Source organism: Pituophis catenifer, unplaced genomic scaffold, assembly GCF_029215685.1.
Source record: "Pituophis catenifer annectens isolate HBS135680 unplaced genomic scaffold, rPitCat1.0.hap2 SCAF_6, whole genome shotgun sequence".
NCBI lineage: Eukaryota > Metazoa > Chordata > Lepidosauria > Squamata > Colubridae > Pituophis > Pituophis catenifer.
In genome coordinates this window covers 102,166,395-102,238,483 of record NW_027256886.1, presented here as the reverse complement: position 1 = coordinate 102,238,483, position 72,089 = coordinate 102,166,395, and the positions used below count along the sequence as shown (strand labels likewise).

Here is a 72,089-nt window from a genome sequence, read left to right as displayed (position 1 = left end):
TTTACCTTATTCACTTAATCTATTTAATCTAAAATATTTATTTCTATCGGTAATATTTATTTATTTATTTATTTATTTATATTATATTATATTAACATTTTATATTAAGGTTTGAATTTAGATATATAAGAACTATAGAGAGAATTTATTAACTTATTAACTTATTAATTTATCTACATTAACAATTATATTAAGGCTGAACTTAGCTCCATAAGAATCTTATATATAGTGATTGCTGTTGGTTGGTAACGTAGAATTATCATTTTATAGTAATTTACAAATTAAGTTTTATCTGAAATCTATTACGAGCTTAGTGGGAATCAATAAAGGAGGCTAGGACTTAAGACAGTGCCCTGGAGTAAAAGCTGGCAAGCGCCATTGGATGATTATTTGGAGAAAGATTGAGAATATAATTAGAGATCAAAAAGCGCTTTTGAAAGAAATGGCAAGTTTGACATCAACAATTGCAAAAACCAATAAAAAAGTGCCATCCATCCCCACGTTAGCAATGTCATCCCCAGCCACCCAGAAATCAGTAGAAGGTCTCCAGAAAACAGATAAACCCCCAGCAACTCCAACGCTGCAAACGGTACAATCGTCTCTGTTAACAATACAAGAAACCATGCTTGCGATGCAAGAGAAACTTTTGAATAGCCATTCTGAATTGAAATCAGACATACATGGACTTGACGCTAAAATGAATGAGATTCAAATTTCGATTGCCAGTAATGAGAACAGAATCCAAAAAGCAGAACAAAGGATAGAAAAAAACGAGAAGAAATTGGACATAGTTGATCAAACTCTGTTGGCGCAGAATAAAGAAACAGAAGACGCCCTGATACAACTCGAGATGGATAAGGCCTCGTTTTACTTGCAATTCCAAAACATAGTGGAAGACAAAGAAGAGGACCTAGGAGATAGGATGGCCGAGTTGATCGCAGAGACCCTTCAACAAGATAAGCAAGAAATAATTCGAGAGATCGACGAGGTGTACAGAGTCCAAACAAATTACGTGAGAAGAAACAGGCTTCCTAGAGAAGTCCATGTTCGGTTCGCTAGGAAAAAAGTGAGAGACATTTTGTATAATATAGCTCGGGAGGAAAACATTATCTATGGGGGAAAAGAAGTGAACATCTTAAAACAAATTCCAAGGAGAGTGAGGGAAAGGAGGAAAAACTACAGATTTCTGACAAACTAACTAAATAGGAGAAGCATAATATTTAGGTGGCTCTTGCCAGAAGGAATGCTAATATCTTGGCAAGGGAGGAAAATTAAAATCGACTGCGTAAGTGATGCCCAAGACTTCCTAGAGCAATTAAGGGGAGGTGAAAAGGAACAAACTAGTAAGGAGGAAAACGAAATAGTAAATACGGAAGAAGAGACATCTCAAGAACAAATCACAAGGGAAGATATAGAAGAGGAGAAGAAAAAGGAAGACACAGAAGAAAAGGGGAAAAAATCTAGACCAGTGAGAGCAGTAACATTAAAAGGTAAATAAGAACCAGAGACTAGAGAACAGTTACAGGAATGAACGATACCAAGATCTTATCGTTAAACGTGAATGGCTTAAATGATTACAAAAAAAGGAGGATAATATTGTCGAAACTGGCGAAACAAAATCCCGATATAATTTGTATTCAAGAGGTCCATATAAAAAAAGATGAAGCCAACTATTTAAATTATACTAAATTTGGTAAAGTATTCTTTTCATTAGCCGAGAAAAGAAAAAGGGGGGTCGCTATTTATGTCAAGAAAGGAATAGAGGCAGAATGTAAATATAAAGATGAAAAAGGGAGAATACTTATAGTAGAAATAATGAGAGGTAATTCTAAGGTGTTATTGGTAGGGGTTTATGCCCCGAATAAAAAACAAGGGAAATTTTACCGGAAATTGCATGAACAGCTGGCAAAATGGGCAAATAACGAAATATGTATGCTAGGGGACTTCAATGGAATTGTGGATCCAAAACACAATTATAAATGCGATATAACTAAAAAGAATAAAAGATCTCCCTTACCAAAGACCTTTTTTGACTTGGTGGACGAGATAAACCTAATAGATATGTGGCGTACTTTACACCCCCAGGATAGACAATTTACTTTTTATTCAATGCCACAGAACTCTTGGTCTAGAATAGATATGGTCTGGGCTACCAGAAAACTGGGCCTAGAAATCAAAAAGGTTAATATGTGCACAAATGCTTGGGCAGACCATAAGTTCCTTGAAATTAGTTGGCACCATGATACCAAGAAAATACAACAGAGATGGAGTTTAAGGACTAAGTTGCTATATGAAAAAGAGTTTATATTGAAATTGAACGATGAAGTCAAATGCTTCTTCATAGAAAATGGAAACCGAGAGACAGCCAAAGAAATTGTGTGGGACACCATGAAGGCTTATGTGAGAGGGGTAGCCATCTCATATACCGCCTTCAAAAACAAGGAAAAAAGAAAGACCAGAGAAGAGCTTACCAAAAAGCTATCGCAAGCCAAAGATGAACTCCAGCAATGCCCGGGAGATGAGGCGATTAAACAACAGTGGTCGATGACGAGACATAGATTGAATTTATTGGACCAGGAGGAAATGGCACAAAAAATAAAAAGATCCAAGCATTATTGTTTTGAGAACGCTAATAAGTCGGGGAGATGGCTGGCATATAAATTAAAAAAAGAGAAGGAAAAAAAACAAATATTAGTATTAGAAGACTCCCAGGGTAACCTTCTGATGAAGGAAGAAGACAAATTAGAGAGCATAAGAAAATTTTACGAAGGTCTATACAAAAGTGAAGGAATTGAGTCAAACAAGGTAGAACAGTATTTGTTGGAAGCCAAAGTACCTCTAATTTCTGAAGAAGAAAAGGAAATGTTAAATGAAAAGATTACTATAGAGGAATTAAAAACGGCCCTTTCTAAAATAAAGAAGAACAAAACCCCAGGCCCAGATGGTCTCCCCGGGGAAATATATCAAAAATTCGATGATGTCCTGAAATTAGAGTTATTAGAAATACTAAATGAGGCTCTTGCTGGTATCACAATCCCAGATTCGACGCTCATATTTGACGCTCATACTGAAAGAAGGTGCCGACCCGAAGCAGATATCAAACTACAGACCCATCTCATTGCTGAATGCAGATTACAAATTATTCATGAATATAATTGCAGAGAGGTTCAAAAATTTTTTAAATCGGTGGATACATAAAGATCAAAACGGCTTTCTCCCAGGGAGACAGATCAGAGACAACTTGAGAATAGTTTTAAACACCATTGAATACTATGAACAACACCCTGAAAAACAGCTGGCCTTAATGTTCGTCGATGCCCAAAAGGCATTCGACAATTTGAATTGGACTTTCATGATAAATCAAATTGACCTAATGGGATTCGGGACCAACTTTAGGAAGATGATCGAGAATATCTACAAAAACCAGAGGGCAAACATATTAGTGAATGGAGACAGAACTCAGGTGTTTCAGATCCAAAAAGGAGTGAGGCAGGGATGCCCCTTATCTCCCTTATTATATATTTTGGCGCTAGAGGTGCTACTTAGAAAGATTAGAGCTAATAAAGATATTAAAGGATTAAAGATTAGGAACGAAACATTCAAAACCCAAGCTTTTGCTGATGACGTAGCCCTCATAATAGAAGACCCACTAGAATCCGGTGTAAAATTAATGCAGGAAATACAGGATTATGGAGAAGTGGCGGGCCTTAAACTCAATAAGAACAAAACTAAAATAATAGTGAAAAACATGACAGATCTACAAAAGGAAGAATTGGAAGATTTATTAGGCCTCCAGACAGTTAGGAAAATAAAATACTTGGGAATATGGATCACTGCGAGATTCTCCTCATTAAAAGACGATAACTATATCCCCCTACTGCAGAAAACACATCAAGACCTCGAAAGATGGAAAAAGCTCAAATTGTCCCTGATTGGTAAAATTGCAGCGATTAAAATGAACATCTTACCCAAAATTTTGTTCCTATTCCAAAACATTCCGTTATCATTAGACAAAAAATTCTTTCTGGACTTGAACAAATATATTAGAAATTTTCTGTGGGAGGGCAAGAAATCGAGGATTTCTTTTAAGATACTCCAAGGGAAAAGGAATTTGGGAGGTTTTGGGCTCCCTGATTGGGAACTATATCAAAAGGTGGCAAAAATAATCTGGATCAAGGAGTGGATCAAGTTACAAGATAGGAGAATCCTGACTTTGGAAGGACATGACCTTCTAGAAGGATGGCACTCCTACCTCTGGGATATAAAGAACAAGAAAAAATCCTATTTCCATAAACACAAAATCAGGGAGACTCTTATTCGCACGTGGGTGGAAATTAGACAGAGGATTTATACCAAGGTACCCAACTGGCTTTCCATTATGGAAGCGTTGGCGGCTCCAAACAGGAGAGATGATTATAAATGGGGCACATACAAGGACATCCTTGATGAAGAAGGGAAACTTAAATCGCTGGATTTATTGAGGGACCAGGGTTTTAACTTGGATTGGTGGAACTATCTTCAGATTAATTCAAGATTCCAAAAAGACAGAGACAAATTTGGTATAGAAGCTAAACACGGAAACTTTGACAAAATTATTTGGGGAATAGATAAGAAAATGTTAACAAAAATTTATAACTTCCTATTAGATGAAGATAAGGCAGAGACCATAGCAAAAAATCAACTAAATATCTGGGGAAAAAATCTGGGATATAGACTAAATTTCAACGATTGGGAGATAGCCTGGAATAGGAACTACAAAATAACCAAATCGGCAACATTTAGAGAAAATCATTATAAATTGTTACACAGGTGGTACCTAGCCCCAGCTAGGCTAGCGAAAATGTTTCCAAATCTCTCTCCCACATGTTGGAAATGTGGAAAAATGGTCGGCACCTTCTATCACCTATGGTGGACTTGCCCAGAGACCAAAAAGTACTGGTTCAAAATCCGACACTGGCTCTGTGAAATAACGGGACAGGAGGTAGTCCTAGCCCCAGAACTTTTCCTCCTGGGCATAACTGAAGAAGGCTTAAATAACAACAAAACCCAATTTATAATCCAGATCACAACCGCGGCTAGATTAGCCTTCGCAAAATGCTGGAAAAATAAACTTATACCCTCAGAAGAAACTCTAATAAATAAGATCCTAGAGTGCGCAGAAATGGCGAAACTGACGAGTGAGTTAAATAACGAGGACAACTCTAAATATTATGATGTATGGGGTATTTGGTATAATTGGTTGAAGAACAAGATAAAAACATGACTTTAGGATATGACCCGTTTGGCACATGAATTATAGTTATATTGTATAGAATAATGTATAGTTAAGGATGAAGCTCTTTTTAACATTTGTTTCACTAAATTGTACAAACACTGTACCTCCGAAAGGAGATAGAGATTGTATATTTTCTTTTTGTTTTGGAAAATTCAATAAAGTATTTAAAAAAAAAAAAGAAAAAAAAACTAGGGTTCAAATATGCATCTTTCCCTTCTTCCTTGATAAGCATAGATCCCTCTTCTCATGGCTCCATTGATCCCAAACCTCCCTCTCAAACAAGGGCTTGGATCAGGGCCAACAGGCTGAGCTCCATTTTGATGGAAATCATTTTTCTCCATCATAATTTTCTGTTTATTGAGTCAAATGCTGCACTAACATCTAGAAAGCAGCAAACCTTGTTTTACCTCACTGATATACATAGATTAGATATTTCAAGACAAACTTGTTGCCAATATTAGATTATTAATTTATGCATTATTTCTTACAAAATCTATATAGCATTTAACTCTACCTAAAACCTTCTACAAGGAATGAATTTTTCTCAAGTTTAACTAAGAGGATCATGGCATAAATTTTATCCACAATATCTGCTAGTCTATTTGGCCTATAATTGCTAGAGTAATTTTTATTCCACCTTATAGATAGATAAAATGCTATTATTGCCAACTTCAGTCCGAGTGGATAGGGCAGGCATCATTTATGTGTGAAAATGAAGATGCCAATAGAGGCCCCAACAACCAGGGATATTTTTTGATCAGTTAAATAATTGTTAGAATATCTTCTCCAGGGAATGTATTGCTTGCATTTCAGGCCTTTTATGATTAATCTCAACATGAACATAATGGGGTAAAGTATTGACATTTTTGCTAATATGGAAAAAAGCAGCTCTTATATTCCATGGAGAAGACATGATTGCATCTATTGCTCACCCACCACCACCCACCCCTCACTTTACCAGAGGGAGAAAAACACACACAAACCTGTGGGACTTTGTAAGGTGCTGCTAATGTTGATGCCTGGATGGAGATGTCCCTGTCAGCTGCATCAAGAAGAGCCAGAAGGTTCTCCTTCCTTCCACAGCTGTAGTTGGGGACATTGGCTTCTCCAGTGGAGAGCATATCCAGCAAGGCATCTGAAGTTTGGAATGTGCTCAAATAGTTATAATGGATGTTGTAGCCCAGTGTGAGGTTGTAGAAGAGTTGGGAATTCTTGTTGATCAGTTGAATGTTGACAATGAATAGTAAGCAATAAAAAAATTTGTAAGAAGTCCTATTGAAAAAAAAGTTATTATATTCAACAGCCACAACAAATACTTTTGTTATATATAATATATATAATCCTCCACAAGCCTACTGAGCCTTAAACCAACATTGATCCAAAAGCAATGATCAGTTACACAAATAAGGAAATGGGCTGAGGTACGGCAACTACAACTGATTTCACCACTACTTTAAATAAAATTCATTATTCAAGTGATAAATTAAGGACTGAACTGAGAGAGGAAAATAGTATGGAGTCCTTTCATCTTATTTTTCAGACCCCTTTTTGAATCTCTTTCACAAAATCAGACAAAAGAGAGAAGCCATGGAAATCAAAATCATTCAGGAAATTAGAAAAGAAGGAGAGTGTTAGAATGGAGGGAGTGCAACTCCATTACCATGAATGACTTACGAATCATGGAAAACAAACTGAAGAGAAGGATCCACGTTGAAAAGCAACTTTGTATGCAATATTTCATTTCCATTGGTGATTATACTGATTAGATGGTCTCCTGGTCTGTAGTAGCTCCATGGTTTTCCATCCTGGTTCTCCGAACTCAGCGGGCATTTCATTGTCAGCTTCCCAGAGACTGGATGGGACGAAAGCAGCAGCAGAAGCAGAAGCAGGAGGTCCATCATTCATGGGGTGAATCAATGAATCCCTTTCCTGTCTCTAAAGAAGAATTAGAAGAATTCAAAGGAGTCTCACAAGGTGGAATATCCAGATGCTTTCCTGATTCAAACACAGAGAAACACTCAGCTTCACCTGGAAAGGAAAGAGACGTACATTCAAGAGCACCGACTCTGCCTGTCCCAAAACTCCATATTTCTCTGCCCAAAGTCTCCCCTGAAGGATTCGGCCAAAGAGCTGAGCTGAAACTTTTATCATAATTCTCCCTCTCAGGAGGGATCCCTGGATAATTCAGCTAGTTCTTGCAGTCAGAGATTGTTGGGCATTTCTCTGGAGGGAAATGAAAGGGAAATAATCCCCATGTGATTCAAAATAACAGGAGCAGAGATGGAATTAAATCGGTCATCTAAAATTGAGAGTTTTGGGAGCTCCATGCTTGAAAGTGGCCCCAGAGGGAATACACGGCACCTGTGGCTGAAGAAAAAATAAACCTGATATTTGTTTGCATAGTGATGAAAGAGAAAATCCCAGAGGCCAGTAAATGCCGGAGCCTGTCACAGATCTGAAATAGCTGCCAGCTGAGTTGGAACCAAAATTTACTTTATTTTGAAAGCTAATGCTCAAGGGCTTTGCACAAAAAGGCAATAGTGCAGCCAGTCTTTAAGAACAAAATCAACTTTAATGAAAATCTAGTTACCAGGACTTTACAAAGTTAAAAAAACTTTGGATTCCAGCGACTTCCAGAAAATAAGAGAAAAAGAGAGAAGCTTTGGAAATCCAGACCATTCAGGAAATTAGACAGGTCCATTAATACAGGAGTAAGTGAAATAAAGAGAAAAGAAGGAAAGCGTTAGGAATGCAAACAGAGGAAAGGAAACTCCAGCACAGGGAATGACTTAGGAATGAAACTGACAAGGAGGAGCCTGGTTGGAAGTCCTTGTTGTATGCGATCTTCTTGTCCAACTGAGGAGTCTCCCTATGAGATGGTCTCCTGGCCTGGAAGAGCTTCCCCTTCAGCCTCTCCCATCTTGGGTGGCCCAGGAGAAGCTCTGGGTATTTGGGAGGCTGTTGCCTGGAGGGGATGAGATCTCCCTGGACCAAATTCTCTCCCTCCAATAGCTGATGCTCTTTTCCATATATATATATATATATATATATATATATATATATATATATATATATATATATATATATATATATATATATAAACCACCAAAGATCAGATACTCACGAACTAGAAACTTGAATTTGATTTGGGTTTTTTTGTCTCTCATTTCAATGGCTGGGGTGAGATTTTAATTTCACAAAGAGGAAAGTTTACACATTTTTAAAATTTTAAAATTAAAATAAACAGAATTTCTAAATTCTACATCCTTTCAACCTGTGCAGAAAGTAATGTTAACACTATAAATATTTTAGCTATTTTCTATAAGCTGTTTGACGACACTATTTTCTTTAACATCCAATTTCACTTCATCTTCCTATCTTTTTGCTCTGCGTCTCCCATAGATTTGCTTAAGGCTGACTTTTATCATTCTTTGCTTTTAATTGCTGTATATCTCATGGATCACACTCTATAGAGCTAAAGAACTTTTTCTACAGAGTTTGATAATTTCTCTTTTTTTTTTGGTGTTCACTTTTGATTTTCTTCTTTAAAAGTCTAAGTTTTCCTTTGTTTTCTTTTAAATATATTCTTAAACATTCCTTCATTTTCTCTGACCTTCCCTCCTTCTGATTCTGGGCTGCATCTGAACAGAAGAAATCAGATTTCGCATTCAAATCCTCCGGTTCTTTTTTTAAAAAACCATTTAATTAGATTATAGAATAAAATACAAAAATAAAAAAACAAAGAGGAAGAAATGGGAGGAGGGGAAAGAGAAGGGGGGAGGGAGAAAAGAAAAGAAAAAGTGCTGACTTCAGACTTCCTCTGTTGCAGTAAAATAAAGTATTACAATCGAATCTCAACTTTTTACTTTTCCATAATAATATAAATGGTTTTGTAAAAGAAAGCAGATTTCACATTCAAATCCTCCAGTTCTCAGGGATGGCAAAAGTCTCGCCTCTCTCTCTCTCTACTGGCTGCTTCTATTCCTGGCCCGCCCCCTTCGTCATGACAACCCTGTAGCCAATCAAAGAGGGGGAAGAGGAGGTTGCCTGGGAGCTTCCCTACCCTCAGTCTGATAGAGAAGAGGCTGAAGAAGCCAAGCCAAAGGGGGGAGGGGTCAAATAAAGAGCAAAATTCAGAGCTTTGGGGGGGATAAGAAAGAGGCAAAGCCTCCCAGAATTTCAGAGGGAGGGGGGCTTAAGACCCTTCCCCAGAAAAGGCTGCAATGAAGAGGGTCTCCTCAGCTGGGGGCTCTGGAGGGGCCATGGGGACCCCCATCTTCCTCAGAGTGACGGAGGGTCCCCTCCAGGGTGAGGCTGTCTGTCTTTTCCTCCTGGGCAATGTGGGATCCCCCTCAGAAGACCCAGCCCTGCATGGCTTCTCCCCACAGGAGCCTCTCCTGGAGAGACATGGAGCCCAAGGGAAGCTGGAGAAACCCCGGGGGCTGTGTCCCTCCAACATTCAACCCTGGGACCCATAAACCAGGTTAGTCTCTTCCCAGGAATGCCCCAGATCCCCTCCTCCTCCCTGGCCATCCTGGGCTTTCTCCATGGGTCTGGGCTTTGCTTTCCCCTCTGAGTGCCCCATGCATGGAAAGAGGTGGCTGAGCAACATAGGATATGGTCTCCCCCGTTTCCAGGACTCAGAAGATGGAAGTTGGATTTTGCAAATCAGCTTTCCATCTGCAACACGAGGGTCCTGAGCTCCCCTTCCCTCCCTCCCCTCCCTACATGGAGAGAGAGGCAGCCTTGATTTCTCCATCTCTTTTCACTTGGCTTTCTCTAACTTCTCTCTCTCTCTCTCTCTCTCTCTCTCTCTCTCTCTCTCCCTCCCTCCCTCCCTCCCTCCCTGTGATTTATTTTTAACTCTGCAAAGTTCTAAAAACTAGTTTTTCACTAAGATTGATTTTGTTCTAGGAGTCTGGCTACACTATTGCATCAGCTCTTTTGTGCGATGCTCTTGAGCATTAGCTTTCAAAATAAAGTAAATTTTGGCTCCAACTCAGCTGGCAGCTATTTCAGATCTGTGGCAGGCTCCGGCATTAACTCCCCCCCCCCAATTTTTGTCTTTCATCACTATGCAAACAAATATCAGATTTATTTATTTCTTCAGCCACAGGTGCCGTGTATTCCCTGCATGGAGCTCCCAAAACTCTCAATTCTAGATGATGGATTTAATTCCATCTCTGCTCCTGTTATTTTGAATCACATGGAGATTATTTCCCTTTCATTTCCCTCCAGAGAATTTCCCAACAATCTCTGACTGCAAGAACTAGCTGAATTATCCAGGGATTTCTCCTGAGAGGGAGAATTATGATAAAAGTTTCAGCTCTGCTGTTTGGCCAAATCCTCCAGGGGAGACTTTGGGCAGAGAAATATAGAGTTTGGGGACAGGCAGAGTCTGTGCTCTTGAATGTACGTCTCTCTTCTTTCCAGATGAAGCCGAGTGTTTCTCTGTGTTGAGAAAAAGCAACTGGATTTTCCACCTTGTGAGAGTCCTTTGATTCTTTTAAAGAAGAGCCTTGGTAGTACAGGGGTTTAAGGCACCCTGTTATTAAGCTGGTTATTAAGACCAGCTGCCTGCAATTACTGCAGGGTTCGAATCTCGCCAAGGCTCAAGGTTGACTCAGCCTTCCATCCTTTCTAAGGTAGGTAAATTGAGGACCCCGTTGTGGGGGCAATAAGCTGACTTTGTATAAATATACAAAAGGATGAAGGCTATTGCTGAGCACATTGTAAGCCGCCCTGAGTCTTCGGAGAAGGGCGGCATATAAATCAAATTAAAAAAAAAAATCTTCTTTAGAAACAGGAAAGGGATCCACTGATTCACGCCATGTTGTTCTTGGGAGGACACCCAATTTGGATGTTAGATATGTATGCTGTTTTTTTTGCAATGGTTTTGTTAAAATATCTGCTGTCTGCTCTTCTGTATCACAGTGTATGACCTTTATGAACCGGATGCTTGAAAACTATCTAACATGTTTATGTTTTATATCGATATGCCTCGACCTCTGACCAACTGCTTTGGCCTTTGATATTTCCACTGCAGCCTTATTGTCCTCGTGGATAGTTATTGGGTAGGTGGGCTCTGTCCATACATTTGTGAGCAGGTCATCAAACCAGACCAGGTTGTTGGCGGCTTTGGATAGGCATATGTATTCGGCCTCTGTTGTGGATGTGGCTACCAGGTTCTGTTTGCCTGTGTACCAATGTACTGGGCTATTGTTGAGGAAGAATATGTAGCCTGAGGTGCTCTTCCTACTTTTCACGTCTCCAGCCCAGTCAGCGTCAGCGTAGCATGTGAGTGTGGGCCTTGTGGCGTTTTCGGGTTCTAGTGATAGGCAGGCGTCAGCACTATGTTTTAGATATCTCAATACCCTTTTGATGGCTTCCCAGTGGTATACAGTGGGGTTACCTACATGCCGAAATAATAAGTTAACTGGTAGGGCGATGTCGGGTCTTGTCCAGTTCGCAATGTATAATAGCGAACCTATGGTGGATCTGTACAGTGTATTGTCTTTGAATGTCTCAGCCTCATTGTACATGTCCTTTGTGAAATCTGGCTGCATTGGTGTCTCACACATTTTGGCATTTGCCATGTTGCATTTTTGCAATAGTTCCAATATTTTGTCCTTTTGTGGGAGTTGGAAGCCTTTGTCAGTCTTTGTAATTCGCACCCCCAGGTATTTGTCCACCTTACCTAGTATTTTTAGCGAGAAGTGTCTCCCTAGCTCATTGGCAAAGTCATTACATTTGCTGAGCTGGTCGCTGATGTACAGTATATCATCCACATATATCAAGACATATTCGACAGAGTTGCCTACCTTCTTAATGAAGAAGCAGTTATCTGCTGAGGTGGCTGAGAACCCCATGGATTTCAGAGTCTTGGACAAGCACTCATACCAACGTTTCCCTGATTGTTTGAGTCCATACAGGCTTCTGTTTAGGACCCAAGTTTCCCCCTTCTTGGTGCTTTGGCTGGGTGGTGCCCTTACATAGATCTTCTTGTCGAGTTCAGGGGGCAGGTAGGTGGTTTGTACATCAAACTGATGTACTTCTAGGCCAAGTAGCGATGCCATCACCAGTGCGCATTTTACACTTTCTGCCCTGACCGTGGGGGAATATGTCTCTGTATAGTCCTCAGGATACTTCTGGGCGAACCCTTGTGCCACTAGTCTGGCTTTATAGAGGACTTTATTTCCTTCTAATGTCTTAATTTTGTAGACCCACCTGGTGCCTATAGGTGTTTTGTCCTCTGGGACCTCGGAGGGGGTGTATACATTTAGCTCCCTTAGGCTGCTCATTTCCCTCTCCATAGCCTGTTCCCACTTTGCCCTCTCTCCCTCTGGTAACTTCAGCATGTCCTTGTAAGGATAAAACGTAATCCTCTAACCTTTTTGGTGCCTTACCCCTGTTTGCTCTGACTGGCCTGGCAGGTGGTGTTTTGTTAAAGTTGATGGTTTTAGCCCAATAACTCACTAATCAAAAAGTATTTTATTTTCAAGCCTTTATTTTAGACCTGGATAGATCCTAGGCCTCTTTAATCATTAGACCTTTAACGTTTTGTTTCTCTCTTTTAGATACACAACTGGAACAGCACAGATTTACCTCAGAGAGAGCTTTTTATACCTGAGGGGAGGAGTCAGGAATCAGGTAGGATTATGGAAATGAGGGGGCGTGTATTATTGTTAACCCTTGCAGAAATGTAAGAAGGTAGAGATACAGACAAGATATAAACAAGTTAGACATTTTACATAACAAACCCCCCTCTAAATGTCTAACTGATGGCTTGTACATAATATATACATATATATCTAAAAAAGTTAATATTGATGAACATGAAGATAAATGGTTTATATACAAACGTGAAATTTTGACATGAGGTATGAGTGTTGCTTGTTGGGTAAAGGTTTGGTAAGTATGTCAGCTACTTGTTCCTCAGTGTCACAATGTATAGCTTTAATGAATCCGATTTCTGAGAACTGTCTAACGTGCTTACATTTAATATCTATGTGCCTTGACCTTTGTCCAATGGCATCAGAATTTGAGATTTCAATGGCAGCTTTATTATCCTCGTAAATAATTATAGGATATGATGGTTCTGTCCATATGTCACTGAGCAAGTCATCGAACCAAATTAGATTATTTGCTGCTTTAGATAGACAAATGAATTCTGCCTCGGTGGTGGAGGTAGTTACTAGTTTTTGTTTTCCTGTATATCAATGGATTGGGCAATTATTGAGAAAAAATACATATCCAGAAGTACTTTTTCTTTTTTTAATATCTCCTGCCCAATCTGCATCCGCATAACACGATAATTTGGGTTTTGTGGATAAGTTAGGTTCAAGGCATAATTGGGCATTAATACTATGTTTTAGATATCTGAGCAATTTCTTTATAGCATTCCAGTGGAATGTGGTGGGATTACTTACATGCCTGGATAATAAGTTAACAGCTAAAGCAATGTCAGGTCTAGTCCAATTTGCAATATATAGTAATGATCCAATCATGGATCTGTATAATTTATTATCAGAAAAGGGCTCTGCTTTATTGTACATATTTTTCAAAAAATCTTGTTGCATGGGAGTTTCGCTGGGTTTTGCTTCTGACATGTTGCATTTTAATAAAAGTTCGGTTATTTTCTCTTTTTGTGATAGTCGAAAACCTTTACTTGTTTTTGTTGCTTGAACTCCCAGATATTTGTCTATTTTTCCTAATGATTTTAATGAGAAGTGGTTTCCTAAATCAGAGGCGAATTTCTTACATTTAGCTTTTTCTTTACCTATATATAATATGTCGTCTACATAGACGAGGATGCCTTCAAAAGATCCCTTCTCTCTCTTTATGAAGAAGCATTTGTCTGCGGAGGTGGCGGTGAAGCCCATTGAGTTGAGTGCCTTAGATAGGCACTCGTACCACCTCTTGCCAGATTGTTTTAGTCCATATAGACTCTTATTAAGGAGCCATGTGTCGTCTTTTCCTTTGTTGTATCCTGGTGGAGCTTTTACATAAATTTCTTTGTCCAGTTTTGCATGAAGGTACGCAGTTTGGATGTCAAATTGAAATACTTCCAACCCTAGGATGGTGGATATTACGAGGGCGCTCTTGACACTTTCAGCTCTGATAGTTGGGGAATAGGTATCAGTATAGTCTTCTGGGTACTTTTGAGCAAAACCCTGTGCCACTAGCCTTGCTTTGTACAATACGTTGTTGTTTTCTAGGGTCTTGATTCTGTACACCCATTTTGTCCCTATGGGTTTTTTATTTTCAGGTGTTTGTGTTGGTGAATATACTTGCAGGTCTCGGAGACTCTTCATTTCCTTCTCCATTGCTTCTTTCCATTTTTCTCTCTCCTCTAGGGGAAGTTTGAGTATATCTTCATATGAACTGGGTGTTATCTTGTTGGTTTGTATGGACATGATGTAATCCTCGATTCTTTTTGGTTTTTTGTTTCTACTCTCTCTGATTGGTTTGTCATTTTGTTTGTTTGTTTCGTGTAGGTATTCAGTCTCTTCATCAGTGAGTTTATCTATGTTCAAAGTGGGGTGTTCTTCCTTCCATTCTTTGACTTTTATTTCATAGTGTTTTGGTTTGTATGTTTCTGTTTCCTCTTTCCTTTCAGTGATCAGCCGCTTATTCTCTTGTTTCTGTGTATGTGTATTTCTATTGGCAAAAATGTCATTGGAGTGTAACCTTGACCAATTTGAGTGTTCATGGAAGTCAGCTGGTCTTGATACAACAAATTTGTTGTTCTGATCTAAGAATCTGAAACCTTTTGTTCCTGGTTCATACCCCATAAATCTCATTCTTTTGGATATTTTATCTCCCTTCCTTCTTAATTGTCTGGGGATATGAACATCAGCGGGAACGCCAAATACGTGTAGGTGGGCCAGGTTGGGTTTTCTTTTGTACATCATTTCATAAGGGGTTTTGCCAATTGAACTAGACCATAATCTATTTAATGTGTAATTTGAGTAATATAATGCTTCTGACCAAAATGATTTTCCCATCCCAGCATCCTCTAGAACACATCTTATCATGGTTTGGAGTACGCCATTTTTTCGTTCTACTACTCCATTTTGAAAAGCTGAGAAAGGTGATGAAGTAAAATGTAATATGCCTCGTTCTCTTACCCAACTCGTGAATTCTTTAGCCATGAATTCTGAACCTCGATCAGTCATTAATTGTTTGATTTTTGTATTGTGTTGTAATTTGATTCTTTTGTAAAATTCCTTAAACTTTTGGAATGCTTCATTCTTGTGTCTGAGTGAGTATACATAACCATATCGACTATAGTCATCTACAATGGTTAGGAAGAATCTTTCTCTATACCTAATGGATGGTCTTAGGGGTCCTACTAGGTCCATGTGTACCAGTTGGAATATAGAATCAATGGTTCACTCTGATTTCTTTGGTCTTGCTTTGACCTTAATTTTAGAACATTTGCAAACAGAACACTCCAAGTAATTTTCACAGTTTTTTACTTTTAGACCCTCAGCGCATTCCAACATTTTTTTGACAATTGGGAAACTAATATGCCCTAATTTTCTATGGAGAAAGTGAGCACAATTGTCATGCAAGGGTTTGCCTACAGACATTTTACTTTTACTTGGTGAATTACACTTGTTCGGTCCTTCTGTTTCTTTGTTTCCTTCTGCCTTATCAGCAGAGTTTATGTTAATGCTTCCCTCTCTGTTTTCTATGGGTGTAAAGTAAGGTAGTCCATCGTGTATGATTACTTCCCCAATGTTTGTCCCCTGATTTGATACATATACTTTGCCTTTCTTAAACGTCACTTCGATGTTTGTGTCTTGTGTGAGTTTTACTGTTGCTAGCACATTGTATGGAATATCTGGTACATGCAAAACCCCCTCTATTTCTCCTATTCCTGAGATATGCACACTTCCTTTACCTATTACTTTAGCCTTACTCTGGTTGGCTACTTTGATCTCAAAATTTGTTTTCATGAGTGAGGTGAATAATCTTGGGTCATGTGAAGTATGGTTAGTGGCTCCCGAGTCTAGGAGCCACATGTTCTTGTATGTTTCTAGTTTGGTGTTTGAGTTCTCGTGTTTAAAACCATACATTGATTCAGAGTATCTATCTCGTGAGCTGTTTCTATGCTCGTAATTTCTCCTAGTGCTGGGAGACCAACCATGCTCTCTCTCTCTAAAAGTTCTGTTATCTGGTGAGCTTCCCCTTATGTGCCTTCTTCCGTGCTCGGGTCTCTCCCTACGATCAGTGTATCCTTTGTTTTTGTAGTTCCTGGGACAATCTCTTTTTAAATGGTTTCTAGAACTGCAAGAAAAACATTCCTGTGAATTGCTTACTCTATCTTGGAATTCAACTCTCCTTATAGGTTTGGGTTCCCTTCTAGATATATGGCGGTCCTTTCTCAGGTTGTCTTCTGCAATTAATCGATTTGTGAGAGTGCTTAGGGATATCTGCTCTAAGTTTATGCTATCTAATTGTGTTACAAAGTTGTCCCAGCTAGAGTCCAATGAATTAATAATGATACTCATCATGCTTTCTTGAGTTATTATTTTCCCCCTTTGTAATAGTTCTGCTCTAGTGGCATTAAGTTTCAATAGGTGTTCGCTCATGGGGACCCCTGGCCTGAGTTTTGCAGAGTGAAATTCCCTGGATATTCTAGTGGTGGTTTCTCTAATCATCGCTGATGCTTTGGTAGTTGTTTCACGGTTTATTAAGAGGTTTTGGAGTTTAGCGATAAGATTTTCTTCGCTGTCCGGCATCTCCATTAACTTCATTATGGATAGTCTTAGCTCATCACCTCTTTGTGATTTTTCTTCTTGTTGGTCCTCGTTCCTGAGCAGCGAGGTTTGATTGTTGTCTTGCTCACCCTCAGTTAAAGTAGTTCTTGTAGTGGCATCTTTGGTTGTCAGCTGTGCAGCCATTTTCTTGGTGAAGGCTCTTGTGTTTACTCTGTTTATATTTTCAGAGTAAGCATTTGTTTCAGTCATTTTACAGAGTTATGGGCAACCATCCTCTAGCTACCATTTTGTTAAAGTCGATGGTTTTAGCCCAATTTACTCAATAGATCCTAGGCCTCTTTAATCATTAGACCTTTAACGTTTTGTTTCTCTCTTTTAGATACACAACTGGAACAGCACAGATTTACCTCAGAGAGAGCTTTTTATACCAGAGGGGAGGAGTCAGGAATCAGGTAGGATTATGGAAATGAGGGGGCGTGTATTATTGTTAACCCTTGCAGAAATGTAAGAAGATAGAGATACAGACAAGATATAAACAAGTTAGACATTTTACATAACAGTTTCGGTGTCGTGTAGGTACTTAGCTTCCTTCTCTGTGAGTGAGTCTACTTTAATGCAGGAGTGATTCTCCTTCCATTCCTTAAATTGTACCCCCTGTCTCTTGGGTTTGCCACTCTCCTGCTCTGTGGTCTCTCCTGTGTTGTGCCCTGCTCCCCCTTGGTTGCCTTCTGGGCCGTCCTTGTTAAGGGACACCTCATTGAGGTGTATCTTGGACCAGTCGGCGTTCTCGTGGAAGACAGCTGTTCGTGATATTACAAATCTGTTGTTGTTGTCTATGAATCTGTATCCCTTCATCCCTGGTTCGTACCCCATGAACCTCAACCTTCTGGATACTTTGTCTCCCTTATGCCTCAATTGCCTGGGAATGTGCACATCAGCTGTGACTCCAAATATGTGTAAGTGTGACACCTGTGGTTTCTTCTGGTACATCAACTCATATGGAGTTTTGTTCGGTACACTGGACCACAGCCTGTTTAACGTATAGTTTGAATAAATGAGTGCCTCTGACCAGAAATGTTGCCCTAAACCGGCATCATCTAGTGCGCACCTCATCATGGTCTGTAGCGTTCCATTTTTTCATTCTACGACGCCATTCTGGAAGGCGGAGAACGGAGAAGATGTGTAATGGATTACCCCGTGTGCCTTCAGCCATTATGAGAAATCGCTTGACAGAAATTCGGACCCCCGGTCTGTCATTATTTGTCTGATCTTAGTGTTATGTTGTGTTTCCACCTTTGCATAGAACTCTTTAAATTTTTGGAATACCTCACCTTTGTGTTTCAGGGTGTATACGAAGCCATAGCGGCTGAAATCGTCCACTATGGTTAAGAAAAATCTCTTTCTGTATTTAATGGAGGGCCTTAGTGGCCCCACAAGGTCCATGTGTATGAGTTGGAAAACTGAGTTGGTTGTGTGTACCGATTTTTTGGGCCTGGGTTTGGTTCTTAGTTTGGAACTTTTGCAAACAGAACACTCGAGATAGTTCTCACAGTTTTTTATTTTTATACCTTCAGAGCATTCCATTATTTTTTGTACCACGGGAAAACTGATGTGCCCTAATTTCCTATGCAACAGGTGCGCACAGTTGTCGTGTATTGGCTTCCCTATTGCTGGCTTCCCTTCCCCGGGTGGCCCTTGCTCTCTTGGGTCAGTAGTTGTCTGTGCGTGACTAACCTCCTCTATTTCCTCACTGTCGCTCTCTTCATTTGTGTTGCGTGTGTTGTCGGATTTCGCCCTGAGGTGGTTGTTTACCTTTGGCTGTGTGTCTTTGACTGGGTGGAAATATGGCAAATCCCCACTGATCACTGTTTTTCCTATGCTCTTGCCCACTCTAGTTACATGTGCCTTCCCTTCTTTGAATGTCACCTCAATGTTGTTATCCCTGCTCAGTTTCAGCGTGGCAAGGATGTTGTAGGGTATGTTTGGTACTAATAATACTCCCTGTATTATTCCTATCCCTGGCACGTATGTGTTACCTTTCCCTGTTACTTGTACATTGTTTTGGTTAGCCACCTTTATTATAAAGTTTTCTTTAGTGAATGAGGTCAGTGAGCTCTGGTCGTATGTGGTGTGGTTGGTGGCTCCCGAGTCCAGTAGCCACGTGCCCTCTTTCCTGTCCTGATTGGTGTGTTGTTTTTGGTCCCCCAGCCCATACAGTGACCCAGTTTGGCTCTCCCTGGAGCTGTCCCTGTGACCTCTCCTGTCCCTCAGGCTCGGGGAGTCCCTACACCTGTGCCTGTCATCTGGCGAGTGCCTGTCACTGTATCTCGCCCTTTGTTCTGGCCTGTCCCTCAGGTGTGGCCTGTCCCTGTCCCTAATGTTCCTAGGGCAGTCCCTTTTGTAGTGGTTCTTCGAGCCACATATGTAGCATTCTGTGTTGTTGTGGCTCCTACCCTGTGGTTCCGCCCTTCTGCTGGGTCTCTGTTCTCTACGGCTTAGTGAGCGGTCTTTCCTTATGCTATCTTCGGCAATGAGTTTACTGGTTAGTAGTTCTAGCATGAGTTTTCCTGAGCCGAGGTTATCTATCTGTGTGATAAATGTGTCCCAGCTGGGGTCCAGGGAATTCACTATAATACTAATCATGGTTCTCTCACTTATGACCTCCCCCCTTTGTGTCAGTTGGGCCCTGGTGGCATTTAAAGACAATAAATGTTCGCTCATGGGGGTCCCTGCCTTGAGTTTGGTTGAATAGAACTCCCTGGAGAGTCTGGTGGTGCTTGCTACACTTTGACTGTAGAACAGGCTGTGCATTCTCTGTATTATCTCTGAAGCTGTTAGGTGGTGGCTAATGCTAGGGTAAATGCTGGGGGTGATACTAGCAATAACTATATAATAAGCCTTGTGATGAGTACAGTCTAATTCAAAAGTCCAAGGTTTTTCTGGGGGGTCAGAAACTAGGGACAACAGGTCTTCCCTCAGTAGAATGACTTGGAGCTGTTGGTTCCATTCTAAAAAATTCTCCCCATCTAGTCTCAGTTTGGGAAAGTCACTTGGCAAAGTCCCTGAATTGTAAGTTAAATTACTTACATTGTGTTGCTGTCCATGGTTTTGCACGTATGGATACTCACAATAAGGCAGAGGGATGACTGAGGTAAGTCTGAACTGACTTGCTTCTATGTGCTTGCGTCGGTCTATCTCTATGTTCCGCTCCATTTCTCTTGCAGGGAGGCACTGCGCATGCCTGAAGTTCATTCCAGCCCAGCAGCCGTGGAGTGAGGAGCTCGTCCCTGCTGCTCCCGGGTGGAGGCCCCAATCTTCCGGATGGGCCTTCGGTTCCTCCTTGACTGGCCTCGCTCGGTCGAAGTGGCCTCGGATCGCTGTCTGGATCCCCGGGAAGCGGTGCAGATCGTTGGCGAAGGTCAGAAGTCCTGCTGGGGCCGCGAATGGTCCCGGATGGCCCAGCCTTGCGTGGATGCTGCCTCCTGGTGTCGGGCCGAGTCCCCTGCCCGCCGACGGTTGGCCTCTGCCTGTTGATGGTCCCGCGGATCCTGGATCTGGTCCTGGTCGCCGGTTGGGTGAGTAGTTCCATCGCCCTCGGTGCTCTGTCCCCGGCTCCGTTGTCCCCGTGGGTGGGCCCCCTGGGAGTCGTGGGTAGTATTGGGCCTGCACGGTGGTGGTTGGCCCCTCTGGGTTGGCATCGGCGCTGGCTCCCCTTGGGTCGGTGGTCCCTCTGGGTCTTCGCTTGGCGCCGGAGTATGTGTCCGGCAGCCTCATCTTGTCCCCTAGGGCCGCGGTGATTAATTCTATTGCCCCATCAACCTCGGGCCCGGTAGGCGAGCTTGTAGGTTTTGGCTTAGGGTCTTTTTGTTCATCACGGTGGTCTTGGGTGGTCACCCTCGAGTAGGCCCCGATTCCCGCCATGAGATTTAAATCTCGGGAATCTATTGGTGGTTGGTCGGCCATCTTTGGTGACGTCACCACCCAAGATGGCCGCCGTGAAAAGGGCGTGAATTCTTTTTCGGCCTTTTCGGTGGGCTTTTGGTAGGGGCAGATTTCTCTTACTGCGTCTTCGTCGCTGTAGTCTGACTCGCCTTCATCTTCCTCACTCGCTGATTCGCAGCCTTTGACCAGACTTCGGAGTTCCGCGATGAGGTCGGTGTTGCTTTGTGCCAAGTCTATTAGTTTCAGGAGTCTTTTCTTTAGGTCGTATTTCTCGCTTGTTGGGCTTTCAGGTTCCTTGCACCCCTCATCGTGTCAGGTTGGGGTGCATGGATGGTGGAGTAGGCCGCTCATCTCTGGTGCCTCTCCTTGCGTGGCTTCAGACTGGGAAGGCTGTTCTGCCATCTTCTTGGTGAATGCCCTGGTATTCACCCTGTTCGTCGTGGTCCTTTGCATGGAGTCCCCTGGCATGTCCTGGAGTAGTATGGTTGGGCTATTTAACCATCCTCTGCTACCATTTTGTTAATGATGTCCAAGGATCGAGCCCAATAACTCCATCACACAGGTACTCTTTAGATCAGCAATCTTTATTTACATGGTGTCTTATCATTGCAGGTACAATTCTGGAACTGAGCCAGGACCGCATGGCTGAACCTTGAGTACCCCAGGGGCGTGGCTAAGGTAAGGAGGGATCAATGGGTTAGGGTGGACCCTAGGGATCAGCCTGCCCAGCCCCCCTGCCTCCAGCCCTGGGTCTGACGCCAGGCATTTATCTGTGACAGTTTTCCGTGATCCGTAAGTCATTCAGGGTGATGGAGTTGCAGTCCCTCCATTCTAACACTCTCCTTCTTTTCTGTTTTTTTTTTCTTCATTTATTCCTATATTGGGGAATATGTCCAATTCCCATATTTGTGTAACTGATCATTGCTTTTGGATCAATGTTGGTTTAAGGCTCAGTAGACTTGTGGAGGATTATATATATTATATGTAACAAAAGTATTTGTTGTGGCTGTTGATTATAATAACTTTTTTTTCAATAGGACTTTTTATGAATTTTTGTATTACTTAAAATTCATTTTCGCCATTCAAATGGTCAATAAGAATTCTCATCTCTTTGATACCAAAAGAGCAAGTAGGTCCTAAAAAACCAGAGAACTATAGACCAATATCTCTTCTGAATAATGACTATAAAATTTATGCAAAAGTACTAGCCAACAGGTTGATGCCAGTAATTCAAGAGGTGATTCATGATGATCAAGCGGGATTTATAGAGGGCAGATATATGAAGGACAATGTAAGGCAAGTTATAGATTTATTGGAATATCTTGAGAAGAATAAACAGATCCCTGCAGTGCTGGTTTTCTTGGATGCGGAGAAGGCCTTTGATAGAGTGGACTGGAATTTTCTATTAAAGACTTTAAAAAAGATGGATTTTGGGGATCAATTTATACAGGTGGTCTCAGCAATTTACCAAGAGCAAAAGGCACAGATTATCATTAATGGAAGTTTGACAACAGACTTTAATATCGAAAAAGGAACAAGACAAGGTTGTCCGTTATCCCCATTGTTATTTATTTTAACACTAGAAGTCTTGTTGAATACAATATGGGATTCGAATATCTTGAAAGGTATAGTGATAAGGCAAGAGGATTACAGAATAAGGGCATTTGCAGATGATCTGGTTGTTACTCTAACACAGCCGATGGAATCAATAACTCAGATGAAAGACATTATAGAAGAATATGGCATGGTATCAGGATTTAGACTGAATCAGAAAAAAACTAAGATGATAGTTAAAAATATGACACAAGATCGAAAACACGAACTTGAAAGGAGGGCAGGTTTTGAGATTGTATCAAAGGTTAAATATCTAGGAGTTCAAGTTGCAGAATCAAATATGAAACTGTTTCAAAATAATTATGAGGTGTTGTGGCGAGATGTACAGAAAGATATGGAAACTTGGAAAAAACTGCAGCTGTCTTTACTTGGAAGAATATCAGCAGTTAAAATGAACATTTTGCCAAGATTTCTTTTTTTGTTTCAAAAATTCCGGTGCTTAAAAGTGATAAACAACTGAAAGAATGGCAAAGCGGAGTGAATAAGTTTGTCTGGAACGAGAAAAAACCGAGAGTGAAATTGAAAATTATGCAAGATGTTCCAGAAAGGGGAGGTCTTAAACTTCCAAATCTACAGTTATATTATGAAGCAGCAGCTTTGACTCAAGCAAGCGATTGGTTTGGAAGGAAAAAGACTGGAATATTGAATATAGAAAGTTTTGATCTTGAATTAGGATGGCATGCTTACTTATTTTATGAAAACAAAGTGGATAAAGTATTCAAAAGCCATAGAGATTCTTTGATGAGAGTTTGGAAGAAGCACCGATCCAAATGGGATTACAAAATACCGCTATGGTTCTTGGTCATATTATGTGGAATACAAATATAATGTCACTCGGGGGGGGGGTTATATAAAGAGGTTCTTTTTACAGATGCGGGCAGATGGCAACTGAAGACATTAGAGACACTGTTGGACGAAGGGATTAATCTAACTTGGTTACAGTATAATCAACTTCAATTGAGATGGAAAGAGGACCAAAAAATTGGTATTATGTTACATGAGGAAGAATTGGTTAGACATATAAAAGAGAAAGGTCCGATGCATATTAAAAGGTTATACAATGTTTTGTTAGAAAGGGATTCAGAAACTGAATTGGTTAAAGACTGTATGATCAAGTGGGCACAAAATTTTGCAGAACCAGTGATGTTGGAAACATGGGAAAAAATATGGGTTCAGAATGTTAAATTTACACAATCGCAGAATTTGAGGGAAAATTTTTATAAAATGTTTTATAGATGGCATTTAGATCCCAAGAAATTGTCGTGTATGTACCCTAATGTTCAGCCAAAATGTTGGAGGTGTGACTCTTTAGATGCTACATATTATCATGTTTGGTGGACTTGTAAGAAAGTTAAGGCTTTTTGGATAAAAATCTGGTGGGTCATGCAGAATGTTTTGAAGAAAAAAATTCAATTTTCTCCACAATTGTTTTTACTGGGTATAGTTAAGGGTTTTACATTGGGTGAAACAAAGTTGATATTGTATATGATAACAGCAGCGAGATTATTGATAGGTAAATACTGGAAAAATGAAGCTTTGCCCACTATCAAGGAATGGACTTTGAAGATGGCCAGCTTTGCAGAGATGGCGAAGATTTCAGCATATCTAAAAGATCGCCCACAAGAGACTTATGAATGGGAGTGGAAAAAGTGGATAGATAATGTGCAGAACAAATATCAAACTAGGAAGTATCAAATAGCTTTTCATTGAAAGTATTATATAAAAATAGAAATGTATGAATTTTGTGAAGATGAAAAATTATAAGGGGGTTTGAAGGGTTCAGGTTTTATAAAAGGGGATTTTGATGGGATTATATTCTGTGGAAGTCAGGGAGGGAGGGTCAGGGGGGGTTGGGAGGGTTAGGGTGGGGAGTATGGGGTGGGTTGGGGGAAAAAATGGGGTGAAAATTTAATTGTAAAACTTTTGCAATAAAAAAAAAGAATTCTCATCTCTTGCGCAATCTCACACTTGGCTACAACATCCATAACAACTATTTCAGCACTTTCTGCATTTCAGATGCCTTGCTGGACATGCTCTCCACTGGAGAAGCCAATGTCCCCAACTACAGCTGTGGAAGGAAGGAGAACCTCCTGGCTCTTCTTGATGGAGCTGAGAGGGACATCTCCATCCAGATGTCAACATTAGGAGGCACCTACAAAGTCCCTCAGGTTTGTGTGTGTGTTTCTCCCTCTGGTAAAGTGAGGGGTGGGTGGTGGTGGGTGAGCAATAGATGCAGTCATGTCTTCTCCATAGAATTCAAGAGCTGCTTTTCTCCATATTAGCAAAAATATCAATATTTTACCCCATTATGTTCATGTTGAGATTAATCATAAAAGGCCTGAAATGCAAGCAATACATTCCCTGGAGAAGACATTCTACCAACTATTTAACTGATCAAAAAATATCCCTGGTTGTTGGAGCCTCTATTGGCATCTTCATTTTCACAAATAAATGATGCCTGCCCTATCCAGTCAGATTGAAGTTGGCAATAATAGCATTTTATCTATCTAAAATGTAGAATAAAAAGTACTCTAGCAATTATAGGCCAAATAGACTAGCAGATAATGTGGTTAAAATTTATGCCATGATCCTCTTAGTTTAGCTTGAGAAAAATTCATTCCTTGCAGAAGGTTTTTATTATTCAGTGTAAATATGAATGACTTACTAGGATTAATGCAGGATCAAAAAAAACAGATCATAAATAAATGTTATTTCATTTTTTGACAAAAATAACTAAATAACTGGACCAATGAAATGCAGTGCATGTAATATACAGTACTTGGATTTCAGAAAGGCTTTGACAAAGTAAACCACAACCTATTTCTTGGGAAGTGAAAATATGTGGGATAGACAGCATCACCCCCAGATGGAGTCAGCCTGTGGTCCTCAATGGAACTACGTCTGCATGGAGGGAAAGAAGCAGTGGGGGACCCCAAGGTTCCATTTTAGGCCCAGTTCTCTTCAACACCTTCATGAATGATTTGGATGAGGGGAGAAATGGAGAAATCATCAAATTTGAAGACAACACTAAAGTGGCAGGAATAGCCAATGCCCCAGAAGATAGGCTCAAGATCCAGATGGATTTAGGTAGACTTGAACCCTGGGCCGATCTAACAAAATGAAATTGAATGTAGAGAAAAGTAAGGTTTTATACTTAGGCTAGAAAAACCAAATATCCACTTACAGAAGAGGTGAAACCTGGCTCAATAGCAGTAATTGTGAGAGGGATCTTGGAGTCTGAGTGGATAATCACTTAAATATGAACCAGCAGCAGCTAAAAAAAAGCTAATTTAGTCCTAGGTTGCATTAACAGAGGGATAAAATCAAGATCACATGAAGTATTGGTACCATTTTATAATGCCTTGGCAAGACCACACTTGGAATAGTGCATCCACTTTTGGTCACCATATTATAAAAAAGATGTAGAGACTCTGGAAAGAGTGCAGAAAAGAGGAACTAAGATGATTATGGGTCTGTGGACTAAAACATATGAGGAACAGTTGCAGGAATTCAGGATGTCTAGTCTAGTGAAAAGGACTAAGGGTGACATAATAGCAATGTACCAATATTTGAGGGGCTGCCACAGAGAAGAGGAGGTCCACCTATTTTCTAAAGTACTAGAAGGCAAGACAAGAAACAATGGAGGGAAACTAATCAAGGAGAGAAACAACCTAGAACTAAGGAGAAATTTCCTAATGATGAGGAATGGAATGTCTCCCCTTCAGAAATTGTGGGTGGTCCATCACTGGAGGCTTTGAAGAAGAGACTGGACAGCCACTTGTCTGGAATAGTATAGATAGATACAGATTAACAGAGTCAGAAGGGACCTTGTAGGTCATCTAGTCCAAGCAGACCCTACACCATTTATGACAGATGACGGTCCAGTCTCTTCTTGAAAGCTTCCAGTGATAAAGCTCCCACAACTTCTGAAGGCAACTTTATCTCTTTATTTCCAGGTTGAATCTCTCCTTATTCAGGTTCCATCCATTATTCCTTGTCCGGCCTTTGGGTGCTTTGGAAAACAGCTTGACCCCCTCCTCTCTCTGGCAGCCCCTCAAATATTGGAAGACTGCTATCATGTCTCCCCTGGTCCTTCTCTTCACTAGACCAGCCATGCCCAGTTCCTGCAACCGTTCATTGTATGTTTTAGCCTCCAGTCCCCTAATCCTCTTAGTTGCTCTTCTCTGCACTTTTTCGAGAGTCTCAACATCTTTTTTATAGCGTGGTGACCAAAAGTGGATTCAGTATTCTAGGTGTGGTCTTACTAGAGCTTTATAGGGTGGTATAAATTATTGGGTTTTAATTGTTTTTAATGGTTTAACTTTTAATGTTTTATATATGGTTTTTAAATGCATTGTAAGCCGCCTTGAGTCTTCAGAGAAAGGCGGCATACAAGTTGAGCAAATAAATAAATATTAGTACCTCTCTTGATCTTGATTGTATCCCTTGATTGTATAATTGTATTTGTTTCTGTATTCTGACCTATGTCTTTCTTTTGAAATTTTGGGGCAATCTCTTCTATTGTGTTCCCTGGATCCACAGTTGTGGCATCTAAATGTTTCATTATATTTTTCTTGAAAAGCTACTTTTCTATATGGTTTGTGTTCTATGTGATTGTTAGAGCGATTCCTCCTTGAATTGTCTTCAGCTATTAACTTATTGGATAGACTTTCTATGGATAAGTATCCTAGATTGATTGTGTCTAAATGTGACATATAATTATCCCATGATGGGTCAAGTGAGTTGATGATAACACTTTTCATTGTTTGATCTGAAATCACCTCCCCCCTTAAATGCAATTCAGCTCTTATTTTGTTTAAAGATATTAAGTGTTCACTTATGGAAACCCCTGGTTTTATCCTAGATGAAAAGAAATCTTTAGACATCCTTGTGGTAGTAGCTACACTGTCACTGTGAAATAAATTGAACATGCATTGAATAATTTCTGAAACAGTCAGATTTTGCTTAATGCTGTGATACATAGCAGGAGATACACTAGAAATTAATAAGAAAAATGCTCTATGGTGTAAACAGTCTAATTTTAGAGTCCAAGGTCTTTTTGGGGGACTAGTGATAAAAAACAGTAAGTTTTCTTTCATAAAGACAACCTGGAGTTGCTGATACCATTCTTGTAAATTAATGCCATCTATCCTCAGCTTTGGGAAGTCACTGGGCAAATTTCCGACATTATTAGGTCCATTACTTACAACCTGAGGTAGTCCGTGGTCTCGTAAATGCTGGAAATTACAAAACGGCGTGGGAATGCTCGCAACGAGCCTGCACGGTCTTCTCAGCAATTCATGTCTTCCTGGACCGTCTGTGTAGTCTTGCGCATGCGCGTTGTCCATTTCGTTCCTGGAGTCGTCGTGAGAGGTTCTCGTCGCCGCGGCTCGCTCGCTCCGCTCCTCCTCAGACAAATCGGTCTCTGGCTCGATCTTGGGAGTCCTGACGATGGCGGCTGTCCTTTTTCTTCTTTTGAGAGCGTTGGTGCTTGCATCGGTCTGTGGCGTGGGGCGGTATCTGCAGGGCTCTCTGGGTTCGGGCGTCGGCGCTCTCGTAGTCAGGATGGGAGCGGGTAGATTTTGAGGCATCGGCTTGCTCGCTTGCTTTCTAGTTGGCTTTTTGGTAACTTTTAGTTTCGGCCCAAATGCAGCAAAAAGCGTTTTCATTGCTGATTTTATCTGAATATCTGTTGAATCACCTTCACTTTCCGATTCTGAATCTTCTGAGGTGTTTGAATTTTCTTTTTCGTTTTCGTTGTCTAGTAATGTTTTTCGCGCCAGAAATTTTGAATCGAGTTTTCTGATTGGCTCTGCTTCGCTCACCCTGGAGGTCTGTTGAAACCAAGATGGCTGCCATTCAAAATTTTGCGCGGGATCACCGTTTTTCTTCTTCACAGTATTTTTTTTTGTAGTCATATCACTCACTATTTTTGAATCTTTTGGTTTTTCAGTAGTGATGTGCTTCTCTCTCGCTGCTCCGCTGTTTTTCAGCATATCTTGGAGGTTCGCGATGAGGCTTTCATCATTCTTCTGGCTCTTTAATAGTTTTAATATCTCTGACCTGAGTTCGTTGTTTTCTATTTTGATTTCCTCTCGATCATCATTTTCATCTATTATTTCTTCGTCTTCAGTGGTGTATTCTTCGGGTTCTCTCGAAATCGCGTTTGTGGATTCATCGATTATTTCTTGATCCGTTTCCATTTCCTTGCTGTATGCCCTGGTGTTGGGCCTATCTCTCTTAGACATTTTTAAATTTTTATTGAGTCAATTAACCATCCTCTGCTACCAGATTGTTGCAATATTTTCAGGATCAGACTCAATAAATATAGTAAGAGTTAAAGGTTTAAATATTTCTCCTTTTATTTACATTAGGCATTCTATATTCACTGAATATTCACAGATAGAAGCAAGGAAAAGGGTGTATGCAGCTCCTTATATATACAATGGGTGGAGCTAGGTGTAGGAGTGGTAAATTATGAATACATTAAGAAGTGAAGAATAAATTAACCCCTGATACCCCGTTCATATACTATTTACACATTAGAGAATAAGGCATTTACATGTGACACTAGCATTCTTCCTTCCTCTCCTCTCCCTCCTTCTCCCCTAGCCCTCTTTCTTCCCTCCTCCTCACCCTCCTCCTGCTTCCTTCCCCTCCCCTTCCTCCTCCTCCCCTCCTTCCTCCTCCCCTTCCTTACCCTCCCCATCCCTTCCCCTCCTCCCCCCTCCCTTCCTCCTCCCCATCCCCATCTCCTCCCCTCCTCCCCCTTCCTTTCCTCCCCCTCCCTCCATTCCTCCTCCCCCTCCCTGTCCCTCTCCTCCTCCCGTTTCCTTCTCCTCCTCCTTTTCCTCCTCCTCCCCTCCTCCTCAGCAAAGGGGACTCATTCTCTGTCTCCACCACATCCTGGCAACACTGAAAAGCCTCTGAGAATCAGGCAAAAAGTGCACCCCATTTTTTCCATGACTTTTGGAGGTTCTGTACAGGATCATGGACCCAACTTCCAGAGGGTTTGTAGGCCCTAGGAGACCCTCCCTCATTTTTCTGCTGCTGGATAACTTGTAAGAAGGTTCAAAGAAGAAAAAACTGAAGGACTGAAGAGGAAATGCTTTTGTAAAGTCAATTTGATCCTTTGAAATTTATTTTGTAATGTAAATAGAGATCTGGATTTGGAATACCCCTCAAGTATTCCAGGGGCTCTGACAGAGAAGAGGGGAGGGGCTCCATCTCCAGAGCACTGGAGGGAAAGACAAGAGGAAATGGGTGGGAGTTTGTTAAAGAGAGACCCAATCTGGAAGTCAGGAGAAATTTTTCATACAGTAGGATTTACAGAATTTATTATAATGCTAATCAGGGTTTGTTCAGGTACAGGTTCCCCCCTTAAGATCAATTATTTTCTCAGCTAAAAGGTGCTCATTCATATCTACCCCTTCTTTCAATTTTGCAGAATGAAATTCCCTGGAAATTCTGCTTGTTACATTAGAGTTTTTACAGCAAAACAGTTTAAACAATTTTTTTCCAAATCTCACATATAGTTAAACCATGTGAACTGCTAGAATATAAAGAGGGATCAATTGATGATAACAAAATGCAAAACGCCTTATGATGTAGTAAGTCAACCTCCAAAGTCCAGGGTTTAGGTGGGGGTTCTAATAACAATGATAACACATTTTCCCTCATCAAAATTACTTGAACTCTCTTAGCCCATTCTTTTATGTTTCTTCCGTTCATGCTCAGCGTTTTAAAACCAAGTGGCAAAACATTTGCATTGGTGGGTACAAAAGCAGTCAATTGTTGTTGCCCGTGATGTGGCTGGCTTCTAAATTGGCAATAGGGCATAGGGATTTCAGCATCAGGATTAGGATCTGCAGACTGATCGCTGGATGCTTGCTCCTCCCCAAAGAGGGGGGGTGAAATTCCAAGCTGCATGACCTGGGGTTTACACGTGCCTGAGCATTTAAATGCAAAGTCCTCCTTGGTTGCTCCTCCACAAAGGATCTTGGGCGTGCTCCTGGAACCTCAACCTCAGTTGATACAGTCCCAGAAATAGCCCCAAGAGTTGGGGGGGGCGCAGGAGATCCCACCCCACTTACAGCAGATGAGGAGTGGGTCGTAGACGCTGTTTCACATTGGGCACGTTGAGGAAGGAGTGGCTGAATATCAGTTCCAAAATACACAGACAACATCTCAATTGCCTTTGCGATCTCAGGTTCAAAAGATGAGTTTCTTGCACTTAAAGCTGTAGGCACCGTAGCCATATTGGTCGCCTGGGTAAAAGCTCGCGCAGCTGGAACTAACGATGCTGCAGTCATGGGGGGGGGGTAAAACTTCCGGCTGGCTCATTTAAAACAGTTTGAGCAGCAGGTGGTGCCATACTGCTTGGCGGGAAATTTAAAACAGGCAGTCTATTACCCCCAACTTTGGGTCTACAGCCAGTTAAAGGGGTTGCAGGGGGAGGTTGAATATCTCTTACCAGTCTGGCGTTGTCCTGGGTTTCAACCCTGTCCCTTGTTCTCACCGGTGTAATTTCTGCTCGCACCAAAGCACTGAAATCAGCAGCTGGATTCTCACATGTTGTGGAGAGGCCGAGGGTTCGAAGTATAAAAGACCTCATCTCATCTTCTCCCATCGGGCTCACCCTTGATGCTTTAGAAGATGCCCTTCCACCTTCTGCTCCTTCAAGCGGAGGAAAATCACCTTCAGCAACGTGCATCTCGAGAGCTGAGGCATCTGTTCCAAAACTCACAGCCTCTTCACTCTCCTGCTTGACTGTTGCTTGAAGTCCTTCAGCTGAAGTCATCCTGGCTTGCGTTTCCATCAATCTGTCTTGGAACCGCTTGTTTCTGGTGGAAGCCCGGGTTATAACTTTCTTGTCTAATTATTTTAAATCTATTTTAACTTTTCTATACAAATGTTTTATTTTGGCTGTTCACCGCCCTGAGTCCAAAAGGAGAAGGGCGGTATAGAAATTTGAGAAATAAATAAATAAATAACTTTCTCCTGCCTGGTTGGCTTAATAGTAGACATGCTAATTTTTAGTGCATTGTGGAACGGATCAGGTCCAGAACCATCCTCTGCTACCAATTGTTATGGGAAGTTCTGTATGCAATGGACCCAACTACGCACACAAACACACTTAAGCATGCAAGTTAAGAGAGGAGTCTTAAATAAATATTTGCTTTAATAAAAACAAGTTAAAACAGAAGCCTATAAGATACATAGCCAAAACACTCTTCTCTTGCAGAGTTCAATCAACTCTTTCATCAGTCTCCAGCAGCAAATGTGAGTTCATCTCTTTCTTCGCTTCCTCAGAAGCAAAGTAGTGATTCAGCTCTTTTGTTCAGGCTGCAAAACCACATGGTGGTTTGCTGGAGAGTAAAGCAGCAAGCCTCCAGGGCAGGTCAATCAAGAGAATGCAAGCATGTGTCTCTCTCTCTGTAATCTTGTAATCCTCTCTTCATCTCTCTCATCTGAGCAAGGGCTAACGAGCTCTCCTTATATACTCCAGGAATGTCCCTTGGAAAGCCCGGGAAAGCTGGTAAACAATTACTGTCAGTTCAAACTTTACAAGCGGAAAACCAATCAATGGCCACAGCTAATCCTGAGAGGACTTACCTCTCACACAGCACCAAAAATACCATCTCCACTGCAGGGTTCTGAAGGAAGCTGGGGAGAACCAGGAGTTCCTCGGGGAGAACCAAGAATTGCAGGAACAACTGGACAGGTGAGAATACCATGTTTTCCTGAAAATACAACCTTCCCCAAAAATAAGTCCTAGCTTGATTTTTTGAGGTGGGCCTAATATAAGAGCCTTGGTAGTACAGTGGTCTAAAGCACCCTGTTATTAAGACCAGCTGCCTGCAATCAAATCTCGCTAGGCTCAAGGTTGACTCAGCCTTCCATCCTTTCTAAGGTAGGTAAATTGAGAACCCAGTTGTGGGTGCAATAAGCTGACTTTGTATAAATATACAAAAGGATGAAGGCTATTGCTTAGTGCATTGTAAGCCGCCATGAGTCTCCGGAGAAGGACGGCATATAAATCAAATTAAAAATAAAAATAAAATAAATAAGTGAAGGGGTGGGCGTGGCCAGCACAGAAGGTCGCCCTTCCCTTCCCCGGTCACTTCATGGAGGCTCAGCCCTTTAATTGCAGCCTGTGAATCAGCTGAGCCAGCGAGGGTCGGGCAACTTGGCCCAGATCTCTGGAGCACCTCTCCAGCCGCCGGCCTGCCAGGGCTCCCTTCGCCAGCAGTCGCGCTGCCCTGCATGAGCTCCATGGCGGCCCTGCAGCGAAATGGAGGAGGGAGAGGGAGATCATCCCTTCTTCCTTTGCACCCCAAAACCCCATCTTCCCTGGCCACCGAGCCCCCTGCATGCCCCCACTCTCACTGGAGCAGGACGTGCAATTCAATACCGATATTACCCGTGGAGCCTCCCAGTGCAATGCTCTGCCGTCGCTTCGGAGCAAACCTCCTCCTTCCCTGCACAGGAAAATCCCCCCCCCATTTTCCTACCAATCGTTCTTTCCTTGGCACCACAGGATGTCCCCAAAATGTTCCATCCAAAGGCTTCAGCTTTTGGGAGAGGCCTCTGTGCTGCGATCCCAAATAAAGGACAGTGTGTTTGTGTGTGTGAGAGAGAGAGACAGATTCTACCTCGGAGAGTTATCCATTGCTGGCAGCAATGTGCTCTCTCTCCCCCTCTCTCTCACACACACACAAACACACACACACAAACAGAGGTCCCTCACCCCCCAAGGCAGCCACATCCCTTCACTAACCTGCTTTCCAGCTCCGTTCTCCAATACGTGTGGAGGGAAAGGACAGAAGTCTGTGGGACTCCAGTGAAAGAAATAGTTGAGACCTTCAAAGTTTGCAAGATTTTTTTTTTTTTACATGAGAAGTTGGAAGGTCTCAACTACGGTGGGTTTTTTTACCATAGTCCCACAGACTCCTTGCCCTGCATGCTCAGCGGAGAACGGAGCTGGAAAGCAGGTTAGTGAAGGGATGTTGCTGCCTTGGGGGGATGGGGGGTGAGGGACCAGTGTGTGTGTGTGCGTGTGTGTGTGTGTGTGTGTGTGTGTGTGTGTGAGAGAGAGAGAGAGAGAGAGAGAGAACATCACCACCAGCCCTCCAAGGTTGGATCGGATCTCTCTCTCTCCCTCTCTCCTTCTCTCTCGCAGTGGCAGAGCTTCAGTGGCTGGCCGGTGGGGCGCTTCTCACTCAGCCTGCCTACAGGCCCAGCTACTGCTGGGCACGTCTCGGCTGCGGCATGCCCCGTACTGGCCGTCAAGCAGCTGCCCCTGTTGCTGCTGGTGTCACGGGGCCTCTTCGCCCTCCTGGCAGCTCTGTTCTCAGCAGCCCTGCTGGGCTGCCAGTCTGCCAGGGCCCCTTTTCGAGCAGCCGCCAGTGGAGCTGTGCTGCCTATGTCGCCTCGCCCACTGCTGCCTTTGGGCGGCTGAGCGCTGGCCTGCCTGCCTATTCGGTGCTGCAGGAATCGGGCTTACAGCCATGCTGAGCCTGGCACACTTTGGGCCCTGACGGGCGCTGTAGCTCTCTTCTCATCTCTGCGTGGAGTAGCTCCAGTGGAAGGTAGTGGAGGCTGCTGGGTCCAAAGACTGCCACGCTCAATGTAGCTGTATGCCTGGCGCCTGTAGATTGAGGCTGCAAAAGTGGCCATGCTCCTTGGAGCTGCTGGTAGCAACCCACCTGCAGATCAGCTGTTTCACAGAGTAAGCTGCTGGTAAGACAGTTAGGCAAGGAGATGTGAAGGGCAACTCATCCATGCCTCCCGGTACTGGGGGGGGGAAATAAGACCCCCCCCAAAAAAAGAAGCCCTAGCCGTTTTTTCGGGGGTCAAAAAGAAATAAGTGTACAGTATATCTGTGTGTGTATATGTTTATGTATATAAGATAGAAGCAAATGCAGGATAAAAATAATTGAGAACTTAATTATGCTTGGTGATCGAAGCAAAAAACTTAGAAGGCTAATTTCTCTCCGGTCTTCTAAACTTACAGAACAGAAACAATCATAGGTGTGATGGGGAACGAGAGCCTGGAACTCCAGCGCAAAATTGAGAGCCTTGTAAGTGAGAAAAGGGGTTTGATCGAAGAAAAGGAGAATATGAGAAAGGACTTCACGGAGCGACTGAGGAGGTGAGTCACGGACTTTCTCAGACCATCCATGGCAGAGACGGAGAAAGTAGAGATTTCCTGATCTCTACTTACATTCAAAACTTTATTTCTTTCATCGAGCAAGATAAAATAACATTAGAGCCAAAACATGATTCCAGGATGAAGAATCTGCCCTTAAGGGATGGAAGAAGAGCTGAAAATTAGAAGATTAGAAAGCTTACTACTAAAATTTATTGCACTACAATAAAATCCCTGATTTTGTAAAATAAAGTTCCAAAAGAAGAAGAAAAAACCCTTAGTATGTATATTATTACTGTTGTTGTTCTTAGGCACAAAATTACCCGTATTCGTAATATACTATCAATTCGAATGGATGAAGATTTACATAATATGACAGTTGATGTTTTAGGACAGTTGATGGGGAACTTTTTGGGCAGGGAGTGCTGCCCCTCCCCCACCTGCACCTAGAATACCGCATCCAGTTTTGGTCACCACACTATAAAAAAGATGTTGAGACTCTAGAAAAAGAAAAAGTTGTGGAGATTCTGGACAGTGTGAAGAGAAGAGGAACAAAGATGATTTGAGGTCTAGAGTCTAAATCACTTGATGGACGGTTGAGGGAGTTTGCTATGTCTAGCTGAGACAAGGTGGGAAGGATTGGGCAGCCATGATAGAATCTTCCGGCACTTTTAGGGGCTCTGACAGAGAAGAGGGGAGGGGCTTCATCTCCAGAGCACTGGGGGGAAGGACAAGAGGAAATAGGGGGGGGGGGAGTTTGTTAAAGAGAGACCCAATCTAGAAGTCAGGAGAAATTTTCAGTCAGTAGGAAGAATCGAGCAATGGAATAGATTGCCTCCCAAAGGAGTGAGGGCTCCATCTCTGGAAGTTTTCAGAGTGGACAAGAGAACCGGATGGTATAAAGTCCCTGCCTTGAGCAGAGGGTTGGACTAGAAGACCTCCAAAGTCCCTTCCGGCCCTATCAATCTCTCTCCTATGTTCTACCATCCCTAAGACGACTTCACCACCCACTGGCCACTGACCAGCTCTAGTTGGCCTTGGTGGCCCCCGGCTTCCCCCCTCCTGTTGCTCCTCTCTTGCAGCCTCTGGAGCAGCAGGAGTTTCTGCCTGCCCCCGAGACCCTCAACCCAGCCCTGTCTCCCAGCTCTGCCACCAGCTCCATCAGCCTTGCAGCCTCCGGGGGTCTCTGCTGCCTCAAGGCATCTCCTGCAGACCCCTCAGCTCCCAGTTCAGCTTCTAGCTGTTCTCCTCTCTCCTCCTCTCCTGCGGCTGCCCTGCTCCCAGCTGCTCGGCTCTTTCGGGTGCTCAGTTCTGGCTCCCAGATCTCTGTTCTCCCCACAGCAGAGCCCTCACCCTCATTACTGCTGCCCCTCAGCCTCAGCTGGCACTCCAAAGGTTGCATCTGAACTTGGGGACTCACCGTTACCAACCTCACCTCACCACTGCCACGGCCATCACCTCTACCCTCTTTCTTGGCTCAGATCCCTGGGATTCCTCCGTGCTCTCAGGCCCTGATGCTGGGTGGCTGGGAGGCTTTCAGCTCAGCTGCCAGTCCTGCAGTGACTGGCAAAGTGAAGGTAAGGGAGGGGCTTCACCTGGTAAGGGTGGGGCTCGCATGACTCCCCTGGCACAGTGGGTGGCAAGTCAAGGGAAGGGGGGGAAAGAGTCTCTTTTCTTTCTCAAATGGGTAAAAGGCCCCATTCTCAAATGGGTAAAAGGAGTGTCAGCAAAGTTCTGCCATGTGCTGGTCACTCAGAAGTGCCAACATCATTTCTGGAGAAGCCCACTTGGCTGGTGACCTCTCTGTGGAGATCTTCTCTGTCTTTCTCCAAACGCCTGTTCTGCAGCTCTGATTCTTGGATGGCCATTCTGACCTGGTTCACTCCTTCTCGGTTGTCCTCCAGAGTTTTCTGCTGGTCTTCCATTGTGGCCTGGTAAACAGAGGTCTGCTGCTGATGCCGATTGTTGAGGTGCTTCTTCCCATTTCCCCTCACATTCTGAAGAGGGGGGACTTTCAGCCTCAGTTGGCTGGAGTGGCTTTTCTCCACAAAGTGGAACTTTTGTCCCTCTCAGCCAGTTCATGCTGAAGACTCTAGAGGTGGTTCTTAACTTCTTAAGAAGGTTCAAGATCTCTTTGAGGAGTTTCTCAGGGGTTCTAAGGCAGCCTTCTCAACTCTGAGGAAGGTCACTTGACTAGTAACCTCAGACATTTCTTCAGTGTGTTTCACCAAAGATTTGTTCTCTACCTCTAACTGGTGGATCATCGTGTTGGCATGGTCCAACCTTCCTTTGTTCTCCAGCAGAGATTTCTGCAGGTCTTCTGTTGTGGTCTGAAGTTGATCCAATGTCTGCTTGAGACAACTGTGCTGCTCTTCCATCTGTTGTTTGTCTTTCTTGAATTCCTGGATCTGAAAGTCAAAGGAATCTCTCAGTTGGTTAATGGAGATGGAGGCCATCACTGCTCGCTGAGAGATACCCCAAAGATCTTCCCTAAAGGACCTTTTCTTCCCTGGTGCTGACCTGTTTGAAAAATGGAGAGACACGGTCACTTCCTCTCTCAGTTCAGGGGACATTTTGCTAACCGGCCTTAAGTCCACAGATGCCTTCAAGGGGCCCAGTTTGAGAAACACTGACAGAATCCATCACAACTGGTCTCCCTTCAAACTGTCCAGACTTCCCATTTGATTCTGGCTCCAATTCGAGGCATCTCATCTATCAAAACTCTCCAAAGGAGTCAGAATCAGCGATCGATCAATTCGGCCATCTCTGGCACTGCTAGGGGGCTTCTGATCACAGGGAAAGGGGGAGGTGACCATTCGGATTGGGAAAGAGCCCCCCCTCCAAGGACTTACCAGTCCCATCCAAGGCACGAAAGCCTGGAGGGTCACCTTGGGCCAGTCCCTCCCTCTCAGCCGTAGCCTACCTCACAAGCTTGTTGTGAGGGCGAAGGCGTCTTCAGCATGCCTTGAGCTATTTAGAGAAACAATAAAGGTGGATAAAAACCTGAGTAATAAAAAATAAAAATATATAAATAAGTCAATCACCAGGCCGAGTCTGTTTGGGAAATAACTACATCTGGCCAAAGGAATCCCTTTTTAGGTTAATTTCCCCAGGTCAGTTTCCAGCTTTGGGGTCTCAATGCCTCTCCAACTGGGACATCCCGAAGCCAATTTTTTCCCTAGTTCATATCGCTGCCCCCCAGCCGCCCGGCCCCAGCCCCTTTCCCGAGACCAGGACCTTCGAGATGGTGGATGAGGAGTTTGGTGACAGGTTTGGAGGCTGCAGACACGGCAGGTATCAGCACGTCTGTCGTCTTTGGTTGAACCCCATTTCACTCATCTCCCCTCCCCTTAATTCTGCCTTAAAGGGGAGGGTCTCTCCCTCCTGAGGAGCCCAGGCGAGGGAGGCCCTGCGATGCCCCCAGTGCTGCCATCCAATCAAGCCACTTTCCAGGGATGTTGAGCAGAGCCTCCATAATGTGGTCCAGACTCCCCAAGGATGCTGGAGGTTGCCATGGTGAGCTCCAGCCAATGAGCTCAGGAGGAGCCTCTGACGTCACAAGCCAAGGCTCTGAATAGCCACCAGCCAGCTGCCTTCACCTGGGGGCGGGGCTTATTCATGGATGAGCCAATCCTGAAGGGGTTTTGAGCCCCCAATTCGCTTCAGCCAGAGCGGCTCCTTCTGAAGGGGGAACCGTCGGTCGCCTGGGGAGGTCGGGGAGCCCCGGATTCTGCCCCTTCTGTGGGGGTGGAGTCCAGATTGGGAATGTTGACCCTTGGATCTGGAATCTGGTATTAGAGATCCAGGGGATCCAGGTTTTCCTCTTCATGCCCAGATGATGAAGGGGAGGTGAAAGGGAAATAGGCCTAAAAGATCAGATGTGATTCATTTGAAAAGGCCTTGTGAGAAGGTGCCTAAAGAAACAGTGGATCCAATTTTGTACAGTCCCAAACGGTCCCTACAGGAAGTCCTCGATTTATAGCCATTCATTTTGAGACAGTTCCAAGTTCCATGGCCATTAAAAAAAAGCCATCCATGATGGGTCCTCGCACTTATGACTAGTGCAGCATCCCCTTGGACACATAGTCACTATTTTGGTGCCTGGCAATCAACATGGATTTATGACAAGTAAAATCAGTGGCAAAACGGCATTTGTTTCATGACTGCAGGATTCACTCAACAACCCCAGTGATTCACTTAACAACAGTGGCAATAAACATGGTAAAATTCAGAAAAACTTCACTTAGCGACCGCCTAGCTTAGCAATGGCATTTCTGGTCCCAATTCTGGTCATAAGTCAAGGACTACCTGTAGGATGCAGGAGCAGGTTGATCTGGAAAAGCTTAAGCAGGATTGGGAGACCACCAGGAAATGCCAGAGGTAGTTTGAGAAGAAGGCAGTGGCCAGCCTATCTTGCTATCAAGAAAATTAGGTCGGGGCCCTTTAATGACTTTGAACCAATCAGTAAGTGAGTCTGAGTTCTATTCCTGCCTTAGACATCTGAGGTAGCTGGGGGCTTTGAGCCAATCACCTGGAGGCCCCGATTTCAATCCCCAGGGCTCAGCTAGGACTTCAGGGCCAGACTGAATGCTGCCCCCTACAGGCAGTGAGTCTTAACTGAGCTCTGACAAGAGGGAGGGGCTGTGATGGGGCGGGGAGCTCTCTGTGTCCAGGAGTTTCTCTCCTTTGCTCTCGGTTCAGTGGTGGGTTGCCCCCGGTTCGCACCGGTTCTATACAAACCTCCCAGCCACAAGAGACTCTTAGACACAGATTGTGGTCTCACAGGAATTCCTATGGTACCTTTAAGTGGCAGTGGGAAGGTTATGGGACAGGGGTGGGATCTAAATATTTTTATTACCGGTTCTGTGGGCGTGGCATATTTTGTGGGCGTGGCTTGATGGTTATGTGACAGTGGGATGGCTTGATGGTCATGTGACTGGGTAGGCGTGGCCAACTCAATGTCACTCACATCAAGCGGTGCCTGGCATGGCCCCTCCCCTCCCAGCCACTCCTTGTCACACCCAGCCTCAACGTATCTCTAGTTCTGTCTCCATTTTTCCACTTTATTATCTACATACTAGAGATGCACTTTCCTGGACCACGGAAAGGAGGAAAAGGCTCCCGTGCTCTGCCCAAGAGGGTGATAGGCAAGAGGCTTTGAAGGGGCTGCCAGAAAGGATGTATTTTCCAAAGCAGCAGAAGGCAAAAGAAGAAGCAATGGATGGAAACTGAAGAAAGAGAGAAGCAACCTAAAACTAAGGAGAAACTTCCTGACAGTGAGAACCAAGAGAGGTACAGAAATATTTCAGTCATAATTTCACATATAAAATAGCCATTCAGGCAATACAACCTGCCTGTTATGTATACAAAACATCACATACCAGGAATAGCATATTAAGATGGATTTATGCAACCTGATGTACAAATAAACACGCACATATTTATGCTCTGGACTATAGTCATTGAATGCATGTAAATCCCTGAAAAATATGTGGTAGCCCTGGGCAAAAGGAAGGCAGTAAAATCACTCTAGGTGTAGGGACAATGTAATATATTAACACATGATAAATAATGGAACAATTAAAAATAATTAGCACAGTTTTTTTTTCTCTCTCTCTCCCTTCCTTCCCTCTTTCTTTCTGTCTGTCTCTTTCTCTCTCTCTCTCTCTCTCACACTCACACACACACACACACACACACACAAACACAAACCTGGTCTTGGCACAAAGTATCTGTTGTTACAGAAGTTCTCATTTCTCTAACACATCTCATACTAATCGATACCCTATCTCTCAACGTAAAGCCTATGCATGTTTACTTGTCAGTAAGACTCCTCTCTTTCAGTGGAAATTACTCCTAATAGATACACACGATTGCAGGCAGACAGCTAGCTCCCTTGTTTAATAGGCTGTAAGTAAAATTTCTACATTAACAAAATTTATACCTAAACAGCAGAATATAGGAGCAAAAAATCATCGCAATAGTCTGAGCTATGTTTTTCTTCTTTAAATGGAAGTACTCCCCATTTTAACCAGACATTAAGACTCCCCCCCCACTTTCTTTTGCTTGAAACTCCTTTCTGGGTGGGAGGGAAAACCAAATAAAAAGAGGAAGGAGGCAAGGACAGAAAATGGAAAGAGGAGGCATTTTTCAGCCGCTTTCTGGGACTGAAACGTTGAGGGGACCCAAGGAAGCAGCATCCAGCCGGGACTAAGAAGACCCCCGCTCCCACCCCCCACCATCCCACGCTGCCTTCTTTTTCTCTCCCTGCCCCCACTCTTCTCTCTCCCGGGAAGAAGGGGACTAACCTTAAAAAAAGAAAAAAGAAAGCTCTGCTGCTGAGTGGAGAAAGCGGTAGCTGGGAAGGAGTTAAAACAATGAAAATTTGGCCCTTCCTTCCCCTCTTCCTCCCCTCCCTCTTTTTCTCCCCACCCGTTTCTTTTATCTTTGGCTCCGGTGCCAAAGGAGGGAATTCTCTTGTGTGTGTGAAGTCCCCCTCCTTTTTTCCCCGCCCAGCTGGAGAAAGACAGGAGAGGGCGGCTGCCGCCCCTATCAGTCCCAGCGCAGCGGCTGCATGCAACGGCACAGGCCGGCAGGGAGAGGGGAGCAAAGCAGAGCCCCTCCCCATCCCCTGCCCCACCTGCCACCCCAAATTGCGCCCCATTGCGAGAGACTCATTTTACCGGAGAGTGGCAGCTCTCGGTCCTCTCTCAGCCATTCAGTGCAGGGAGTGCGAGGCAATTAACTTCTCGCACTCAGGAGAAGTTTTCCTTTCCTTTGCAAGGTTTTTCCCTGCACACAACGGCTGAGAGACGACCGGGAGCTGCCAGTCTGCGCTCTGCCAGGGGAGCAGCAGAGCGAGTAAACCAACGATCTGCCGGCTTCCTGTCATCTGCAGTTTACTCGTGAGCGCCGTTGGCCTTTCTCCCTGCCTCTCCCAGTCAATGTTGCTCACGAGTCAACTGCAGCTAGGATCTCCCGCGCGCTCCCCTCCCTCCCGCACACATCGGTCCACCACCTGCTGCTGGTATCACCGCTCCACCAGCTCTCCCTCCCCCGGCCACCCGTGCCCTCGGCCTTCCCTTTGCCAACAGCGGTGAGCAGAAGGATGGGGGCAGAGTCTGCAAGCAGTGGCTGGGCGGGGCAGGCAAGCATCAGGCGGGCAGGGTGAGCGAGGGTGAACTGGTTCGGGGGCGGGGCCAGCCAAAGGTCACTAATGGTTCGGAAAAACATGCCAAATTTCCACTGACGGTTCTCCTGAACTCGGTGTGTCACTAAGGCAAGCTTTGCAACACAGTGAGCGAGTACAATAAATAGTGGTGTGGAGGGGCGGGGCAAGGGGCGGGGCGAGCCAGCAATTTAACAAATGGTTCGGCTGAACCGCCTAGAACCGGCAGAATCCCACCACTGCCTATAGGGCTGCCCCATCTGTTGTCCCTGGTGGCAGATCGAAGATTGTGAATCCCACTCCTGACACCAGTTTCTGCGGAAAGAAACACAAGACCCAAAAACTCCAATAATCCAGGCTCACTGCAGTTATTATTTATTTAGCGTCCATTGGAGGAATTTCCCCCGATAAAATAGTGGGAGGAAATCTTTACAGACAAAAGGATGCACTCATATTTATACATTCCAGAAAAGGAGGAGAAAAGGACAATCATACATATGCATATTTCATTTAATAGACAATGTGAGCATGAATATTCAGAATTAGCAAGGTACCTCCCCAGCCTTGTATTGTTGCTACCCTCAATAAAAAGTTATTGTGTAAACAAAAAGAAACATCTCAGTTGCGTTGCCACAGCAGTTTGGGTGAAATGTACTGAGAAATGAGGGCATCAACATTGCTCCATACATTCCTTCTATATTGCTGTCTTGCTAACATGCTCCAATTTCTCCAAAAAATTTGTCTCCTCACAGTCTTCCGCGCACCCTTTATTTTTTCAAAAAAAATAGTTGGCCCACTCATGCATGGAGAAGAGCTTGGACCATTTTCTATGTTTGGACTGTGGAAAATGTTAAAAGTTGAAATTCCTCAGTCTCACATTTCCACATTTCTTCTCGCTGTAAGGTGCTTCTTTGTGAACAATTCAAAAATTTCCAAATTTGAAACATATACATACGATTTTCTTTGACACATGCATACTATCTAAATGGAAAGAATATCTCCTTTCTAATACAAGAACTGTTAACAATTCTTCCAATATCATAATGGTGTTATATCTCATGTTTTCACATTGATTCTGGCTGTGAGCTGCTCCTTTGTGTTGAGGTCTGGCCTCAGAAGGATAATGTAGCACTTGGGGATGAAGATGCAGCCCAGCAGACCAGCACTGGAGGCCAGGATGGAGAAGACCTGCACAGCCACCATGGATTTCCCTTTGGTGCTCAGGTAGGTGGGCACAAAAGTCACCCAGACACTGCAGAAGACCAGCATGCTGAAGGTGATCAGCTTGGCTTCGTTGAAGGCCCCAGGCAGGTTCCTGGCCAGGAAAGCCACCGTGAAGCAGATGGCAGCCAGGAAGCCCATGTAGCTGAGGGTGACGTAGAACATGACAACGGCCCCTTCGTTGCATTGCAGGATGATCTCTCCAGGCTGGGAGTGGAGGTCAGAGTCAGGGAAGGGAGGAGAAACTCCCAGCCAGGTGGAGCAGATGATAATTTGGACAGCAGAAGAAGAAAGGATGATGGAGTTGGCCAAGCTCTTCCCCAACCATCTCTTCACTCGGTTTCCTGGTTTTGTGGCCAGGAAGGCCAGCACCACCGTGATGGTTTTGGCCAAGAGAGAAGAAACGGCAACTGAGAAGATGATGCTGAAGACCGTTTGTCGGAGAAGGCAGGTGGCTTTCCTTGGTTGACCAATGAAGAGAAGAGGAGACAAGAAGCAAAGCAGGAGGGAGACCAGGAGGATGTAGGAGAGGTCCCGGTTGTTGGCTTTGACAAGGGGAGTTTCTCGATATTTAATGAAGATGATTAAAACAAGGCCTGTGGTTAGGAACAAGAGGAGGGCAAAAGAGACCAGGATGATACCCAGAAGTTCTTTATAAGACAGGAAAGTTATAACCTTGGGGATACATTGGACTCTGTTCTTATTTGGATATTTATCATCTGGACACTTGGTGCATTTTTCTGCATCTGAGAAAGCAAAAAAACAATATATCTTGAATATTCTGTTCTTTTCTCTTTCAAGAAAAACCTTTAGATAACAGCTGATACCGCAGGCATTTTCCAAGAAGTATTTATTAAAGATTTCATTTAAAAGAGTATAAGAAAGATTTTTTTAAAAAATGTAGCCAGATATATTAAATTGAGCGAAATTCTAGGGTGTTAATTATTTCCCGTGTAATGTGTAGAATCTTCATAGGAACCTATATTATTAGAGGTTAATAATGAATCATATAAACTTTTTAGACAAACATCCTGAGTCCTGCCACATGGCAGTTAATATACTGGACTTGGAGTATACCTACAGTATCTTGTAACATCTGGAAACAACCTGGAATTCAGGAGAAACTCCCTATCAGTGAGAGGAATTAGCCAGTGGAACAGCTGGCCTCCAGAAGTTGTGGGTGCTTCAACATTGGAGGTTTTTAAGAAGAGACTGGACAGTCACTTGTCTGAAATGCTATAGGGTCTCCTGCTTGAACAGGGGGCTGGACTAGAAGACCTCCAAAGTTCCTTCTACTCTATTCTGATTGATTGATTGATTGATTGATTGATTGATTGATTGATTGATCTACATGACTGGGAGACTATCTGTGTAATGAGTTCCCCCATAACTATCCACAGCACCAGATTATGGCCCAGTGACACCTTCTCAGTGATCCTCAAGGGGAGGATCCAATATACAGTGGATTATAAGGTCTTTCAGAAGGTGGACCTGAAACAATTCATCTAGTTTCAAAGATCTCAGATGTTCCTGGAAAGGTAAACTTAGCAGCACATATCCAAACTAAAAAGCAGAAGAGATATTTCCTCTGCTGTTAGTAAAGCTTGCCCAGTCTGCCACCCCCTCCTCCCATCTCTTTCCCAGCCCCTCCTTCCAAGTCTTTTTGATTTACTTCCGTTTAAATAAGAAATTGTGCAGGATAAAAAAACAACAACAGGTGAGCTTCAATCTATCCTTTAACTTGCACTTTCATGAAAAGGTTCTGGGTGGATCCACTTCCACAAAGCCTCCCATTTTCCTCAGTGTGACCCACCTTCCTGAGTGGAGAAGGTCCCCTCCGGACAAGGTATGCAGTCATAGCAGCAAACTGGCTCTCCTTCTCGAGCCCTCTTGACAAATCCAGGATGACAACTTTCCACACATTTGGACTGAGGCAGAGACTAAGCAGAAGAAAAGGAATGCCAAAGAAAAGAGGTTAGGACTCTCCGTCCATGGAAAATGAAGGGAGAAATGGATGGAGAAAAGTAGCTTCTGGTCTTCACTGAGGTAAATAGGAAACCTCTGACTACTAAACAGATGCAGGAGGTATAACAACTGGCAGATTCTTCATTTAGTTCCTCCCTTTTGCTTTCAGAATTTAACATTACAATAAAGTACTTTTCTATTTAATGTAGTCTAGAGGGATGGAGGTGAAAATTTTTTAAAATATGATGATATATTATTATTAAAGCTAATAATAAAGTTTACAGTAAAAGATTTAGGAAATTTTATTCTATTAGGTTTTTTAATATGAAATTAAACTGCGATGAAGAAAAAAAAACCTCTGACCAGTAAGATCTTGAAAGGTTTCCATAAAACATGGCAAAGCCACTCCACTTAAGTCCCGTCTCTTGAAGAACTTCCATTAGATGACACCACCTGGCATGGGAGGCCAAACACCCTGGAGACTCCAGGCTTTGCCCACTTGAAACGGGACCTTTGGAAAACAGAGAAAAGACACCAAAATTTCTCTCACCTTATTGAGCAACTTTAGCCGTGAAAGAACATCTTGGTTGATAGTAAATCTCTGTCTTTCAAAATACGCCAGAGTCTCTCTCCTAACATCCTCCTTGGGGAGAACCAAGAATCTGTCAATTCTCAGATCTGCTGTTATCTCTCCATTTTGGTCCAAGTACAGTTTAAAGTCGGAAATATTCCAAAATTCGTTCTTCTCCAGAAAGGGATGAAACTAGAATGGGAACATCCAGGAATTTGAAAAACAGAGAATGTTATTTCTTATCCCGCATTGAATCTTTCTTCCACAATTGTCTAATCTCCAAATATGGTTAAATAGGATACAAATTTTATCATTATTTTTATAAGTGAATGAAAAACTTTGAGAAAAATTTGTCCATCATATACTGACAAAGAATTGAGAAAATATCATTGACACAATTGATCAATTATAGGGAACATTCTAGAGCAGATGACAAATAAAATGAAGAGAGTGGAAAAAAGATGATTCATAAACTCTTTGAAAACAAGAGGTTGATTCCCAGAAAGCATGGGTTGATCAAGAAGAAAGTTGTCAGGCTAATCTTCTCCCTGGTCATCCTGATGGAAAACACCTCCAGATGGAGAGTGGCTGGCTCTTGAGAATTTGATCGCTGAAGAGCGAGCCGGGCTTAGAGAGGGGAGAGGCACTACCGATCAGTGCTTAGTTCTTCATCAACTGATGGAAAAATACATATCAAATAGACCTGCATCATTCTACGCCTGCTTTAGAGATCTCAAGGCAGCCTTTGATATGGCTACCAGGACTAAGCTATGGGAGAAGCTGGAAGCTGCCTCAATTGACCACAGGCTTCTTCATCTGTTACCTGCCCTACATACTAAAACATCCCTCAAGGTGATGGGATATGCAGGGGTCCCTCTCGAAGTCAGTTAAAACTCAACAGGGGGTTAAATGGGGGCATTTTGGCCCCCCTGCTTTTCAATTTTTACATAACTGGCATGGTAAAATGGCTAAACAAACCAAATCACAATCCCCCTAAAAAATAGGTGACCGAAGCATCGCCCTCCTGCTCTATGCAGATGCCCCTGTGATCCTCTCCAGGACACCAGTAGGCCTTAAAAGAGCCTTGCGAGCCTTTCTCTAGTACTGTAATTACAATCAACTGGGCATAAATGATGAGAAAACAAAGATCAAAAAGGCCAAAACTTTATTCATGGTATCTAAATGGCCACAAAATAGAGCAGGGAAGCCCCTTCAAATCCCTGGGGGTGGCCATTCAGGCCAAGGGTTCAAGAAACATGCAGCTGCCCTGGGCCAAAGATCAGCCAGCACCATTCTTCATTGTTTCCGCAGAAAGGGAGGCTACTATGTCCCTGCTGCTATTCAGCTTTTTGTGCCCAAGTCGCTAGCACAGCTCCTTTATGGGATGTTGCTCAGACCGTCAGCTTCATGTTTTACATCATTAGAAGTAGTTCAATCCAAATTCACGAGATCAATTTTCCAGGTGCCACATTGTGTCTCAAATGCACTTCTGCGCCTGGAGACAAGATTGACAGAAGCCGAAGCAAGAATCCGTACAGCTGTTGTGGCCCACCAGTGGCCAGTGGAGCTGGCAGCAGATTCGGAAAGTGAGGAGGTTGGGGAGGGACATGGGCCAGTCCTGGAGTCTGGGGGAGGCTCTGATGAGGGCTCTGTGGTAGTGCGCACACATTTGCGAACCGGTAGGGAAGGTGAGTCAATTTCACCCCTGGATTCTCCCCTCTTCTCTGGTCCTTCCCTAGGCAGCCTCTCTTCCCCTCATCCCAAAAATCATTCTCACACATCATCATTACACTTCCTAAATAGATTATGGGAACTCTGGTGATATCACTGGATTTCAGTAAAGGACTCACAAACAATTGTGTGATGTGATTAGAAACCTGAGGCCTGGCTAATAAGCGGATAAAAACTGTCTTCAAAATAATACTGAAATAGTTTTTAACCCTTTTTAATCTTTCCTATGAAACCTGAAGGTGATGAATAATGGGGATAACTGTTGCGTATATGGTGAGGAGAAACAAAGAGAAGAAGGAACAACAAATGTCAACATTGGAGAAGCTGAAAAAATTAGAATTATCACTTCAGAAAGATCCCCAAAACAGGGAAATCAGAAAGGAAATGGAGTTAATGAAACATAAAATTAATATACTACAACAGGAAGAAATGATAAGGAATATAAAATTGGCAAAACAAAACTATTTTGAATCAGCAAATAAACCAGGGAGATGGCTTGCCTACAAATTGAAAAAAGAAAAAGCTAAAAAATTGGTACAATATTTACGAGACGAGCAAGGAAATTTGCTCCATAGAATTGAGGGGGGAAAAATATTATTCTAAATTATTTTCAAATACTGTATAGTCAAGAAAACATTAAAGAAGAAAATATTATAAATTACCTACAGGACAGGAACTTGCCAAGTATAACAGATGAAGATAGGGAAATGTTGAATGGGGAAATTACATTAACAGAGTTAAGAGAGGCAATTAAAAAACAGAAAAATAACAAAACACCAGGGACAGATGGAATTCCGGAGGAAGTATATAAAAAATTTCAGGAAGTTTTGGAAGAAATTATGTTGGATATATATAACAAGGTATTAGAGAAAGCCAAAATGCCAAATTCATGGATGGAGGCATATATAGCATTAATTCCAAAGGAAAGAACAGACAATAAATTCATTCAAAACTATAGGCCAATCTCACTGTTAAATGCCGACTACAAAATCCTGGCAACAATAGCAGAAAGTCTAAAAAAGATATTAAATAAAATAATTCATTGGGATCAAAACGGGTTTTTACCCAAACAACAAATTAAGAACAATACTTGATAATTACCAAGAATATCTATAGATATTATTACAGATGCCGGTATCGGAAAGCTGTAAAAATGTAACAAGGATGTTAAAGATATAAATGTTGAATAAAAATGAATTTAAAAAACAAAACAAAAAAAATGCCATGGTATCTACTCTTTGGAACCATTATTCCCTGAGTAATTGAATTGGACAGATCTGTTGAGTTGGTTCCCCTCCTTCCCCTCTGGATTCCTCCTCCAAAGGATCTAAGATTAATGGATCCATATTGGGACCCCCATACCTGCCACGGCTGCAGCCTTGGATACCCCAAACTCTTTTCTCCCTCATTCCTTCTCCTCCTCGATCTGGAGGAATAAGCGGCATTCAAGGCCTGGGCCAGAGTCTTCATGACACTGTAATATAGATAGTCATTTGGGATCCAGATCATATTCCTTTTCTTCTGGGTCTCCAGTGGGGCTTTCTGGGTGCATCTTCTGCGGCCTTTGACAGAAAAGATGTTCATTGAAAGAGAACAGCGGAAATAATAATCTTGAAACTTTTTTTCCACAGAGAAATGGGGTTCAAAGACAGAATCTCTTGGCCTTTTTTTTAACAGATAAGCAAAGTTCAAAATACTATGGATGTATTTGAGAAGTCTACGCTTGATCCTTGGATACCATGCAAAATTTGTGAGGATCCAGACTTTCCCTTCAATGGGTCCTGGCAGACGCATAAATGTTAAATGGAAAGGAAGAATTCTGCCCCAAATGAACTCAAATTCCATGAAGTGAACAAAGACGTTGACTTTGTCTCCACTTAGAGAGGGAATCCCTGAGGGCTGTTGTGTGTCCAGTTCTTGAGAACAGTTGTGATATAAGAACACAAATTCCACTTCTGACAAGCATAGGAGGAAAAATCCTCATGAAATTCTCTCCATTCTCTGTGTCTGAAGCAAAGAGGCCAATCAGGGTCCATCTGAAATGGAGGAGCAGCTGGACAACTGCTGGGTACTGGAATCCTTCTTTGGGGAGAATCCGGTGGAAAAAGGGGAATTGACTTTTATCACTCAGAGACATTGAAACAATTGTATGACGGATCTGAAAAAGCAATGAAGAAAGCTGTGTTACATTTGGGGTCAGATCAAGTCCAAAATATTAGATTTTAATAAATCCAACGTGGTTCTCCTGAATGTATTAGAATAGTTTGTTAATCAGACATTGTTTAAAATATTAAAGACAGAATATTAGCAAGATTGTATCATAATAATGGAAAATAATAATCAAATTAAAAAACAATAAACATGTAAATCATATTACTGCATCACCCCTACAATTGATCACAATTAGATTAACACGTGGAAATGCCAACTGGAGTATTCTATTCCAATAAAGGGCCTATTATAATTTTCGAGGATTGCTGCATCTTTTTTTGCTTCTCTATCCCAGATTCTTTCTGGAGGAAATTTTTTAACTTCTTTCTCCAGTTATACAAGAAACAGGCAGACCTCAAAGCCTGATAAGATTTGTCAGTTGCATAATCCAAGTTTGGTCTTTAACTGAAGTTTTGTCCGTTCCAACAGCCAAAATTTTCAGAGTCTGTCAGTTTCCATAGATTAAATTTCATGCCAATGCCCATATTTTCTGAATTTAGACAAAGCAGAAATTGTGTAAATTCCCAAATCAGCTCTGAGGGCAGCACCTGGAGTCTTTTTGTCCACCCCAAGATCCTCCTCAGAGGCTGAGATTGGGTTGGTTCTGCTGGTGGTTTCTCTCTGGAGCCCCAAACATCAGACTGATGTAAGAACATGGGGGAAAACTGGGCCTCCTATACTTAAATAATTGGGGCTGAGGAAGCTGGAGAGCTGTGAGGTTTTCATTTAAGCACCACTTTCACTCCTGCCCTTTCTCTAACTGAGCTCCTTGGATGATGAGGGAGCCAAGATTCAGACTCAGAGAAAACAACCCCAGGTAAGGAAAGGTGTTACTTGCTCTATTGGCTGACCATCTATGGCTATGATGTCATTTCACAAAGACCATAACTTTTGAATTTGCTTTATAAATTATCAGATAATTATTAAGACAACACAATCCAAGTCTATACAATCCAATGTCTAAATATGATAATATCACATTATGATAATACATAAATCAGTGTATTCCAATAGGAATTTAGCAGGCTAAACATGTGTACCTATAACAGAACTTATAACAAAATAAAAGGGTTGGAAGGGACCTTGGAGGTCTTCTAGTCCAACCCCCTTTTCAAGCAGTAAACCAGGCATAATAGCAGTAACTGTGAGAGGATCCTGGAGTCTTAGAGGACAACCACATAAATATGAGTGAAAAGTGTGCAGCGGCAGCCAAAAAAGCCAATGCAATCCTATATTGCATTAACAGAGGGATACAATCAAGATCAAGAGAGGTACTAATACCACCCTATAAAACCTTAGTAAGACCACACCTAGAATCCTGCATCCAGTTTTGGTCACCACACTATAAAAAAGATGTTGAGACTCTAGAAAAAGTGCAGAGAAGAGCAACCAAGAGGATTAGGGGACTGGAGGCTAAAACATACAATGAACGGTTGCAGGAACTGGGCATGGCTGGTCTAGTGAAGAGAAGGACCAGGGGAGACATGATAGCAGTCTTCCAATATTTGAGGGGCTCCCACAGAGAAGAGGGGTTCAAGCTATTTTCCAAAGCACCCAATGGCCGGACAAAGGCCAGACAAGGAATAATGGATGGAAACTGAACAAGGAGAGATTCAACCTGGAAATAAAGAGATAAAGTTGCCTTCAGAAGTTGTGGGAGCTTCATCACTGGAAGCTTTCAAGAAGAGACTGGACTGTCATCTGTCAGAAATGGTATAGGGTCTCCTTGGACTAGATGACCTAAAAGGTCCCTTCCAACTCTGTTAATCTGTATCTATCTATACTATTCCAGACAAGTGGCTGTCCAGTCTCTTCTTAAAAGCCTCCAGTGATGGACCAGCCACAATTTCTGAAGGGGAGACATTCCATTCCTCACCATTAGGAAATTTCTCCTTAGTTCTAGGTTGTTTCTCTCCTTGATTAGTTTCCCTCCTTTGTTTCTTGTCTTGCCTTCTAGTACTTTGGAAAATTGGTTGACCTCTTCTTCTTTGTGGTAGCCCCTCAAATTTTGGTACAAAAGAGAAATTCACGTCCGGTTATATTATAAATTAAGTAATCAAATTGAAACAGATTTGGAAAAATGGAAAAATTTACAATTATCTTTAATGGGGAGAATAGTGTTAATCAAAATGAATGTATTGCCAAGATTGTTGTTTCTTTTTCAAACAATTCCGATAAAGTTGGAGAAAAAATACTTTGAAAGTTTGAATAAAATGGCTTAGGCCCGGGGTACTTACAGGACCATCTCTCGCCTTCCTCCTATTGTCCTCTGCGCTACCACAGAGTTGGCCTCCTCAGGGTGCTGTCGGCCAAACAATGTCGGCCAGCGGCCCCCAGGGGGAGGGCTTTCTCTGTCGGAGCGCCGACCCTCTGGAACAGTCTGCCCATAGAGCTCAGGATGGCCCCCCGACTTCCTCTCCTTTCGCCGCGGACTAAAGTCATGGCTGTTCCAGCAATAATCTGATCGAGGGGTTGTATAATTTTATAATTTTAATATGGTTTTAATGGGGGTTTTTATTTTATTTTAATTTCTACACTGTGATTTGTATTGATGATTGTTGTATGTAAGCCGCCCTGAGTCCTTCGGGAGAATGGTTACATATAAATCACAATAATAAATAAATAAATAAATAAATAAATAAATAAATAAATAAATAAAATGATGTAAATACATATGGCAAGGGAAAAAAGTGCGAATTAACCTTAAATTGCTTCAAGACTCCAGGTTTAGAGGAGGATTTGGTCTACCAAATTGGGAATTATATCATCAAGCGGCGATGTTAACATGGATTAAAGAATGGATCTCATTGAGAAATACAAAACTATTGACTTTGGAAGGACGTGACCTACAACTAGGATGGCATGCTTTCTTATGGTATGGAAAAAATCGGATTCATGGATATTTCCAGAGACATTGTGTAAGGAATGGCTTGTTGGTAGTTTGGGAAAGAGTGAAAGGAAAACATTATATGGAAGTACCAATGTGGCTTTCAACAATAGAAGCGTTGATCCAAATTGGTTGTTAATCCAAATATGATTAACATGGACAGTAAGATATAAAGACATTTTAACAGAGAAGGGAGAATTAAAACAGAAACAAGACTTAGAAAAACAAGGGATTGAGACTGACTGGTATACATGGCTGCAGATACAATCAAGATATGATAAAGACTTGAAACAATATGGTTTTATTTTGGGGGAATCAGAGTTGGATCAGATAATGACTGGAAAAGATGAAAAAATGATTAAAAGACTGTATAATTATTTGTTGCAAATTAGGTTGGAAGATGATGAGGTAAAAGAGACAATGATAACATGGGCGAAAAATTTTTGGATGTGCAATAGAATTAGAGAAATGGCAACAACTATGGGAAGGGAATTATAAATTGACAATGGCAACTGCATATAAAAAAAATCTTTATATGCAGTTTATAAGAATTATAAATTGACAAAGGGCAACTGCATATAAAGAAAATCACCAGGCAAAGGGCCTGGTGGTTCAGCAGACTAAAGCATTGTGATTAACATCAGCTGTCTGCAATTACTGTAAGTTCGAATCTCACCAGGCTCAAGGTTGACTCAACCTTCAATCCTTTCTAAGGTAGGTAAAATGAGGACCCAGTTTGTGGGGGCAATAAGTTGACTTTGTATAAATATACAAAAGTAGGAAGACTATTGCTTAACGCATTGTAAGCCGCACTGAGTCTCCAGAGAAGGGCGGCATATAAATCAAATTTTAAAGAAAATCTATATAAAATGTTTTATAGGTGGCATATGCCAGCAGAAAGATTAGCAAAGATGTTTAAGGATAAATCAGCCAAATGTTGGAAATGTTTGCATTTGCCGGGATCATACTATCATATGTGGTGGTCAGGTTTAGAAGCAAAAAATTATTGGTCTAGAATACAGAAATGGTTGGAAGAAATATTACATGAATCTATAGAATTAAAACCAGAGATTTTTTTATTGGGTATTCTCCCAGAGAGATATAGTAAAGAAGATGTGTATTTAACTATACATATAATAACAGCAGCAAGAATTGTGTTTGCACAAAATTGGAAGACAGAAAAAAATCCGTCAGAAGGTGAAGTAATAAAAAAGATTTTAGACTGTGCAGAAATGAATAGATTAACTAAGAATAAGAGATAAAGAGGAATCAGTATATTTCAAGACATGGGGAAGATTTTATATACGGTTAGAAAAGAAATATGAAGATAAGAGGATAGATAAATGATTTAGATAATAGAAAGTTGAGGACTTCCGGTGCAGCTGTCAAGGTGGAAGATCGGCCCGGCGTGAGCTCCGTTGTGCCGATCAAATTTCTTGAAGCTCCGCGGCTTTTTTTTAGCCGCTCTCAGCCCCGGAGAGGCAGGGGGAGCAGAGGGGCTTTCTTCAGAGGCGAGGAGAGGGTGTGCGACCCCCTCGCTGCAACAAAACGTGAGCCCTGAGGATTCGGAGTCCAAGAAGAAGGCCACGTAGAAGCGGCCCCGAAGCCCGTGACGCTGCGGTTTTGACCGGCACAGGGAGACAGGACAGAACGTGAAGGGAAAAGAAGAAGAAGATTGGATTGAGAACTGCAGGGACTGTACAGCGACTGGAGAGAATAGCGGCAGCCCAGATCAGAAGGGAAGGAAGCTTTTACTCACGAAGCCTTTGGTGATCTCGCTGCTGAGGAATTGGAGAGAGACGGAAGGGCGAGTGAACTGGATTAAGTGCTGGTGATTACTGGAGTGAGTGAAAGATTTTAGCTGGGTTAAGAACTGAACCCCAGCGGATAAAGAAACTTTATAAAGCCAATGATGATTTGGGGGTGAATTTTCTTTTGTCCGAACCCCCCTTCCTCCCTGGGAGTTTAGCGTGACAGTGAGCCTTTTCCTGCCTATCTCAATTAGCTGGACAAATGGAAATAAGAGTGGGGATTAAGGAAGCTTTCCTTTTTTTTTTTTTTGAAGATATAATCAATTTTCAGTATTAATTGTATATAATAATCATGGTCTAATTGATTAAGTATATAATTATTTACTATTTAGTAAATATTTACTATTTAGATTTATTTATTACTTAACATAATTTGATATAATAATTTGTATATATAGTCATATAGATCTTAGCTAATTATAGATATATAAGATAAGATTGAATTGATATACGGTTATAAATATTGGATTTTGAGAGTGTATCTTAATAGGAGTGAAATAAGGGAGAAAGTGGATTGAATGTGCATAATCAAATAGACTTCATAACAATATTTAATAATAATAATATGTAATAATATTAGTGTATGATAATCTGGAAAAGCTTCCTTTGTTTAGCAAATATGTCAACCACAGTAACCTCCACTAAAGTGACCAAAAAACATATAGCTTCTACAGTGGCATCTTCACCGATTACAACGCCTCCAGGGCTAAGAAAATCAGCTGAAAATTTACCAACAGCAGAGAAACCAATCACTATGCAAGGAATGCAGACGATGTTCATTTCATTTCATTTCATTTTATTACATTTGTATACCGCCCTACTCCCGAAGGACTCAGGGCGGTGAACAGACACAAAATAAAACACATAAATACAAAAGTTAAGACATGATTAAAACCCAATTAAATAATTTTTGCCCGAGACAATTTAAAACTCCCAATAATTTAAAACGAATTAAAATTTGAGTTTAAAAATTTAAAAGAAGGGGAAAAAATTAGGCCAGGCTGGCCTGCTGGAATAGGAGTGTCTTCAAAGCACGGCGGAAAGTGCGCAGATCCGGGATCCTCCGTATCTCCGGGGGGAGCTCATTCCAGATAGTAGGTGCCCCCACAGAGAAGGCCCTCCCCCTAGTGGCCGCCAGTCGACATTGTTTGGCTGACGGCGCCTGGAGGAGCCCCTCTCTATGAGAGTGTACCAGCCGGTGGGAGGCTGTTTGTGGTAGTAGGCGGTCCCGTAAGTAGCCAGGTCCTAAGCCATGGAGCGCTCTAAAGGTGGTAACCAAAACCTTGAAGTGCACCCGGAAGACCACCGGGAGCCAGTGCAGCTCGCGCAGGAGAGGTGTCACACGGGAGCGCCATGTTGCTCCCATAACCACCCGCGCGGCCGCACTCTGCGCCAGTTGGAGCCTCCGGGTGCTCCTCAAGGGGAGCCCCATGTAGAGAGCGTTACAATAGTCCAGGCGGTAGGTAACGAGGGCATGAGTGACTGTGTGTAGGGAGTCCCGATCCAGAAAGGGACGCAACTGGCGAATCAGGCGAACCTGATGAAAAATCCTCCCGGTCACGGCCGTCAAGTGCTCTTCTAAAGACAGCCGTGAGTCCAGGAGGACGCCCAAGTTGCGAGCCCTCTCTGTGGGGGCCAGCGATTCGCCCCCAATAGTCAGCGATGGCGTCAACTGACTATATCGGGACGTCGGAAACCACAGCCACTCGGCCTTGGATGGGTTGAGCCTGAGCCTGTTCCTCCCCATCCAGATCCGCACGGCCTCCAGACACCGAGACATCACTTCAAGGGCATCGTTGGGGTGGTCCGGGGTGGAGATGTACAGCTGGGTGTTCCAAAATATCCAAGAATTAATTGAAAAGAATCAAAAAGTTACATCTAAAAATTTTGAGGACCTGAAAACAGAGATGAGTGAATTAAGAGGAGAGATGAAACAAATCAAAGAGACATTGGGAGAGATGAGAACAACTCTAACCAAACACGAGGAGAGATTGACTGAGGTTAAAAAAACTACTGAAAGAGTTGAAACTCAAATAGATAATTGTGAAAGGAGATGTGCTCAAGCGGTCGGGAAACTTGAAGAGGAAGTAGTATTCTTAGAGATGGAGAAGTCTGCTTTCTTCCTACGTTTGCAAAATGTGGTAGGGGACAGAGAGGAACGGTTGGAGGAAATTGTGGGAGAAGTGATTGTGGAAGTAGTGGGGAGGAAGAAGGAAGAAGTCTATAGCGAGATAGATGAGGCCTATCGTGTCTATACCAATTATGCGAGACCGCATAATCTGCCCAGGGAAATCCACATAAGACTTACTAAAAAGGCGCTCAGGGATGAAACCCTTCATAAGGCCAGGGATCAGAACATTACATATAAAGGACGGCAAATTACATTTTTAAAGCAGATCCCTAGAAGGGTGCGAGAACAGAGACAGAGCTACCAGTTTATAACCTCGCAATTAAGAAAACACAATGCGCCTTATCGATGGTTATTGCCGGAAGGACTTTTGGTGACTTGGCAAGACTGAAAGATTAAAATTGAAAATATACAGGATGCACAGAAATTCTGTGAAAGCTTCTTTGGACCCACTGAAAGTGAAAGAGAGAAAGAAACAGTTAAAAAGAATCAGAAAGATCAGAAAGAGGAGTGGAGAAATGAGAGAGGAATACAAGTGTGCCAAGGAAAGGGGAAACGAAATGGAAGGAAGGGGGAGGAAGGAAATTAGAAGAATACGGGGTTGAAACTCATCTAGCAGCTAAAATTAAAGGGACCAATAGATAGAGATGGATCAAGGAGTGAGACTTTTGACAATAAATGTCAATGGCCTCAATGCTCCAGCAAAGAGGAGACGTATACTAACTAAAATTGTGAAAACTAATGTGGATATAGTCCACATTATGCAAGAAACGCACATCAAACTGTCACATGTTGACCTACTGAAATGTCCTAAAGCAGGGAAATTGTTTGTAGCAGCCTCAGAGGAGAGAAAGAGAGGTGTTGCAATGTATGTAAAGGAATATCTCTCCCCGAAACAACTTTTCGCAGATGATGAGGGACAAATATTAATATTACAGGTGGAAATATTTCAGAGTAAAGTTTTACTGATAGGAATTTATGCCCCAAATACTAAACATAAACTGTTCTTCCGGAAAATACAAAGAGAAATCCGTGACTTGGACTATGAGCAGGTAAGTCTTCTGGGCGATTTCAATGCAGTCATTAATAGGACACAGGATTACAAAACAGGGGAAAGTCAAAAAAGAAAACGGAGGACAAGATAGGACAATCTTACCAGTCATTTGCAATGAAATGAGAGAGGAATTAGGACTGAAAGACACATGGCGTGAGCACAATCTGACCAAAGAACAATTTACTTATTACTCATCTAGACACAAATCGTGATCCAGGCAGGACATGATTTGGTTGACACAAGAACTTAACTCTTTAGTAGCAGAGACTAGAATTATGCCGAATGACTGGGCAGATCATAATCCAGTACTAGTTATATTAAAGAAAGAGGAGAAAAATAGAAGGAGGTGGATGATGAGATCAGAGATTTTAAAAGAGTCTGAGTTTATACAGAAGCTTAAGATAGAAATACCCCTGTTCTTTCAAGAGAATAAAACACCGGGAATGACACTTCAAATAATATGGGACACCGCTAAAACTTTTATAAGAGGGCTTAGCATTAAATATATGGCCAATAAACATAAAAAAAGAAGAACAAGAAAGAGGGGAACTAATAAGTAAATTAATAAAAGCTGAGGAACAATTACAAGACAACCCACTCTCTGCAGGGGCAAAAGAACAGATAATACTACTAAGACATCAGCTTAATCTCCTGGAACTGGATAAATTGAAAGATAAGATAAAGATAGCAAAACAAAAACACTTTGAATCAGCTAATAAATTAGGAAGATGGCTGACATTCAGATTAAAAAAAGAAAAACAGATTAGACGAATTGATCAATTAGAAGACAAGGAAGGGAATTTAGTAAAAGATAAAAAAGGAAAAGAAAAAATTGCAGTGGACTTCTACAAAGAACTATATAAAAGGGAGGAGATCTCATTAGGTGCAATAAAAAATTATATAGAGAATTCGGATTTACCCAAGATATCTAATTTAACGAAAGATATACTAGAGGAGGAAATTACCTTAATTGAGATTGAAAAAGCAGTAAAGAAACAGGGGAATCTAAAAACGCCTGGCACAGATGGACTTCCAGCGGAACTATACAAAACAATGTTTGAGGTTATGGGAGAGCATATGAAGGATCTATTTAATGAAGTAGTGGGAAAAGCAGAAATTCCCCATTCATGGAGAGAGGCAAATATTAGTTTGATCCCTAAGGAAGATCCCCCCTCATCAGACATAAAAAATTACAGACCAATTTCCCTTCTGAATTCAGATTATAAAATTTTTACCACAATCTTAGCAAACAGATTAAAAGGGTTTTTGAATGAATTCATACATATGGACCAAAATGGATTCCTACCATTACGACGATTACGGGACAATATGAGATTTATGCTAAATATATTGGAATACTATGAAGAACACCCAGGCAAACAGGTTGCATTAGTTTTTATAGATGCCATGAAGGCATTTGATAGAGTTAATTGGGACTTTATAATACTTCAATTAGAATATATGGGCTTTGGGCAGAGGTTTATAAATGCGATTAAAGCCATCTATTCTAAACAAATGGCCAGATTATTGATAAATGGGGACTTGACGGAAGAATTTCCTATTGGCAAAGGCACAAGACAGGGATGTCCCCTATCTCTCTTACTTTTCATCTTATCATTAGAAACTGTATTACGTAAAATAAGGAATGAAGAAAAAATTAAAGGCCTTAGAATTGGAAAACAGGTATACAAAACCCAGGACTTTGCTGATGATATGGTTTTTATTCTGGAAGAGCCCACAGAATCCTGTTTATATTTATTAGAGACAATTGAAGAATTTGGGGCGGTAGCAGGGTTATTAATTAATAAAAATAAAAGAAATATATTAACTAAGAATATCCTAGAAGAATCTAAGAGAGATTTACAGGAGGTATCTGGACTAAAAGTAGTTAATAAAGTTAAATACTTGGGAATTTGGCTGACTGGCAGATGTTCGAGTATACAGGAGGACAATTACAATAAATTACTAATTCAAATTAAAAAAGATTTAGATAGATGGGGTAAAATACAACTCTCACTACTAGGATGAATTACAACAGTGAAATCCTATGTTTTACCGAAGTTCAACTTTTTATTTCAGACTGCACCAGTGAGTCTATCTAAAAATTTTTTTTACAGAATTGAATCAAATAATATCGAAGTTTGTTTGGCAGGGGAAGATACCGTGGATCAAAAGAAAGATAATAATAATAATAATAATAATAATAATAATAATAATAATAATAATAATAATAATAATTTTATTTCTATACCGCCCTTCTCCCGAAGGACTCAGGGCGGTGTACAGCCTATTTAAAAACACAAACAAAACAATGATATAAAATTTAAAATAATTAAATAAATGGCTCAAATTTAAAACCCCAATAAATTTAAATACCCCAATTTAAAACTATTGTATTGATAGTCCGGCCGATGATGCAAGAAGTAAGAGAAAGAGGAGGTTTAGGATTACCATGTTGGGAGAATTATTATTTAGCTGCTTTATTAACTTGGGTAAAAGAATGGATTACTCTATCTAATAATCGTCTCCTTAAAATAGAAGGTTTTGATATTCAACAGGGTTGGCATAAGGCACTTTTGCATGAGAATACCCCACAGAGTAAATGGTTTACCCGACATTACATAAAAAAGATTTTAATCCGAAACTGGGAAAAAGTCAGTAAAAAATATTACATTAAAACGCCTTGCTGGTTAGCACCTTTAGAAGCTGTGACGTATCCCAAGCTTTACAACATGGCTAAAAAATTAACATATAAAGACTTGCTGAATGTACAAGGAAGATTAAAGTCTAAACAGGAATTAACCTCTCAAGGAGTGCAAATGGATTGGTGGAGTTATCTGCAGATTCAGTCTAAATACCAAAAGGATAGAGACGGAAGAGGTATTGAGGGTGAACTACAAGAGCTAGATAAAATTTTGATGGGCCAAGAAAAAGGCATGATTTCAAAAATTTATAAACTGCTTATGAAAATAGAGGTAGGTGAGGAAATAGTCAAAGATTCCATGACTGCTTGGGGGAAAAATTTTGGGTATCCAATACACTTAGATAAATGGCAAGAGATTTGGTGGGATAATATGAAATTAGTAGTATCCATGGCCTACAAAGAAAATATATATAATATGATATACAGGTGGCACCTGCCTCCCGATAGACTAGCTAAAATGTTCTCTGGGCAGTCGGCGGATTGTTGGAAATGCGGATGGGAGCATGGCACCTATTACCATCAATGGTGGACATGTCCAAAAGCAGTGAAATTTTGGGGGGAAATAAAAAAATGGCTCAATGAGATCTTAATGTTAAAAATCGATTGGCGACCAGAGACATGCCTGCTCGGTTCTAAGCCGGAAAATATAAAAAGGGACTTATGGTATTTGGCACTACATATCATTACAGCAGCGAGACTGACGTACTGTACGCTCAACTTTGGAAAAATCAAAATATCCCAACAGAGGAGGCTATTATAAAAAAAAAATTAGAATGTGCGGAAGCAGACATGCTAAAAATTACAGGATAGAGAGCAAACACAAGTAGGTTTAGCTTGGGACAAATTCTATAAATGGTTAGAAAAGAGGAAATTATAGCCCACATTAGATGAGGAATGGTATTTAATGAGAAATTCATATTATATAGGATAAGTGTGGTCGGATAGACCTAATTGATGTATTAAGAAATATAAACTGTTCTGTCTTCTCCGGAATATAATTTAGAGTTATAGTACCGAATATTTGTTCATTAAGGTACTATATGGAAGTACGTATGTTTATTGTTGTATTGTTTTGTTGTTTTTTTGTGTGTGTCATTTTATGTTGTGCTGTTTTCTCTTTTTAATTGAAATGTAAATAAAGATTATTTTCTAAAAAAAAAGAAAGAAAGTTAAACGAGGGAGAGGATAAAAAAGAAACCCAGATGACACCAGAGTAAATGAAAAAGCGGGATGGGAGGGGGGAAAAGAAAGAAGATAATAAGAATAAGTGTACAATTATGATGCTAATACTGACAGAGAGAATAAATCTGAAAAGAAATTGAAAGAAAGTATATACTATCAGAATACAGGAGTTGTTCGGATACCAAAGAAGGAGAATATTCCACAGCAAAGAAGATAGAAAGGAGAGAGGAGGAGAGGGTAGGAAGAGGAGAGGGAGGGAGAGGAATGGAAGAAAGGGAAAAGGAGAGGAAGGAAGGGGAGGGGAGAGGAGTAGGAGAGAAGGTGAGTGGGGGGGGGAAGAAGAGGGGTGGGGGAAAGGAAGGGGAAATAGGATGAGGTAGGAGAGGAAGAAGGAGAAAGTAAGAGAGGAGAGGGAGAGAGAGGAATGGAAGAAAGGGAAAAGGAGAGGAAGAAAGGGTAGGGGATAGGAGTAGGAGAGGAGGTGAGAAGGGGGAAAAGAAGAGAGGGGTGGGGGAAAGGAAGGAGAAGTAGGATGAGGTAGGAGAGGAGGAAGGAGAAAGTAGGAGAGAGAGGAGGGAGGGAAGAGAAAGAGGAGGAGAAGAAGGGTTGTTACAAAATGAGGGAAGAAAGGGTAGAAGAGCAACTCCGAATGTAATTAAAATGCCTTATTTTAATGCTTTCTTTAAGGAAAACATGTATATGTAGGATTAATTATGTATAAGAAAATGTACATTTTATATTATGTGTATAAGAAATAAAACTGAAAAACTTTCCCAATTTTTTTTTTTTGTAACTACACTAGATATACCCAATTCCTGCAACTGTTCTTCATATGTTTTAGTCTCCAGGCCCTTAATCATCTTTTCTGCACTCTTTCCAGAGTCTCTACATCTTTTTTATAATATGGAGACTAAAACTGGATGCACTATTCCAAGTGTGGTCTTGCCAAGGCATTATAAATCAGTACCAATACTTCATGTGATCTTGATTTTATCCCTCTGTTAATGCAACCTAGAATTGCAATGGCTTTTTTGGCTGCTGCTACAGATTGCTGGCTCATGTTTAAGTGATTGTCCACTCAGACTCCAAGATCCTCTCACAGTTACTGCTATGGAGCCTTTTTTCACCTCATCTGTAAGTGGACATTTGGTTTTTCTAGCCTAAGTGTAAAACATTACTTTTCTCTACAATGAATTTCATTTAGTTAAATAAGCCCAGGATTCAAGTATATCTAGGTTTTAAAGTTTGATACTGATTTTTAATTGAATATGTTTTAAATTATGGGCCAAATTTCATTTAATTATTTTTAAAATTATTTTAACTTTTGTGTACAAATGTTTTTGTTTTGGCTGTTCACCGCCCTGAGTCCAAAAGGAGAAGGGCGGTATATAAATCTAATAAAAGATAAAGATAAAGAAAGATATCTGGATCTTGACCCTATTTTGATGTTGGCTATTCCTGCCACTTCAGTGTTGTCTTCAAATTTGATGATTTCCCCATTTCTCCCCTCATCCAAATCATTCATGAAGACGTTGAAGAGAACTGGGCCTAAAATAGAACCTTGGGGTCCCCCAATGCTTGTTTCCCTCCATGCAGACGTAGTTCCATTGAGGACCACAGGCTGAGCCCATCTGGGGGTGATGCTATCCATCCCACATATTTTCAGCTTCCCGAGAAAGAAGTTGTGGTTTACTTTGTCAAAGCCTTTCTGAAATCCAAGTACTGTATACTACGTGCACTGCATTTCACTGGTCCACTAATTTAGTAATTTTAGTCAAAAAACGAAATAACATTTATTTACGATCTGTTTTTTGACCCTGCATTAGTCCTAGTAAGTCATTCATATCTCGACTGAAGAACAAGGGTTCAAATATGCATCTTTCCCTTCCCCCTTGGTAAGCATAGATCCTTCTTCTCATGGCTCCATTGAGACCAAACCTCAATTTTCTGTTTATTGAGTCAAATGCTGCACTAAAATCTAGAAAGCAGCAAAACTTGTTTCTTACAAAATCTATATAGCATTTAACTCTACCTAAAACCTTCTACAAGAAATGAATTTTTCTCAAGTTTAACTAAGAGGATCATGGCATAAATTTTAGCCACAATATCTGCTAGTCTATTTGGTCTATAATTGCTAGAGTAATTTTTATTCCACTTTTTAGATGGATAAAATGCTTCTATTGCCAATTTCAATCCGACTGGATAGGGCAGGCCTCATTTATCTGTGAAAATGAAGATGCCAATAGATGCCCAACAACCAGGGATATTTTTTGATCAGTTAAATTCTAGTTGTTAGAATATCTTCTCCAGGGAATGTATTATTTGTATTTCAGGCCTTTTATGATTAATCTCAACATGAACATAATGGGGTAAAATATTGAGAATATGGAGAAAAGCAACTCTTGAATTCCATGGAGAAGACATGATTGCATCTATTGCTCACCCACCACCACCCACCCCTCACTTTACCAGAAGGAGAAACACACACACAAACCTGCGGGACTTTGTAGGTGCCTCCTAATGTTGACATCTGGATGGAGATCTCCCTCCTGGCTCCATCAAGAAGAGCCAGGAGGTTCTCCTTCCTTCCACAGCTGTAGTTGGGGACATTGGCTTCTCCAGTGGAGAGCATGTCCAGCAAGGCATCTGAAGTGCGGAAAGTGCTCAAAAAGGTGTTATGGATGTTGTAGCCAAGTGTGAGGTTGTGCAAGAGATGGGAATTCTTGTTGACCAGTTGAATGTTGAAAATGAATACTAAGCAATGAAGGAATTCGTAATCAGTCCTATTGAAAAAAAAGTTATAATAACCAACAGCCAGAACAAATACTTTTGTTATATATTATATATATAACCCTCCACAAGCCTACTGAGCCTTAAACCAACATTGATCCAAAAGCAAAGATCAGTTACACAAATATGGGAATGGGCTGAGGTACGGCAACTACAATTGATTCCACCACTACTTTAAATAAAATTCATTATTCAAGTGATAAATTAAGAATTGAACAGAGAGAGGAAAATAATCTGCAGCCCTTTCAGATTTTTTCAGACCCCTTTTTGAGTCTCTTTCACAAAATCTGACCAAAGAGAGAAGCCATGGAAATCAAAATAAGAGCCTTGGTAGTACAGTGGTTTAAAGCACCCTGTTATTAACACAGCTGCCTACAATTACTGGAGGTTCGAATCTTACCAGGCTCAAGGTTGACTCAGCCTTCCATCCTTTCTAAGGTAGGTTAAATGAGGACCCAGTTTGTGGGGGCAATAAGCTGACTTTGTATAAATATACAAGAGTATGAAGGCTATTGCTTAACGCATTGTAAGCCGCCCTGAGTCTCCGGAGAAGGGCGGCATATAAATCAAATAAAAAAAAAAAAATCATTCAGGAAATTAGACATATTACCCAATATAGGAATAAATAAAGAAATAAAAAACTGAAAAGAAGGAGAGGGTTAGAATGGAGGGAGTGCAATTCCATCACCCTGAATGACTTACAGATCATGGAGAACAAACTGAAGAGAAGGAGCCACGTTGAAAAGCAACTTTCTATGCAATCTTTCCCTTCCACTGCTGACTATACTGATTAGATGGTCTCCTGGTCTGTAGTAGCTCCATGGTTTCCCATCCTGGTTCTCCAAACTCAGCGGGCATTTCATTCTCAGCTTCCCAGAGACTGGATGGCACAAAAGCAGCATCAGAAGTAGAAGCAGGAGGTCCATCATTCATGGGGTGAATCAATCAATCCCTTTCCTGTTTCTAAAGAAGAATTAGAAGAATTCAAAGGACTCTCACTAGGTGAAATCTCCAGTTGCTTTTTCTCAACACTCAGCTTCCTCTGGAAAGGAGAGAGACGTACATTCAAGAGCACAGACTCTGCCTGTCCCCAAACTCCATATTTCTCTGCCCAAAGTCTCCCCTGGAGGATTCGGCCAAAGAGCAGAGCTGAAACTTTTACCATAATTCTCCCTCTCAGGAGGGATCCCTGGATAATTCAAGTAGTTCTTGGATTCAAAGGTTGTTGGGAAATTCTCTGGAGGGAAATGAAAGGGAAATAATCTTCATGTGATTCAAAATAATAGGAGCAGAGATTGAATTAAATCGGTCATCTAGAATTGAGACGTTTGGGAGCTCATGCTTCAAAGTGGCCCCAGAGGGACTACACGGCACCTGTGGCTGAAGAAATGTGACATTTCCCCCCAAAAGACTTGGAGTTAAGAGGGAGGCTCCTCTAGATTCCCTTTAGCAGCCCTTAAGACAGCTATAGGGACCCCATCCATAACACACCGTCTACCTGGGAAGATCCAGGCCTCTTGGGTAAAAAGGCGAAATGGGATCTTTGGGCTCTCTGGATACAACTGGATCCCACTGGATCCCGTCTGAAAGAGGGTCCTGTGATTTGGGGCTCAGTTCCATTGGGCTATTAGAAATGGTGTCTGCATTTAAAAACCCAGGCAGAGAATTTCTCCCCTTTCTCTGCCCTTAAAAACCATCAAACGAGACTTTGGAGCCCAGAAAAAGAGGTCTGGACCTGAGCAGCAGAAACACAGGGAGCTGAGAGAGGGATGTCGCCACAACAACAGCCACACACACACACACACACACACACACACACACACACACAGACAGCACCTCAACACAAAGGGAATCGAACTGGAGGCTGAGCAAGAGCTGCATCCGTGAGTCTTGCTCAGTCCTCTAGCTGAGTTGAGCTTCCATAGGAAGAGGCAGTCTACCACAAAAGAGCCAGGCCTTCTGGACCAAAAGGGGAGAAATTAGGGGCCTTGGGGGTCTTGGGCTGGCCTTGGGCTGGGTAGAAAAGGTGGAGGAGGGGAGCTTTGATAGGATCCCAAGGGAGGCCTCTCATCTCCTTGGGGTTCTACTGGCTGGATGATGTCACCCCTCCAGCTCAGCTGTCAGTCAACTGTCAATCATCTGAGAGAAGATGGCTTTCATAGTCTTCGGGGCTCTTCCCAATTGTGTAGCCAACTTCTCAGAGGGCTGGGAAATTTCAGGGGTGGGAACAGCCGTTTCTTGTCTTCTTAGGAAAGGGAAACTGTCCACAACGGTTTTTTTCAGGGCAGTTTTATCTTTAATCCTTTATTGGCACTAAGAGCCTGGTTTGATTACTTTCCATATGATGAGGATCACACAGCAACTTTAAACAGTGGTGGGATTCAAATTTTTTAACAACCGGTTCTGTGGGCGTGGCTTATTTATGGGCGTGGCTTGGTGGTCATGTGACCAGCTGGGTGTAGCTAGCTGGTCATGTGACTGGGTGGGCATGGCTATGTGCATAGGGACTACTCAGAGGGCTGAAAAAAGTGATTTCTGACCGGTCCTTGCACTATTGACCGGTCCTCGTACTTATGACTGTCCACACATTTATGCCCGTTGCAGCATTCTTAACAACTATGCCACTCATTTCACAATTGGGGTGCTTCCCTTCACCACGGTGACAAGATAGGGCGCAAAATCTAAAATGTGAGGACAGTTGCAAGTGTCAATTTCTCAGCCTCCCTGGCCCTGCTGTGGGCTCAGCCGAGCGATGTCTGGAGGTCTCCAGGAACTGAGGGGGAACTTGGCTTTGCGGAGCGAGTGGGACCCTCTGTGTGGAAAAATGGAGACTGACCCGGAGGTTCTGTGCAAACTCCCTTTTTCCTGTTGTCTGAATGGAGGAATTCATCTGATCCTAGGCAGGGAGGGAAGCGGATTTTATGGCTCAAGCAGACTCTGATTGGGAAAGGAATCTTTCCCAAAGAAACAGAGAAACCTGCTGTGTCTCAGGGCTGGAGGAGGTCCGATGCCCCCACTGGTGCCCCCAAAGGCTGCAAAAACAGAGTGAGTGAAATTGGAAGGGATGATTTAAAAAAACCCTCTTCCTCCTTGTGAGAAGAGAAATTCCTGTGTCTGCACAAGGCTAGGACAGATTCCAGGCAAACAGGAGCAGGAAAGACAGTTTTTATTTTAGTTATATTTTCCCCCAGTGTTTTATTATTTTTACAAATAAGTAAAGGAGGTGAACATGTCCAACTCTTCTTCCTCTTCCTCTTTTCCCCACAACAATCGCCCTGTGAGGTGGGCTTGTCTGAAAGAGAGTTTCTGTCCCGAGGTCACCAAACAGGCTTTCAGGGCTAAGGCAGGACTTGAACTCAGGATCTCTTGCTTCCTAGCCTGCTGCCTTAACCATTGTCAATGTTAAGGCAGGGTGGATTTTGGGCAAAGGCCCTGCTGGTCACCACTGCTGCCTCGTCTTCCAGCAGAACCCCAAGTCCCCTCCTCCCCCCCCGGGTCTTTCTGGGGTAGAGCAGCCCCATCCGAGAGCAAAGGAGAGAAACTCCAGGATACAGAGAGCTCCCCCCCCATCACAGCCCCTCCCTCTTGCCAGGGTTCAGCTGAGACTCACTGCCTGTAGGGGGCAGCATAGAGTCTGGCCCTGAAGTCCTAGCTAGGCCCTGGGAATTGAAATCGGGTCCTCCAGGTGATTGGCTCAAAGCCCCCAGCTACCTTGGATGCCTAAGGCGGGACTAGAACTCAGAGTTACTTACCGATTGGTTCAAAGTCACTAAAGCCCCACCTTTCTTTGATAGATTGCAAGATAGGTTGTCCACTGCCTTCTCCTCAACCTACCCCTGACATTTCCTGGTGGACTCCCAACCCTGCTTAAATCCAGCCCTGCTTAAGCTTTTCCAAATCAGCCTGCTGCTGCGTCCTACAGGTAGTCCTCGACTTACGACCAGAATTGGGACCAGAAATGCCATTGCTAAGCTAGGTTGCTAAGTGAATGTTTATTGCCACAGTTGTTAAGCGAATCACTGGGGTTGTTGAGTGAATCCTGCAGTCATGAAACAAACCCCGTTTCGCCCACTTTACTGCAGGGGTGAAATGCTCCCGGTTCGGACCGGCTCGGGCGAGTAGGTAGCGATGGTGGTGGGCAGTTTGGAGAACCGGTAGCAAAAATCCCTGCCCCCGCCCCCCATGCCCAGCTGAGCCACGCAATCCTCAGAGCCTTTTTTTTCTTTTAAATGGCTCTGATGAGCCAAGCTCTGACAATCCAAGCTCTGACGGTCCCAGCTGAGTTGCCTGCCGATTAGGCAACTCAGCTGGGATCGTCAGAGCCTTTTGAAAGCATTTTTTTACATGGTTTTATATGTAAAAAATGGTTTTAAAAGTAAAAAAAAAAAATTGGCCACGCCCACCCAGTCACATTAACCCCCACCCCCACCCCCACCAAGCCACGCTCACAGAACCGGTAGTAACAAATTTTAGATTTCACCCCTGCTTTAACACGCGTGTGGTTCCCTCGTTGGAACCTTTTATTGAAAATGGTACAATTCCAGATGGATATTTACATAACCAACAATCATGGGTCTCCCAAGACAGGAAAAAGAACAAAGATAGGGGGAAATTTTTAACAATACAACTGTATACAACTGTAACCTTCAAATTGTAGGCCAGTATTCGGAGCTCAGAAGGTACCCCATAACCTTTTTTGGCCCTAAGGCATGTCGCTCTATTGATTATTTTTGTGTTTCTCACAGCTTAGTATCAGGGGCAACTTCGGTCTTGACACTACCAAGGCCAGAAAGTGGTCATCTTCCGATTGAGACGTCCCTGGCAATCCCTTCCGACTTAAGGAAAAGGAATCAAACAATCCAACAAATAGGCCTCAACTTAGAAATAGCCCATGAGAGAAGACTGACACGGAAGAGGGTTGATAGCAAAGCAGTGACTGAATTCATGAATTCACTACCTATGGAAGCCTTAGCACATATATGCTCAAACAGTACGGGTGAACAAGAGCTTATAGTATATTTTGTGGACATATGCCATAAATTGAAGCAATTTTCCATGACTACCAAGCCAATGGGCCAGTCTGATTCTTGTTACTCATTCTTGATAACGACTGTAAGGAAAAGAAAAAACAGCTTAGGAAATCACTTAGGAGATACTTAATTAGCCCAAACATGGAATTACAGAAGGAGTATATTACCATAAGGCAGAAATATAAGCGGCTATTGAAGAGGAAAAAGGCCTCCTATATTGACAATTTATGGGCTGGCCTAGAACAGGCAGCAAAGCTGGCCTCACCGACACTATTCTGGTTGGAGGTCTCAAAAATTATTAGAGATAGAAAACCAATAAGTGACCCAAACATTAGTGCAGAAAGTTGGGAGAAGCATTTGGCCACTCCAGCAGCAGCGGAAAGCTCTGATGAGCTTATATCCTCTCCGAGCTTGATACAGGGACATGAAGCCTTACCCCAGTGGGAAGAAGTGTCAATCACGGAGGTGAGGCGTTTAATCTCCTCCCTGAAGACAAACAAAGCTCCAGGACAGGATGCGCTCCCGGCATCCTTATTTAAAGATAACACAGCCTGGTGGGCGCCTGTCTTGGCAGGTCTCTTTACTTTTATCAATAGAACAGGGCAAATTCCTGCCAGTTGGCGTTCATCAATAATTATCCCCTTACATAAAAAAGGCTCTAGAGATAACCCAGATAATTTCCGATTAATTAGTCTAATCGATATTTCAGCAAAAATTTATGCTAAGCATTTGCTTCATAAATTAGAGGCCTGGATAATGAGAAATAACATTCTAGCTGAAGAACAGTCAGGTTTCAGGAGCGGAAGATCTACTATGGATAATTGTTTTGTGCTGGACCATCTAATAACAAAGTTTAAGTTTTGGGAAAAAACCACTGTACGTGGCATTCATAGACTTGAAGGCAGCCTTCGACACAATTGATAGACAAATTTTATGGGATAAATTAGAGGCCATGGGAATTGAAAAAGAAATTGTTATATCTAATTAGATTGTTATACACGGAAACCCAGGTAAGAGTTCGAGTGAATAGGACAGGATCGGTAACAAATGCAATCCCAATAAAGAAGGGCGTCAGACAAGGTTGCATCTTAGCCCCAACACTTTTCAACTTATATTTAAATGACCTTCCAAAATGTCTGGAAGATGTATCACTCCATGGGCCTAGTATAGGAACAAGACAGGTCAATTGCTTGTTATATGCCGATGATATAATTTTGCTGTGGGCCTCACAGGTGGGGCTACGAAGGTCACTCGGGAGGTTGGCAGCATATTGTATAAAAAAATCGCCTGACAATTAACGTAGAGAAATCAAAGGTAATGATATTTAGCAGGCAACAAAATATGAGGAGATGGGTTTTAAATGAGAGAAGAATAGAACAAGTTCAGTCATTTACCTATTTAGGGCTAGTATTTCAGACAAATGGCAAATGGAATAAGCAGGTAAAAGCCGGAGCTCGGAAGGCCATGGCTCGGATGGCTCAATTAAACAAACTTATTTTAGAGAAAACTCCATCTTCATTAATCCCAGTGCTAAAGGTCTTCCAGGCGAAAATCGAACCAGTATTTACCTATGGGGCAGAAATATGGGGGTCGGTTAAGTTGCCAGGGCTGGAAACTCCTCAAAATAAGTTCCTGAGGAGAATTCTGGCAGTGTCCCCTGGAACCCCAGCATGTGTAGTAAGGGCAGAAACAGGAGTCCATGCGACTGGCACCAGGGCCTTGTTGAAGACTGTTTATTATTGGTTGAGAATAATCGAGATGGAGGAAGGGAGGTTACCAAAATTAGCTCTAATGGATCAGATTATCTCAAGTAATAAAAATAATTTTTAGATAAGCAGGTATCTAGCTCTGGTATTCCTTTAAATTGGCAGCAGTACGATCACAGGCAGATCCGAAATTGGATTGCACAGAGATTTAAGGACATAAGTGCCCAATCGGATATTGCACAGGTGACAGCAGTAAAAGTTTGCCCCTGGTTATCAGCCAATAAACAAATTTTTAAAATAGAAAAATATTTAACTGTGCCTTTGTTTCCCGTCATAAGAAGATTTTTTACCAAATTGAGATTAGACCAACTTCAAACAAACATGCTTTGGGGGAGGTATAAGGGTATCCCTGTAAGAGTCTGTTTATGTGGGACGGGGGAAGTTGAAACAATGTCCCATGTAATTTTTGACTGCCCCCTATACTCAGATTGGAGGGAACATCAGCTGGGCAGGATCTTTTATGCCAGCAGCCCTAAGTCTAAAGAGCACTTCTTGCAACATTGTCTGTTAGGTTCTAACTTGCAGCTGGTGAAATGGATTGCCAAATTTGCGGTAAAGTTGATGGAAAAAAGGACAAAGTTGGTGCAGCAGAATGTGGTAGATTGTAGGAAAGATCATTTGATCTAATAATGTAATTTTAATAGTAGTTTTAAGACTGATTGGGTAGATGCAGGGGTGACATTATAATATAATTTTAATCATATTTAATTTGTATCTCAAATGATTGTATTTTATTCCGATTTCATTTTAGATCGTATTTTATTCTAATTTCATTTTAAATCGTGTGTTATTCCAATTTCATTTAAACTGTTTTACCAAACTTTTGTAATGACTTGTTTCTGGAACTCTGCACTTTGATATGGCCCAAGGGCTAATCAATCAATCAATCAATAAAAATATTGCAACCCTTGTTATTCAGTCTGGATATTAATGCCTTACCAGGACTAAGAAAGGATTCTAATGCACATGTCTAAAGTGCTAAATTATTTATTTATTTAGCAGACGGGAAAGGTATAATTAGCCAGGAGACTACAGTGTTAGTACATACTATTTGTTTCACCACCGAGGAGTGCTAGTCTGTTTAGTTTGTGCTCGTGAGCTTCTCCAGGGTGCACCACAATGGATGAACTAGCTCTGCACCAGAAAGACGAGAGGCGTC

The 72,089-nt window shown here is 42.1% G+C and overlaps 1 protein-coding gene across 1 annotated transcript; it reads right to left on the bottom strand.

The window, feature by feature from the left end:
• Nucleotides 1-42,935: 42,935 nt before the first annotated feature.
• LOC139318741 (vomeronasal type-2 receptor 26-like) lies at nucleotides 42,936-65,754 on the bottom strand. The gene is made up of 5 exons (XM_070946319.1): nucleotides 65,633-65,754; nucleotides 63,953-64,127; nucleotides 45,616-45,828; nucleotides 44,914-45,031; nucleotides 42,936-43,846 (listed from the first exon to the last, which is right to left on the bottom strand). The coding sequence occupies exons 1-5, from the start codon at nucleotides 65,752-65,754 to the stop codon at nucleotides 42,936-42,938; spliced, it is 1,539 nt and encodes a 512-aa protein (XP_070802420.1).
• Between the last annotated feature and the right edge of the window lie 6,335 nt (nucleotides 65,755-72,089).

Excerpts from the sequence above, each read along its gene's own strand:
- LOC139318741 (XM_070946319.1), bottom strand. The coding sequence starts at position 65,754 with ATGGAACTGAGCCCCAAATCACAGGACCCTCTTTCAGACGGGATCCAG. Across the intron at positions 45,032-45,615 it reads GGCTAAAGTTGCTCAATAAG|CAGTCCAAATGTGTGGAAAG; the intron begins GTGAGAGAAATT and ends TAGTCTCTGCCT. Across the intron at positions 43,847-44,913 it reads GACCTTCTCCACTCAGGAAG|ATGCAGAAAAATGCACCAAG; the intron begins GTGGGTCACACT and ends TTGCTTTCTCAG.